This window comes from Canis aureus, chromosome 12 (genome assembly GCF_053574225.1).
Source record: "Canis aureus isolate CA01 chromosome 12, VMU_Caureus_v.1.0, whole genome shotgun sequence".
Taxonomy (NCBI): domain Eukaryota; kingdom Metazoa; phylum Chordata; class Mammalia; order Carnivora; family Canidae; genus Canis; species Canis aureus.
In genome coordinates this window covers 26,512,686-26,584,203 of record NC_135622.1, presented here as the reverse complement: position 1 = coordinate 26,584,203, position 71,518 = coordinate 26,512,686, and the positions used below count along the sequence as shown (strand labels likewise).

General features: G+C 45.0%; 1 protein-coding gene and 2 long non-coding RNA genes across 8 annotated transcripts in view; 2 read left to right on the top strand and 1 right to left on the bottom strand.

Moving 5' to 3' along the window:
* Positions 1–6,781, top strand: part of LOC144280806 (uncharacterized) — a 13,863-nt gene extending 7,082 nt beyond the window's left edge. Inside the window, exons 3-4 of the long non-coding RNA XR_013349218.1 lie at positions 5,448–6,522; positions 6,639–6,781. This is a non-coding gene — a long non-coding RNA (uncharacterized LOC144280806). The remainder of the gene's footprint in view (positions 1–5,447; positions 6,523–6,638) is intronic.
* A 19,647-nt stretch (positions 6,782–26,428) lies between these two features.
* LOC144280805 (uncharacterized) lies at positions 26,429–35,123 on the top strand. Its single transcript, XR_013349215.1, has 3 exons — positions 26,429–26,495; positions 30,165–30,410; positions 34,721–35,123. It is a non-coding gene; the product is annotated as an uncharacterized LOC144280805 (long non-coding RNA).
* A 9,471-nt stretch (positions 35,124–44,594) lies between these two features.
* THNSL2 (threonine synthase like 2) lies at positions 44,595–65,876 on the bottom strand. 6 transcript variants are annotated; one of them, XM_077843213.1, is made up of 9 exons: positions 65,320–65,619; positions 63,906–64,140; positions 62,252–62,446; positions 61,675–61,827; positions 58,117–58,347; positions 55,220–55,368; positions 54,984–55,109; positions 45,127–45,237; positions 44,595–44,642 (listed from the first exon to the last, which is right to left on the bottom strand). In XM_077843213.1, the coding sequence occupies exons 2-9, from the start codon at positions 64,126–64,128 to the stop codon at positions 44,610–44,612; spliced, it is 1,221 nt and encodes a 406-aa protein (XP_077699339.1). In that variant the 5' UTR covers positions 64,129–64,140; positions 65,320–65,619; the 3' UTR covers positions 44,595–44,609. The 6 variants fall into 6 exon arrangements, with proteins under 6 accessions (XP_077699339.1, XP_077699337.1, XP_077699338.1 ...); XM_077843211.1 differs by lacking the exons at positions 44,595–44,642; positions 45,127–45,237; positions 65,320–65,619 and adding exons at positions 49,643–51,996; positions 52,426–52,577; positions 65,825–65,876; XM_077843212.1 differs by lacking the exons at positions 44,595–44,642; positions 45,127–45,237 and adding exons at positions 49,643–51,961; positions 52,426–52,577 and having other exon boundaries at positions 65,320–65,616.
* Between the last annotated feature and the right edge of the window lie 5,642 nt (positions 65,877–71,518).

The following is a 71,518-nucleotide window of genomic DNA, read 5'->3' as shown; positions in this document are numbered from 1 at the left end:
TCTACTCTCATCGTACAGAGGACAAAACGGAGGCCCGGCCGTGTTCTGACCTGCCCAAGGACATGCATGTTTTGTGAGAGAAGAGCCTCATTGTTCATGGCTGGCTTTCTAGGGGTCGTGCAGAGAAGGAAAGTCCAGTGTCCTGTTTTGGCCGAAATAGAAATAGATGTCCAGAAAGTGCTGAGCTCATCTCATAAAAGTCTTGAGGCAATGCCCACTGCTTGTCCATCACCTATGGGCAGAGAGGGTACTGCATACGGACAGGATCGCACTGCTGTTTCCCTTCTTTTGGAATATGTGGGTTGTGGGGGTGGAAGCCAACTGTTAGAGCTTCTTAAAAAATTGTGTTGCTACTGCAACAAATATTCATGCTATTTATTATTATGTATAATAAATATAGTATAACATAATTATATTTATTATAACATAATATTGATCATAATATAATTTTATTATAGTGTTTATTAGAATGAAATGTTAATACTAATAATGTACCAGAGAAGAGTTTGTGGAAATGACTCATCTTTTGTGTCCTCCCTCCTGAGAGAGTAGCATGTAATTGAATGCCTGTGACCAACCTGAGTCGGGGGAAGGGGGGGAGGTTGTCTTTGGAAACAACTCCTGACCCCTGATGGATAGTCTCCCAGGAAGAAGCACCTCCCACCCACCCCCACGATGCCCTTACATTCAGAGCCCTGGCCCCTCAACTGAAGCTTCCCCTGCCCACTCCAGTCTCCTCCCCCTGGCTCAGCTCCTCTACTTACCCCCTTCCCCACAAGGAGAGAGCCTGGCAATGGGAGAAGGTGGTCGCTGGGTTTTGTGGGAAAAGAGGTGCCAATTATAGCCTTTATTAGGCTCACACCCGCCGTCTCACTGCCTTTCGGCTGGTGCAGACCACACACACACTCAGTTCTCCTGCACTGGGACAGGAGACCTGTGTGGTCCTGCCGACTCACTTATAATAAATCTGCGAGCTTAATAAAAGGCATCACTTCTATCTTTTGATCTCTCTTGAGTTACTCATTAGCTCTGGGTAACACACTTCTTGACTGACAGGCCCTTCCCAGGGAAAACCCAAGCTTTGTGGTTCTTCAAATAAAACGCAGAGTGGAAAGGTAGGGGTGTCTGTGTGTTCAGGGTGGTGCACTGTGTGATTTGGAGGATGGAAGAGGGGAAGGAGGAGCTTGGCCATCTCAGGAGATGTCTGAGACAAGGTCCCCAGAGCAGAATGAGCATCACTCAGGAACTGCTGCTGATGGCGGAAGGTTCTAGAGCCCTCAGGGCTATTGAGCCCTGTAGCCTCACCTGTTCCAGTCTTCCTTCCTACCTTCCTTCAAAATCTTTCTCGGGGTTCCATTTCTCCATGGAACCTCTCAGTCTTAGCTTTGAGTTAATCTAAATTTGCTTTAAATATTCTACGAACACTTTTTTGTGCAACCTCTTGTGTGGTAAATTTTCTGAAGGGATCAAGACTCTCTTTTCTTTCCCACTTTCTGGCACACCCAAAACTTGTCCTGTTTCCTACCATGTAGAGGCATTTGCTGTGTTTCCTCTGTGCCAGGTTCTGGGCTAAGCTCTGGACCTATTATTCCTGTGTGTGTTCACAGCCTCATGAGGTAGGGACAGCTGCGATCCACGTTCAATAGCCAAAGAAACTTGGACTCAGAGAATTGAGGTAAGTTGCCCAAGGTCACACAGCTAATAGGTGAAGGATCAAGGATCTCATTCCAGTGCTGTCTGAGTCCTGCTTATACCCACTGTGCCCCAAACTGCCCGCATTGGGCCTCGGCTTGGGCTGTTTGGCTGTGCGTGCATTTTTTGTACTTCCTCCAGCACCAAGCCCAACATCGAGGTGAAGTTCTCAGTGTTCCTGCCTCCCAAGCACTCGCGTCATGCCCACTTACCTGGAGTGACTTCACCCCGGGCTGCAGCTGCTCTGGGAAACCACAGCCACTCAGGGAATTGTCAGAAGGCAGCAGACTCAATATCGACTCACTGTGTGTTGGCGTTTCAGCTGAGCAAACAAACTTACCAGCCATGTTTGGTTCCTTTACCACCCAGACACAGCCTTCTTCACAGCCACCCCCACGGGAAATCGTACCACAGCCACCATAAGGCCACACAGAACAGAGAGGCCATGTTGCCCAGTGGCTAAGGGTGCAGCCTCTGCAATCAGCTGAGGCAGGGCTGGGCCTCACTTATGCTCCTTCATGCCTACTTGACCTTGAGCAAGTCACTTGGCGTCTCTGCTAGGTCTCCTAGTACGTAAAAGGGAGATAATGGTGACCCTTACATCGTGTGTGTGTTAAAGGAGATAATCTAATCTACGTAAAAGAGCCTGTCATAAACTGAAGACTTTTTATAACTTTTAGGTATTATTCATGTTATGGGTTGAACTGAGTCCCCCAAACACATTGAAGTCCTAACACCAGGTACCTATGAATGCCACTTGATTTGGAAATAGGGTCTTCGCAGATGTAATTAAGCTGAGATGAGGTCACTTGGGGGCAGCGCTAATCCCGTATGACTGGTGTCCTTATATGAAGAAGGAAATTGAGACACAGATGTACACAGAGAGGAGAAGGCCAAGTGAAGACACAGGCGAGAGGGAAGATGGCCATGTGAAGATGGAGACAGGGATTGGAATTAGCTGCCACGAGCCAAGCAACCAGAGCCACCAGAAGCTGGAAGAGACAAGGAAGGATCTTACCCTAGAGGTTGCAGAGGGACCCTGCTAACACCTTGATTTCCAATTTCTAGCCTCCGGAATTATGGGATAACCCATTTCTCTTGTTTTAAGCCATCCAGTCCTAGGAAATGAATGCAATTAATATTAAAAACAACACTGGTATAGGAGCCCTAAGACTTCTGTCCTAGTTTTAATTTTGCTTCTAAATAGTTGTGTCCACTTGGACAAACTCTAGAGGCATTAACTGTTAGAATGGAGAAATAACAGATGCCCAGGTGAGGGAACCAAGGCCTACGGGGTGGGGGGTGGGGGTGGAGGGAGAGGGGGGGTGTGGAGCAACTGGCAGATAACCTCAGAGAACCTGTTACTTCATCTGTCAACAGGAGATAATTATCCCTGCCCTGCCTGCTTCCCTGAGCTGTGGTTGAGGTGTCAGTAAGATCACCTAGGTAGACCAGTTGTCATCACAGCCATGGCAACACACACATACACACACACCACTGTCTTCACAAGAGCACCCCTGTCAGTGCACCAGGATTCTGGTTGATTTAGACCAATGATGAACTATTTGAAGCAGGTGAAATTAATAACAACCTCTGGGCACCCATGTGACTGTCGGCCCACTGGTTGGATAAGTATGGAAGAGTTGTTAAACTCAAGATGCAGTGTAGACAGAATTGAGGTAAGTTGCCCAAGGTCACACAGCTAATAGGTGAAGGAGATGGCATCCACAAAGGAGGGTTTGGTCTCTTAAGGAAGAATATGATGAATCAGGACGCCTGGTTTCTGCACCTGGTGCTACTGCCTGACTCGGTATGCATTCTTGGGCAGGTCCCTTACCCTCTCTAGGCCTTCCCATGCCTATCTATAAAACGTGAGCTGGGACCTGCAGCCAGGTCTGTGTGACTCCAGAATCTCTGGTCTTACCACCATTTTATACCTAGAGATGACACCAACTGGTCATTCCAGAGAGTACAGAATGTCAGTAGGGCACGAACGAATGTATGTTCCAAAATCACAGAGTTGACAGGCTCAGGAGGTTACCTGGCTTGACTCACCAGATGATAACCCCCATAAACAGATGTTTGAATAGCTTCTGGACATTCCAATAATGTTTTTCTTGCTCCTCTTGAGGGTGCTTTTTCTGTTGGCATGGAATCAGTCTTCCTTATATGAGAAAGTAATGAATACAAAAGTTGGGTTTATAAAGTCAAAAATGCCTCAGGTTTGGTTCTCTCTCTCTCTCTCTCTCTCTATGTATATATATATATATATATATTTTTTTTTTTTTTTTTTTTTTGCCCATGTGACTTCAGGCAAATCACTGTGCTTGCTAAGCCTGATGTGGAGACTTTAGGGGGTGGGAGGTGAGCCAGACAAGACCATTAGAGCTCCTAGGAGCCCTGGAACATGGCAAGTACTCAGGAAATGTAGGCTTCCCTCCACTAGGATGTCTTTTGTCCACTAGGTTAATCTGGAGTAGAAAGATCAAACCTACTCTTTGTACCTCTGTCAGTTTTTCAGTTGTCTGAAGATAACTATCCAGTGGCCCCCCAACTGTTAGCATTCTCATACATTCTTCCTCATTACCATCTTCATCATCACTGTCATCACCATCACCAACATCCTCACCAGCATCCTCTTTTGCAACAGCATCATTTTTTTTATACCATTATCACCTATTTCCCCATCACCACCACATCATACATTTGAATTAACCCAGAATCTATCCTATATTCTCAGAAGTATAGACAGTAGGTCCATCAAAGATTCATTGAACCAAATATTTTCTTTTTTAAAAAAATTGAAGTGTAGTTGATACACAATATTATATCCTTTTCAGGCATACAATGTAATGATTGGACAAGTCTATACATTATGCTATGCTCACCACAAGTGTAGCTACCATCTGTCCACATACAATGCTATTACAATACCATTAACCGTATTTCCTGTGCTGTACCTTTCATCCCTGTGGCATATTCATTCCATAATTGGAAACCCATACCTTCCATTCCCCTTCACCCATTTTGCCCATCCTTCTACTCCCTTCCCTCTAAATATTATTCCTACTTTACAAATGGTAAAACTGAATCTCAGAAAACTGCTTTTAGTAAGCGTAACACCTAGCCAGCTCAGGTTACACACAGGAAGAGGTAGGAAACTTCAGATGCTTTTTAGTGAGGTTTGATATTCTCCATGTTCTTGTGCAACTGACTTTCCAAACTTAAAGGGAAGACTTTATACATGAGTGTGTGTGTGCACACACATGTGTGTGCATGAGAGAGAGAGAGAGAGAGAGAGAGAGAATGTACATATCCCTGGAAAACTCTGGAGCCCTTCTTCAGAGTTGGCAGACTTGGGTTTCAGCCCACACTTGCAAGATTTGGATGTCTTTTGTCCCTTAAAAGTCTCACTTAGCCTGGCTAATCCAGGCAGAGCTTTCTGCTGCCTCCTTACAGGACACAGTTCAGACCAGAATATTAGTGGAGATTACAGGAAGGAGACTAGACTTCCCAAACAGGAAAGCTTGGTATCTAGGTGAGGACCTTCCATGGATGATCTTGAAGCACTTGGTTAGAAGCAGGATGGGATGGAGTGGGCCCTTCCCAGAGGTGCCTGGAGCTAGTCTACATTTTGTACTTTGTCCCTAGGTTGTTCCTAGGACAAATCTACCCATACCTTTATTTTTATATATAAATGACATGTACACATCTTTTTTCTTCCCTGCATATCAAACTCTGCTTACTATAAATAGGGTGACCCTACGCCCAATTTGACTGGGATAGTCAAGTTTGCATCTGCTGTCCTGACACCCTGTCCAGTTTACCATTTGTCACCAAACGGTGCCTCTATTTGGACATTAACTATAGGACATTCTTCCAAAGATGAGTATCAAAAAAAAAAAAAAAAAAAAAAGACGAGTATCAAAGAAGATAGAAGACAAAGGCCAACAAATGAGGGGGTTGTCCTGTGGCTCAGTGGGAAAAGCATTAGACTTGGAAGCAGAGAACTTAGTTTAAGTCTCAGCTATGCCTCTTTCTACCTAGGTAAGACTCAGTTACCTCATCTGTAAAATGGGCATGATTATACCTACTTTACAAGGTTATCAAAGGTGAATGGCTGTTAGTAGACTCTGTTCCCTGTAGTGTCACCTCTGATAATCTGTTTTACTTTTATATTTCAGTTACAACTGTGACAGTTTTTCTCCAATTTTGTCAAATTGGTCACATGAAATCAGTGGAGGCCTTGGGCCAGGGGCCAGGGCTCACCAACTGTGGGGTTTGCTCAGAGAACTGCAAAAATATAGTTATTCCTAAAAAATCCCAACCCATCTCTCAGAGCTGCACAGGCTACAGCAGCCACACCCCAGAAACTGCTAATTTGGTAGATGGATTTGGAAAATCTGGAAGAGTATAAAAAGCATATACTTGTTGGAAGTCTAGGAAACTAGAGCCAAAAAAGCAGAAAGGAGTATTGGGAGGTGAATTCATTATAATAAAGGACTGAATCTGTGAGGGGGAGAAAGAGAATAGAGCAGCCCTACAATGCTGTGACCCTGGGGAACATGGCCCAGAATGTTCTCTCCAGCTTGGTTATTGAGCCCAGCACCATTTATCAAGTCCCATGTTGGTGAGTTCTTTTTTTTTTTTTTTTAATTTATTTATGATAGTCACACACACAGAGAGAGAGAGGCAGAGACACAGGCAGAGGGAGAAGCAGGCTCCATGCACCGGGAGCCCGATGTGGGATTCCATCCCGGGTCTCCAGGATCGCGCCCTGGGCCAAAGGCAGGCACCAAACCGCTGCGCCACCCAGGGATCCCCATGTTGGTGAGTTCTAAGGGGCTTCCAGGTACTACTCCGCTGCTCCCTTTCACAGCTTGTGGGCAACAGGGACACACATTAGTCCCAACCTGCCCTGCTGACCGTGCGGGCTCCTCTTCCAGGCACACACCAATGGAGACCCACACAGCAGGTCCGAATGCAGAAGGCAGCGCCAGGCCTTCCTCAGCCTGTTGCCTCCTCTTGGCAGGCTCGTGTTCTCCCCACCATGTGAATGCAGCCACCTTTGACTACCCGAATATAGATTGTTGACTTCTCAAATCTTTTTTTTTTTTTAAGATTTATTTGAGAGAGAGAGAGAGAGAGCAAGTGAGAGCATAAGTAGGGGGACGACAGAGGGAAAGGGACAAGCAGACTCCCCTCTGATCCTGAGACTCTAGGATCATGACCTGAGCTGTAAGGCAGATGCTTAACCAACTGAGCCACCCAGGCACTGCTCAAACCTTTTCTTGACTCCCCTGTTCCAGGCAGTGTGAATTGTTCCTTCCTTACTATTTCACTGTGAGCTTGCAAATGTGGCCATGCTTTATAAGATATTCTGTATCTGTCTCCTTCCAACCACAGTAAACTGAGGACAGGCCCAGTACTCACTCAGCTCTATATCCCCCTGACTCACCCAGGGACCTTCGCTGGGTTAACCTTTACAAGACTTTTCTAGATGCAAAGTGTTTTGACCCCTGTATTAGCCAGGGTTCTCCAGAGAAACAGAACAAATAGGATATTCATTATATACACACATATATATACATATACATGTATATATATAATTACATATTAACCTATTAGAAAAATATTTACATAGAGAATATATATTTATATACACATATAAAGAGATTTATTATAAGGAATTTGTTCACATGATTATGGAGGCTGGCAAGTCCAAAATCTGCAGAGCTTATGTCCCAGTTCATGTCTGAAGGCTGAAAGCTGCTGTAGAATTGGATCTTTCAATGTACCAACTGGAAGACTGTCAGGCAAGAAAATTTTCTCTTACTTGGGAAAGGTCAGTCTTTTGTTCTATTCAGTACTTCAACTGGAGGAAGCAATTTGCTTTACTTAGTATTCCAATTCAAATGTTAATCTTGTGTAAAACACTCTCACAGAAATACCCAGAATAATGTATAAAAATATCTGGATATCTTGTAGCTCAGGCATCACATCCCTCCGATGTAGGATATTGTTTAATGGTGATCAGCATTCATTCCTTTCCCCTTCCATCCTCTTCAGTGTATTGTAGAAGCTAGAAACCTGAGAACTACATTTCTTGATTTCCCTTGCCAGCAAGGCTAAGGTTCTGTCCATGGACCAACTTGCAAGAGATTCAGAAACCAGGCAGAGGCATCCTCTCTGTGGCTCCGGGCACTAGAGCATACATAAGCTTCTGCAGATGTGAAATTATGCAGTGGCCATCTCGCTTTCCCATCCCCTACCTGTCATCTGTCCTGGCAGAAGCAGGTTCCTGCAGGTCTGACCTCTGGAATAAAACTTGCTGGGGCAGCCGGACCAAAATCTAATGGTGGTTCCTGATGGCTTCTTCACTCTAAGCAACTTGTTCCCCACAGTAAGCCCTCCCTCTTGAAACACCGAAAGTGGTTTTTTTCCTTTTTTTGCACCGAAACCCCAAATGATACATCATCATATTGAGCTGAAGGTGTTTGGACTCTGGGCTTATAAATATAAAATTTCAGAAACAGAACTACACCAGTATTAATACATTTTTCACCAAGAGAGAATTTTTAGAAGCAAGTCTCATTAAGCCGGTAAGATTTCTAGATCAATTTTCTATACAACACGGTTATATAGTTTTCCCCTGTTTTCCATTTTTATTTTACTGAAAAATTTTAATCAGTCATGTTTTTTCTCTTTTTTGCTCTAAAACTAAACAGTGAAAGATGACTCACCTAATCAATCAAGGCTGTTTTTGTCAAATTAAACAATGATACCGTATCTCTTAACATTTTGATTTTTGTTCTGCAATTTCATTTCTACCAAATCTAATTTTCCTGGTAAGGCCTAAAATTTTCAATTTTACTGAGAAAATTTAATTCTGTCCATTTTTAATCCATAACCAATTTTACCATATACAACTTTAGCTGTTGATAGTTTAATTATATGTTGAATATTTTTTGCACAGACCAATTTTTCTTGGACCAATTTTTGCATTTCTGATGTTACTCAAAAGATCTGATGTTGTGAATATAATAAGAAATATATATTTTAGTCTTTGTCCATGGTTCCTAAAACCTTGTAATTTCCTAAGTTATTAGAGCGGTAAGAACATCTTTTGTTATAATATTTGGGTTTTGTCCTCAGTTCCTGAAATAGCTCCAGTGAGATAAAGGTAAATGCATATCTCTCAGGATTTATAACAAATGTCTTTCAACAACACCTGAGTTGGTTAATGAGGTGATTTTTAGAAAGCCCCTAGATAACCACAGGATTGGGGGTGGTTGCCAGGGAATCAACCACATGATTAGAGGGTTAGAACTTAAAGGCCCTCATTCCTCTCCATCTTTAAGGAAGGAAAAGGAGCTGGAATCTGAACTCATTACCATTGGCCAACCATTTCATCAATGGTGTCTATGTAATGAAGCCTCTATAAAAAACAAAAAAAGATGGGGTTTGGAAAGTTCTGGGTTGGTGAACAGGAACCCATCCACTTGCCCAGTGACTCCAGTGACAGAAGCTCTTGTGCTCCAGACCCTTCTGGACCTCACCCTATGTATCTTTTCATCTGGCTATTCATTCCTATACTTCAATATCCTTTGTAATCACCTGGTAATCTAGTAAGGAAACTGTTTTTGCTGAGTTTACTGTGAACCATTCTAGCAAATGATCAAACCCAGGGAAGGTTTGATCAAACCCAAACCTCCAATTTATAGCTAACTTGGACAAGTTGTAGATAACCTGGGAACACACCACTTGCAATTGGTATTTGAAGTTGAGGAGGACAGTGTTGCGGGACTGAGCCCTTCCCCTATGGGATCTGCACTAACTCCAATTAGTAACAGAATCAAATTGTAGGATATCGAGCTGGAGTTGCAGAGTTGCTGGGAGCCCCCTCCCCCCCCACACACACACATCTGGTGACTGGAAGGAAGTATTCTAGGACTAGACTATTGTAGTAGAGATAGAGGTATTCCCCCACCCCGTTTTTAAAGATTTTACTTATTTATTCATGAAAGAGACAGAGAGAGGCAGAGGGAGAAGCAGGCTCCCAGTGGAGAGCCTGATGCAGGACTCAATCCCAGGACCCCAGGATCATGCCCTGAGCTGAAGGCAGATGCTCAACCACTGAGCCACCCAGGTGTCCCAAAGTATTTTCCCTTTCAATGTGATTCTTCAGTTTTCAAATTTCACTGTGCACTATTTTAGTTGTTGTCAGATTTCTTCCTTCTTTTTTTTTTTATTTCTGCAGCTAAATTTGACCAGTAATTATCACTGTCAATTAATTGTACAGAGATCAATTCTTACATTTTTTTTTATTGAAGTGAAGAGCATTAGAAGAACAAAAACAGAGTATGTATGTACACTGAGCTTATAATATTGTTATTTCAATATGGTAGGGTCCTTAACGATAAAATGGACTTGTTTTGAGGATTAAACAACACATATCGGGAGCATAAATCACTCAATAACAATCAGTAACTATTTATTAAGTCTAAATGTTTGTGAGTTAAATTGAACTTTGAACCCTGTGAGATGGGTATTATTATCACCACTTGACCTATGAGGAAGCAGAATGGATTGGTGGCTGGCCCACGTTCATCTCAGACATGGGCCCAGGCTTTCCGGCACTGGGTGCCAAATACTTTTCCTACCCGACAAAGCTTCGCAGGGGAAAAAAATGGTTCTGTCCTAGGAGGAGACAGCCAGCTTAGCTCTATGTGGTGCCAAGTGGATACAGGTATGTTGTACCACCTGAACGCCTGCTAATCGCAAGCCAGGATAGGACCCATTCACACGAAAACACAGGGAAAATAGGACCAAAATGCCAGGCAGTCCCCAGAAAGTTGGGGAACCAGGCAACTCTCCACAAAGGACATAACTTACCTGAAGGAGACTGATGATATCTCAGTCCAGGAAAGAGCCTGAATCAGAGATACCAAGACCTCCATGGCTCCTGACCAAATGCCAGTTGGCCTATCATGGTTCAAGAGAAGGAGAGCAGCAAATGGGAATGGCAGCTCATTCTGGACGTTGAGGTGGGGCTGTGTTCCTTTTGGAGGCTCTGGAGGAAAACCCATTTCCTTGCGTTTTCCTGCTTGTGGAGGCCACCCACACTCCTTGGCTCCTTCAGCAATATCAGGCTGAGTCCTTATGCTGCCACTCCTCTGGTTCTCCCTTCCAACTGTGTCTTCCACTTTGAATGACCCTTATGATTCTATTGGGCCCACTTGGGCAATCCAGGATAATCTCCCTATTTTAACGTCAGCAGATTAGCAACCTTAATTTTGTGTGCAGTCTTAACTCTGCTTTGCCATCTAACCTAATACAGATGTGGACTCTGGGAATTAGCACATTGACATCTCTGGGGCCCATTATTCTGTCCACCACACACTGAGAAAAGCCAACTGGGGCAGAAGCAAGGAGAGCAAGAGACGGCTGATTATGGTGGACAAATGGTCAGCCCCTGCACTCCCTTCCAGCTGTCGGGCAAATTCCAGGGAGGTGGTATGCTGGAGTTTTGGTTAGGAGGATCTAGCCTGGCCTGACCTGGCTTTCACACTTAATGACTGGTGACTTAGACGCTCTGAGTTAATTCCTCATCTGCAGAGGGGTGATGATAATACTTTAGGCACATTTATCTCACAAAGGTTCAATAAGATTTTATGTGGGAAAACACCTAACACATTCCAAGTGTTTGATTTTCTTCTGCTGTCACCCACGTCACCATATGTAGGAGCTTTTTTCTCCTTCTTAAGATTCATTTACTTAGTCAATGTACACGAAATGTGAATTATATGCTAAGTGCATATTAGGTGGTAAGGGAGAGCCAGCCTGAACTTCTGCTGACCTTCAAAACCACAGGAGAGAAAGGTAGATGCCAGATTATGCAAAGGGAAGCAGCAGAGAACGGAGAGGATGGTGAGGATGGTGAGGGGGTATGCCTTTCCCCATAGCTTGTGCATCATTCTGCTAAGCAGTATCTCAGAGAGTCCCAAATGACAGAGCAAGCATGCATGGGTGAAAGAAAATATGATTTAAGAGCGTGGGGTTTGAATTCAGCTCTAGATTTTTTTAAAGCTTTTTATTATGAAACGTTCCAAACAAGTAACAAAACAAGAGAATACAAGACTGTGCTGTCGAATTCAGTAGCCACTAGCCACATGTGGCTATTAAACACTCGAAATGCAACTAGTCTGAATTGAAATTGCTATAAGTATAAAATGCCCACCAATTTCAAAGCTTAGTATAAAAAAATGTAAAATATCTCATTAGTAATTTTTATATTATTTTAGGTTTGGTGAGGTAAATAAACTGTATTATTATAATTAACAGTACCTTTCATTCTTTTTAAAATGTGACTAGAAAAATTTAAATATGTATATAGCTCACATCAAATTTTTTTCTGAATCAAGCTAATATAGAATACTGAATCCCCACTTTAAATGGATCACTTAGCTTCAACAATTACCAACCTCTGAACATTCTTGCTTCATCTTTATCCCTGCCAGTCTCCACTCACACTGAATTATTTTGCAATAAAGTCAAGCTATTGTATTATTTCAAGTAGAAATATTGCAGCATGTATCTCAAAAAGAACTATCTGAAAGAGCACATTTTTATTATACTTCAGAAAAATGAAATATACCAATTATATTTCAATAAAACTTGGAAAAAACTAATAATAATTATTTAATATTATCAAATAGAGATTCTTGATTCCAGACAAAATGGAATGGACACATTTCTTCATCTTTCTCCCTCAACCAAACTTCAAGTACTTGAAGTACAACCAAACACCAGAAAAAATAGGACAAATATAAGAAGATTCTGAGAGGTGAAAAGGAAAACTGGGTAGGAACCTCAGGATTTGAGGAATGACATGGTGATGAGTTCATAGATTTCCTTATTCTCTTTTCTTATATGTATGATGACTCCCCTCAATCTGGAAATACCAAAAGGTATAAAACAAAAACAAAACCAAAAACTAATCTCCAAGAAAATCTCTAGCCAAATGATTAGAAGAGAGGTGGCCTAGCAGAACAGAAACTTTTTTGAAAATACTCACTCTAGGGCAGTCCCGGTGGCCCAGCGGTTTAGCCTTGCCTTCTGCCCTGAGGTGTGATCCTGGAGACCTGGGCTCCCTGCATGGAGCCTGCTTCTCCCTCTGCCCGTGTCTCTGCCTCTCTCATCTCTGTGTGTGTCTTTCATGAATAAGTAAATAAAATCTTAGAAAAAAAAAAAAGAAAGAAAGAAAATACTCACTATAGTCCCACATTGGGCTCCCTGCTCAGCGGGGAGCCTACTTCTTCCTCTCCCTCTGCCCCTCCCCCTGCTTGTGATCTCTCTCCCTCACATATGAGCTCTCTCTCTTTCTCTCCCTCTCTTTCAAATAAATAAAATATTTTTTTAAAAAACGAAAATACTCACTTTACTCTAGTCAAACATCAGGGGAAAAACAAGGCACCTGTCAACAACTGCGGTCAAGTGGGAACCTAGGATTTAATCCATGCCCAGTGGTTATATTCCCTTTTCTACCCACCCCACCTCCTCATCCCACCATTTGCAGTGTCAGCAAAAACCTAGTGGGAAGCCTGAACTTCTGTGTTACCTGGAAGTAATGAGGTTGCACCTTTCTTTCCTCTGTTGGAGTAGGGTCAATGAGACCTGCTAGAATAGTATATTTAAATAATATCCAGAGTCTCATAAAAGTATACCTAGCATATCTAGCTTATGTTAGAAAAACACTCCTTATACCAAAAAATCAGGGATAATTCAATATGAATGAAAAAAAAAAAAAGACAATGAGAAAGCACTGATACAGAGATGACATAGAACTTGGAATAATCTGACAAGGATTTTAAAGTGTTCTCATGAAAGTGTTCTAATAAGCAATCATAAGCACATTTGAAGGAAATGAAAAAATAGAAAGCTTCAGGAAAGAAATAGAAGATAGAAAGAAGAACGAAATGGAAATTTTAGCACTGAAATGATAAGAACTGAAAGAAAAACTCACTCAATGGACTCAACAGCATAATGGCAGAGACAGAGGAAAGAATCAGTAAACTTGAAAATAAATCAAAATAAATTATCCAATCTAGGGGCACCTGGGTGGCTCAGTCAGTTAAGCATCTGCTTTGGCTTAGGTCATGATCCCAAGGTCGTGGAATCCAGCCCTGTGTTAGGGTCTCTGGTTGATGGGAGTCTGCTTCTGCCTCTCCCCTCCTTGCTCACATTGTCTCTCTCTTTCTTTCTGTCTCTCAAATAAATACATAAAATCTTCTAAAAAATTATCCAATCTAGGGCTGCCCCGGTGGCACAGTGGTTTAGCGCCGCCTGCAGCCAGGGGTGTGATCCTGGAGACCCAGGATCAAGTCCCAGGTCGGGCTTCCTGCATGGAGCCTGCTTCTCTCTCTGCCTGTGTCTCTGCCTCTCTTTTGCTCTCTCTGAATAAATAAATAAATAAATAAATCTTTAAAAAAAAATTATCCAATCTAAACAACACAAGGAAAATAGACCAAAAAAAAAAAAAAAAAAAAAAAGAACAGAATCTCAGGGATTTGTGGAACAATAATAAAAGATCTAATATTTATGTCATTGGAGTCCTGCAAAGAGAAGGGAAAAAGTGTGGGGCTGAAAAATATTCTATGAAATAATGGCTGAAATTGTCCCAAATTTCACAAAAGACATAAACAGATTAAAGAAACTGCTTAAACCTCAGAATAAACCCAGGGAAACCCATGCCAACATACATCATAATCAAACTTATTAAACTAAACAAAGAAAAATCTTGAAAGTAACAAAAGAGAAATGATACCTTATCTATAAGGGGAAAGATTGAATAATAGCATATTTCTCATCCAAATCATGAAGTCCAGAAAGAAGTAACATATTTTTTATTTTTTTTAGTAATCTCTACACTCAGCATGGGGCTCAAACTCATGACCCCACACATTTTTCAGGTTCTGAAAGAATTACCAACCCAGAATTCTATGTCCAAGAAAAGTAAGAAAAATATTCTTCAGGGGTGAAAGGGAAATGAAGACATTCTCAGATAAAGGAAAATTAAGACAATTTATTATCAGCAGACCTGCCCTATGAGAATGGCTAAAGAAAATTCTCTAAATGGAAAGGAAATAATAGAAGACTTGTAGACTTTCAAAAAAGAAGGAAGAACATGGAAAAAGTACAATGTGAGTAATTACAACACAATAGACTTTTCTTCTCCTCTTGAGTTTTCTAAATTATGTTTGGTGGTTGAAGCAAAATTATAACATTATATGATATATTTTTCAGAGTATGTACAGTAAATATTTAAGATAATTATAAATTGGAAATATTTAAAATAATTATATAATAAGATAAAATTATAAATGAGATAAAGGGACCTATAAAATTTCTACAATAGTAAACTGGCATGTTACATATGTATATATAATATGTAGAGCAACTATAAAAAAACTATACATAAATATACATCCCAAAACACTATTGGTATATCAAAATTAAATTATTAAAAATATTCAAGTAATCCATAAAAAGGAAGGAAAAGAGAAACAGAAGAATAGAAAGAGAAGGAGTAAACAAAAAACAAAAAATGGCATACTTAAACCGTTTTATATCAACAATTACACTTGATGTAAATGATCTAAATATACCAGTTAAAAGACAGATTGGGCCAATTACTACAATAATATGCTCCAACTATATGCTAACTACAAGAAACTCACTTCAAATATGATGATATAGGTAGGTTAAATGTAAAAAGATAGCAAAAATACAGTGCAAATTAATGCAAATATTAATCACAAGAAAGTAGGAAAGTCAATATTAATACCAGATAAAGTGGACTTTGGAGCAAATAAAATTAACACAGAGAAAGAAGAACAAAACAATGATTAAAGGATCAATTCACCAAAAAGTCATAGCAATCCTAAATATGTATGCACTAAATAATGGTGCTTCAAAAGATATAAAGCAAAAACTAATAGAACTGAAAGGAGAAATAGAGAAACTCATAATTACAGTTGGGACTTCAGCACTCCTTTCTCAACAGTTGATAGATCTGGTAGACAGAAAATCAGCAACCAATAAGGTCTAATTGACATTTATAGAACATTCTAGTGAGATGAAATCCATGATCCTAGGTTTCAGTGAATACTATTCTTTCTAAGCTTGGCACCCTTGGCATAACAGAAGTCTCTAAGTAAAGAGTATATAAAAAGACAAACATTTTGGTAACTGCTGATTTTTTAATGATTCTTTTACTTTTTTTTTTTTTAAGATTTTATTTATTGATTCATGAGAGACACACACAGAGAGAGGCAGAGACATAGGCAAAGGGAGAAGCAGGCTCCATGCAGGGAGCCCTCTGGTGGGACTCGATCCTAGGTCTCCGGGATCATGCCCCAAGCTGAAGGCAGGCGCTCAACCACTGAGCCACCCAGGCATCCCAATTCTTTAACTTTTAAATGATTATTTATATGGTTATAAGAAAACTGGAGAAAACTCTGCCCCAACCAATAGGTTGAGAATATTGGCACTGAAGCATATGGTCTCTGGGTGGGATGAAGGAATTATTTTCAAAAAGAGTAGAGCTCAGGAGTCACCCTGGCTGTCCATGACTAGTGCCAAGTGTGTTCAAGAGGGGATTAAAGGAGACCCGAAGATAAGTTTTTCATAGCATCACCTGTCAAATTCACAAGATCACACCAGCAACATAGAGGACCAGAAAGAGAATCTGAGAACATTAATACTAGCACCAAATGTGGCTCCAGCACACAGCAGGTGCTTAATAAACATTTGTAGAACAAATAAATGAATGGTTCCAGCTCTGCTGTTCTAATTATCTATTGTGCCTTGTCACCTTTCTGAATTCTCTCGTGTAGATGGAGTGAGAACTTGGGTCTACTCATCCCTCCAGCCCCTTCCAGCTCTCACAATCCTTAATGCTGCCTCATACTGCAAAGCACTTTCACACACGAGATCACTCATAACGTGATCTTTTTTTTTTTTTTAAAGATTTTATTTATTTATTCATGAGACACAGGAGAGAGAGAAAGAGAAGCAGAGACACAGGCAGAGGGAGAAGCAGGCTCCATTTCATGCAGGAAGCCTGACGTGGGACTCGATCCTGGATCTCCAGGATCAGGCCCTGGGCAGAAGGTGGCGCTAAACTGCTGAGCCATCCGGGCTGCCCTCATACCCCTTTTAAAGATAAGAACACTTAGTGCCTTAGAACACATGGTGCCTGGCGCATATGTAGTAACTGTTAGCTATGATTTGTCCTTCTCAAAAATCCTATTAACATAGCAGAAAAAAAAAAAGATATTATTAGTACTATTTTCTAGATGTGGGGAATGAGAATGATGTTTCCATTTTTACCTTTTCCCGCCGCATCAGTCATTTTGCAAATCAACATGTTTTCACAGCCGCCTCCTTGTAATTTTTGGAGTGGCCAGTGAAATGCCCAAGGTGCTGACATCCCTTGTTGCAGGCAAAGAGGGACTTGAACACATGTTCAAGTTTGTCTCCTAAGCCCTTCATTGTCATCCTTTCATAAAGGCACTGTTTTTAGCTTGACTGTCTCTCTTTTTTTTTTTTTTTATCTAAAACACTTGCCAAATTAGTAAACTGCAGCTGCAGAATCAATCAGGAATTCAAAAGCTAGTCAATATAAATATAAATGGAAGCACAAAGGGAAAAACAATGCATGAAAAAGAAAAAAACTCAGAATTTGCCCCAAATCATGTACTAAATTGAATCCTCTTAGGATCCCCACGTTACAGAAGGGGAAGCCAAGGCACAGAAAGTCTATGGAACTTGCCCAGTCACACAGCTCATAAGCAGAGGAATCAGGATCTGAACCCAGGCCCTCAGGCTCTAGACTTTTTGTTTCTCACCACCTTTCTACAGTTGCTTCCTATAAGAGGAAAGTGAGGCTCTGGTCATTCGCCCCCAGTTACACACAGCTTAATTGCACTCAGAGCTCCGATTAAAACACAGGTCTGAACTGAAGCCCAGGCTTGAGTGGTTCAAAGAGGTAAAGGGAGGGATTTGGCATTTCCTGAGTAAGCTTCTGCTAGTGCAGGGTCTGTACCTTGCACTTCTCCGACCACGGGAATTGGGCAACAGGACCCACATTTTTCAGATAAAGATACTGAGGTTCTGAAAGGCCCAGAAAAGTTTGGTACAAAGAAGCTGAGTCTTCTGTCTTCCAAGCTGCAGGTTGCACCACTGTTTCTCAGTTGCACCCTCAGGCTTAGGGGAGCCAGGGGACAGGCCACTGCTGTAGTATGGCTGCTGTGGTCATGCTCTGGCAAGAATGAACCCCCTTCTGTTCAAGCAGTCAGCAGTTGAGTTCAGTCAGAATCTCAAATCAGATTCCTATCTGTGATCACATAAGGTGGTAATTCAGATCACTCAGGCCAGGAGTTCCCAAAAGCCCAGTGTGCTGGCTGTGATAGGAAGGACCAGAGCAGGCCATGAAGAGAGGCGTATGGGGCAGACAGGTCCTGTCCCATCCCTCAGCTGTCCTCTTGTTGCACAGAATCTAAGGACATAGGGCTGGCCCAAGTAAGACTTACAGAACGGGCCTGCATTAAAATAGAAGTAAAGGTGGGAGAAAGGGAGAGAGCTTCTCCTAATTCCCCTTGGGGTCAGAAGAGAGACCTCCCAGGATTACAGGGCACTGGACCTGGAGGCACGAGAACAGGACTTTTAGCTGTGCTTCTACCTCTTTTCAAGTGGTAAGACCTCAATCAAGGGGTCACTAATCATCTACGAGGACAGGGGCCCTTGGCCAGCTTTGGACATGCGACCATGGAATATGAGTGAGCAGAGAATCAGACCCAGGCTCATATCTGTGCACAGTGGGGCCTAAGAGAAGGTAATACAGCTGCACTGTGACTCAGTTTCCTCACCTGTAAATCAACAGAATCACACCTACTTTACCTGCCACCCATTCCCTGTCCTCAGGGCTTTAAGTATTGGCTTCATTCTTTCTTTATTTATTTGAGAGAAAGAGTGTGGGAGCAGCAGGGAGAGCAAAGAGAGAGGGAGAGAATCTCAAGCAGACTCCTCTGAACACGGAGCCCTGCGGGGGGTTCGATCTCACTACACTGAGATCATGACCTGGGCCAAAAATCAAGAGTTGGACACTTCACCCACTGAATCACCCAAGCACTCCTTATGCATCTGCTTCTTACCTGGGTGTCTTCCATGGCTTCCTGTCAGGTCTCCCTGTGTCTCGGCTGGCCTGGACTGCTCATCTGCATCCTCTCCTAGCTAGTCTTACCCTCTGTCTGTTATGGGTTGAATGGTGCCCTCCAAAAGATCTGTTGAATTCCTAACCACAAGTATCCATGAATGCCACCTTATTTAGAGTAGAGGTTTTTGTAGACCATGGCCCATCCACCCCATTCATGTTAAAACTCTAACTTCCAATGTGACTGTATTTGGAGATGGGGCCTTCAAAGAGGTAATTAGGTAAAATCAGGTCACAGGTTGGGGTGTCCTTGTAAGAAGAGGAGGAGACAGCAAGGATACATGTGCCCAGAAGGGCCACATGAGCACATGGCACAAAGGCAGCCATCCACAAACCAAGGAGAGAGGTCTCAGGAGAAACCAAACCTGATCTTGGACTTCCAGCCTTCAGAGCTGTGGGAAAACAAAGTCTGTTGTTTAAGTCACCCCATCTGTGCTATTTTATTGTGGCATCCAGAGCAGACTATACAGGGCCTGATATGGATTCTAGCTGGTGTGTGTGGCACACTGCCTGCCCTTTATGATCCCCACTTTGCATCCATCTTCCCATCTTGTCCTGTCTGTCTTGTGGATTCCAAGCTCCAGCATCAGAGAAGGCAAGCCTTTCAAAGAGTGCTAACCAGCTCCATAATACGCACTCCAATCCTATAACACATCCCAGAGTTCTGCTTCTCTGACTGAAGACTGAATTATTCTGAGGAGAGCTTCTTGTACAGGCCAATAGGGTGGCCCTGATAAGATTGAAACTGAGATGAGTTAAAGAATGTGAACTGCCCAAGGATGTGGGCACACTGACAGCACACCCATGCATCTCTCTCAGAGCTTGGGTGGGAGGGAGCTGGACTGCCCCTTAGGGACCCTTCAGCAGCCCTCTAGGAGGGAGGGAACATAGGCAGAGGTGAGCTGAGCAGATGGGGCCAGGCATGCACCCAGTCCGCTGAGCAGATGCTGGCAGTCCCACCTGCAAGCTGCCAGGCTCTGTGCAAGATCAAAACCCCACAGCCCCAGCACTTGTGCACCAGGCAGCCCAGCCCAGCTTTGGCAGGTAAGGACCCAAGAGTCAGCTGCTTCCTCCCACTTCTTCCCATGTGACAAAGCCCAGAGCCTACAGCTGTCAGGGATTAGAGTCCACTGCCCTAGGTCACTAAGGGGTTAACCTACAGGCAGTTTCCAGATCTTACAGCTTTTTCTCTTGCTGCCTCCCTGCTCTCCCTTGCTGTGTTGTTTAATGTGGGCTCTGAGATTGGGGCAATCCTCAACTGCAGGCCTCTTAAGCAGTCTGATGCTGCCTTTAGGAATAATTTTTTTAAAAGATTGTATTTATTTATTCATAAGAAACACAGAGATAGAGGCAGAGACACAGGCAGAGGGAGAAGCAGGCTCTATGCAGGGAGCCTGATGCGGGACTCAGTCCCTGGACTCCAGGATCATACCCGGAGCCGAAGACAGACACTCAACCACTGAGCCACCCAGGCATCCCTAGGAATAGTTTTTAAAGAACAGAGTCAACCCTCAGAGTTTCAAATATCCTGGCCCAGGAGTCCAGAGGCCTGGTGGAAAAGCAGAAATCAAAGAGAAACCACTGTGTGCCAGACACTGGGTAACTTAATGAGCTCCTACTACATCCCAGGTGGGTTTATGGTTATAATCTCAGCAATCTAGGAAGTAGGTTTTAGCATCTGCATTTTCCAGAGAATTCCCTGAGGCTCTGAGAAATTAGGCAATTTAATGAAGGTCACAGGGAGATTAAAAAAAAAAAAAACAAAAAAAAAACAGGAAAATCAAAACCCAGTTTTTCAGACCATAGAGTCCTTCCTCATCTCACTCCCTGAGCCCAGATGGGGTGTGAGTTAGTAGTGGTGAGAGAAACGTAACATAGCAGTGGCTCCACCACGGAGTCCAACCAGGGGCAGCCTAAGCATTATCTGCAATCTTGTTAGAAATTCTCAGGCCCACTCCAGAATGTCAGAAACTTTCTGAGTCAGAAACTCTGGCACTGATACCCAGGCATTGCTGCCTTACGCCTTGGCTATTTTACCCTCAGACCAACCTCAAGGATGATGCACATCGTTGTCCTCTTTTGTCTGATGACATTTTCTGATGAACACTGGATTCAAACCTTCACCCCACCACTTCCTAGCTGTGTGACTTAGCCAAGCTACAGGCCTGGTCTGAGCCTTACACTCCTTATCTGTAAAATGGGACAGCTGTGCCTCTACCTGCAAGGGTGGCGTGCCATGAGCTCAGTGCCATGCCTGGCACGTAGCAAGGGCAAGACAGCTGACAGATGGTACTGCTGTGGTTTGTCAGGGCTCTGAGAAGATAATGAAGAGGCTCTCTCTAACTGCCTGAGGGCTGACTCCCCTCAGGACCCCTGGAAGGGACAGGGTCCCGCAGCCCTTCTTCTGCTCACAGCAGGTGGGGCGCCTCAGCGTCCCAGCCTCCAGAATTTGAGAGAGCACACAGCGGCTCTGAGGCCCTACTCAGGCTTACTCTAGCTCCCTGACTCTGGACTTGTCATTCACCTTCTCTGGGCCTCAGTTTCCTGTAAAGAGAAGGGGGAGCGGAGTTTTCTTGATTGGAGGACTCCCTGGGCCCTGTGTGGGGCAGGGCTTCAAGCACCATCCAGGCACTGATAGATAGATCATTCCAGAGACTGTAACCATAAAAGAAAAACTGTACACCAGATGCCCTCATCTATCCTAACAGTTCAGATACATTAAAATATGAATTTCCAAATTAAGGAAGCACAGCGTCCTTGGCCTTAGATCACTTGGCTCTCCTTACACAGCCAACTTTGCTCCTGAGGCTCCTCAAAGAGGCAGCAGGAAGTATCAAGGTCCTTATCTCTTCCTCCTGGACAGATCTGGCTCCATGGTGGGGAACCTTGTCTCCTGCCTGCAGAGGCTAACCCCACATTTAGCAATTTCTGGCTCCAGGAAAAGGCAGTCATGCTAAAGCTGAATGCTTGTGCAGATTTCTACCCCTCACATCTTATCCCTTTCCTTTCATATTCAATCACTGAAAAAGAGCCTCCCCTTTATGTAATGGTAGAGGATTTCTGGTCTCATCCGCTCTTCAGAGCCACTCTCAGTGCACAGTGTCCTTGGTCTCATTTTCCAGAAGCTTGTACAACTAGAAAGCAGCAAGGTTGGGATTTAAACTCTGTCTTCTAACTACAAGTGAGCGCACTTTAGAACTAGCATCCCGGAGAGGCGTCCAGCGCTCTGCTTCAGGGGAAAGGATGCAGGTTCAGATGGTCCAGCTTCCAGTCCTGGCTCGGCAACTTTCCTGGCTGTGTGGCCTTTAATAACTCAATCAACTTCTCTGAATTAAGTGTCATTTGGGGCTGTAATCATATAAGTTGAGAGCAGCAACCCTGGTTATTTTAATTTAAAAAAATTTTTTATTTATTCATGAAAAACAGAGAGAGAGAGAGAGAGAGAGAGAGAGAGAGAGGCAGAGACACAGGCAGAGGGAGAAGCAGGCTCCATGCAGGGAGTCCCACGTGGGACTCGGTCCTGGGTCCCCAGGATCACACCTTGGGCCAAAGGCAGTGCTAAACTGCTGAGCCACCTGGGCTGCCCCCCTGGTTATTTTATAGGAAGAGGAGGCTCTGATTTGATAAATAATGACTGGACCTTCATTGTTTCATAGTAATAGTGGTTTATTTGGTGGTAGGCAAAATCTTTGAGGAATAGAGCCCACAGAGTGGTGGCTAAATAACAAAGAGACTTCAAATGATGGCCAGGTTGGGGACTGGCCCATGCACAGGTGCCAGTCAGAGTCTTCGGCCTGCTTTTCCTGAGATGGTCTCTCAGAAAAGAGGCCCAATCAAGTAGTCCTGGTGGCAGTTTTCCTGCAGGATATCTCCCTGTGTGACCCCAACAGGGGTTCATCTGCCTGTCTTTGAATGCTTCCAATGATGGGAGTTTCTCTCTTAGGGTAAACTCTTGCGAGTTGGATGGCTCTAATTGATATTAGACTCTTCCACAGAGCATGTCGGAACTAGCCTCCCTTGACCCTGAACTTCTGGTCTCAATCTGGCCTCTGAGGCCCCAGGGTAAGTCTAGGGCAAGAGCCCTCTGGATACTTGCAGACTCTGGAGTCTCTGCCAGCAAAGTCTCATGTTTGTTTTGAGTCCATGGCCCTGGCACCTGTAACTACCCCCCATTGTACTCCCAGAATATTTTGGCAGAATTTAAAAATTAAAGTTAATTAAATTCATGTAAGGAATTTCATTGCCCCTCCCATGCTTACACCCCAAGGGATAATAGTAATAACACTACCACCCATTCCCCCATCTGTTTAGCACTTCATTTCCTTCAAAGCGCCCCTGTATTTTTTATTTCAATTGATCTCTGCACCCCCCAATGAAATGGGTCAATGGAGGATTAGCATCCTCATTTCAGGGGTGAGGAATCTGAGTTTCAGAGGTGCAGTGAGCTGTGCAAGAGAGCAGGAACTTGTTGGGGCTCCCGAAACCATGGTTAGCACTTTGTCTATTACGGCTCATTATCAAAACATTATAATGCCAGGTCACACACACACACAAAAAATCCACTTCTAAGAATTTATCCCACGGGCATATTTATTCAAAAATGCACCTATTTTTGTACAAGAATAACTATCACAGCGTTGCTGGTAAATGATTGTTTGCTGTCTGATTGTCCATCAGTGGAGAACTGGTTAAATATTGTGCAACAGTCTTTAATAGAACACTACACCACTTTCAAAACTGTTAGGTGACTTCATGCAGTCTGGGGGTAATATGCCTGCTGTTTGGCTGAACCATGTAGTATTGAGGGGGGGAGAAATGCATTTTTAAAAAGTGGATGTAATATTCCATTTTTAATTCAGAAATCTATACATTTCCATGCACAGAAAAGCTTAAAGGATCCACAGCTGCTATCAACAGTGGTCATCTTTTATTGTGCATTGGGCAGGTGGGGAGGGTCAGGGCATGTGGAGTAAAGGCAAAGGTGACTCTTTACATTTCTCTAAGTTTTCATCTTTTGAACAACAAATGCATAAATTTTAAAAAGACTCATAATAGTCTTTCATTCTTTACATTAGAGTTTTGTTTTATAATAAATATACATTTTTAAAAATTTCTATTTATATATGATAGTCACAGAGAGAGAGAGAGAGAGAGGCAGAGACACAGGCAGAGGGAGAAGCAGGCTCCATGCACCGGGAGCCCGACGTGGGATTTGATTCCGGGTCTCCAGGATCGCGCCCTGGGCCAAAGGCAGGCGCTAAACCGCTGCGCCACCCAGGGATCCCAAATATACATTTTTATTTGAAAAAATACATGTCTATTTCCCAAAGCATTGGCACACAATAGTTTTATTTGATTTCAAAGTGAGCACATTGCAGAGCTGCAGTGAAGTGTATGCTAAGTTGGTCTTCACTGAACTATCCATCTCATCCTCAATGATAGTGCTTTACAAAGACTCTCTTATATCCATGGATAATCTTGGGGCACACGGCAGGTGGAGCTCATGAAGTTCAATTGTTAATGAGGCTCATGGAGAACTCTTTCAAACAGGTGTTTGAAAATTTTAACAGCAAGGACAGAAAAAGCTGTAATGGAGGATCTATGCTATAAATTACAATAACTGTAATAGTCAAAATAACCAAAGCTATTATTACTGCCATTGTGTAATTTGAAACTCCCCAAGGCTGCCCGATGCTAGAAGCAAGTCCATCTTGTCTACTTTTGTATTTCCAGCATTTAAGACAGTGCCTGGAGTACAGTAGATGCTCAATGAACATTGCTTAACCGACTGAACCACCAAGGCACCCGGCTCAGGAATTTTAAAACAAAAGGGCAGTTAGTTGTCAAAAAAAATTAATATTCATGGTTTCTTCTAGTTGTTAGAAACCCTGGCAGATCAATCCTCTTGATTCTGCCTCAAGGTTGGCAGGTGGATGGCAGGACCTTGAGGCTGATCTAGAAGGGGAAGCCCATTTGCAGTCACAGCTCAGTAGTGATCCTAGCCACCCACCGGACATCCTGCGCATACTGGCCCCTTGACAGCTCTCTCCTGAAATCCCATGGTGATGTTTCCTAACTTGGAGATTGACAAAGGTTCTGGACTTTGTTTAAAAATATCTACTGCATCTTTAGTTTATTGTCCTAAATTTCATAATCAAATCGTTCTTTGTATCCCCATGTATCCACATCCTTTAGCTTCTAGGTAGAGGCTGGAGCTCCCTACTTCCTGCCCTCTTCAGTTTATCAGGGCTCTACTTTCTTACCATAGATGGTTCTAAGGTTGTAGGGCTGTCCGGTCAAGAAGGCGGTAGGGAGGGCTTCTTCATGATTAAGTGATGGCCCCTACAGAATACCTGAGAACATCCACAGCGTAGACTGCATAATCCTGACCCTAGGCTAAGATTTCAAGTCTTGGGTTGCAGGGAGTCCTCAAATTTCTGTGGTCTGCCCAGCTCACCAGGGCCATGACCTTGCAGCAATTCAGAGCCAGGCAGACAGTGTGCCCCTGGGCCACAGGACCCCAGGACCCTAAACACATCTAGGGAATTCACATTGTTCCAGTCCTGCCCACTTGGTAACACCCTTAATGAAAGGCTTTTTAGTGATTCATCTAAAATAGGATTGTTCTTAGTAATCTCTTCTAACTATCCCAGGATCTGATGAACTTGGTCCTCCTGCCACACCCAGGGCTGCCACAGCCTCACCTCACTTCTCTGCTTTCCTCGGAATGTGTAGAAATCCTGTCTGTGTGAAGGGAATCCCACTGAATGCTCCATATTTGAGGGAATCTGAATTCCGATCCCCTAGCTACCTATTGCCGTGAAACAATATTATCACAAATTTAGCAACACACATTTAAGGTGAAGGGGATTAAAAGGTACAAACCTTCAGCTACAAAATAAGTCACAGAGATGAAAAGTACAACAGAGGGAACATAGTTAATAATACTGTAATAACGTTGTATGGTGACTACGCTAACCACGGTGAGCACTGCGTAGTATAATGATCAAATCACATTGTTGTACAGATGAAACTAACAGAACATTCTATGTTAGCTCTACTTAGTAATAAAAAAATTTAAAAGCCCACATATTTATTATTTCACAGTTTCTGTTGGTCAGGAGTTTGGGCTCAGCTAAGATCTACTTTGGGATCTCCTACAAGGCTGTAGGCAGTGTCACCCAGCGCTGGGGTCCCTGAAGTTGGACTGGGGAAAGATCTACTTCCAAGCTCCTGTGGCAGTTGGCAGGATTTCAGTCCTTGCTCGTCGTTGGATGAGGGCTTCAGTCCCTTGCCTGCTCTTTTCTGCTGCCAACCCCCGGTTTCTTGTCACAGGAGTCTCTCTGTAAGGTGGCTCACAACACAGCAGGTGGCTTTGCCAAAGCTGCAAAGGGAGCCAGTCTGGTAGCAAGGCGGGCTTACAGCCCTGTGTGGCGTCATCAGGGGGCATGGCAGCCTTTGCTGCATTCTATTGGTTAGAAGTCAGTCACAGGTCCTGTCCACGCTCAAGGGGAGGGATTCCACAGAGGTGAGAACACCTGAAAGCAACAGTCATGGGGCCATTTAGAGCCTGCCCACCACAGGGATCTGCAAACTTTTGTAGAAGCCTGGAAAGGACATATTTTAGGCTGTCAGACTATTCATCTCTGCCCTTGGAGCACAAAATCAACCATAGACAGGACTTAAACAAATCAGTGTGTTCTCATGGAACTTTATGGACACTGAAATTTGAGTTTCATATCATTTTTACAGTGACAAAATGTCATTCATCTTTTGATTTCCCCACCCTCCCCCCACAACTATTTAAAAATATAAAACCATTCTTAGATTGTGGGCCATACCAAAATAGGCAGTGGGCTAGATTTGGCATGTAGGTCATGGTTTGCCTGGCCTGCCCTCGTCTATCAGTTAGGCAAATTAAATTTTTGTATACCAGATTCTCTTAATATGAGTTATCCAGAATTGGAGGCCGTAAGGCAACCTGTATGCACACGGTCAATTTCTGGTGTTGGCTTTTAGAGATCGTTCAGTTTCTAGACTTTACCCCACTATGTTGAAGGAGGGAGATAGTCCCACATTTGCCTGACCTCAATATCCCTTCACTCTCACTCCGGCAGGTCAGCCACGGAGAAAGGCATGTTTGTCCTGAACTGGCTTATCCTACAGATAGAAATCATCCTCTGACCAGAACATACAGGCCATTGATGAGGGCACACAAGTCCAGAGGGGCAAAATGACTGTTCCCCACTACCAGGGCTGGGCCTGGACTCTTAATGTCCCTTCCTGTCTCCCATGTCAGCCTGCACTGCTCTTTTCTTGTTCTACTCTCTCTCATTCTCTCTCTCTTTCCTAACCCAGCCACCAATCCCTCAAGCAGACCAAGAGCTCTCTAAGGCCTGATGAAGTATCTCCCTTTATTCTGCTCACTCATCCCTTCTCTTCTCACCTCTGCCATTGACTGGGGACTAAGGGATGGGAGCCAGGTGCACAGTGGCACAGGCAGGGGGAGGGTAGCAAGTTCTAACAGAGTCCAAGTGAAATCCAATGGGTATCTATTAAAAAAACATTCACAGATTCTTCTGTGTGAATCTATACTTGTTGAGCCACTGGCTTGGGAGCTGCAGAAAATGTTTGTCCCTGTATATCCTCCAGGGACTCCCCTTCGACTGAGAGGGGCTAGTCCCACATGACCAGTAGCTACTCAGGCTGTTAGCATTCAATTCTAGTTCAAAGGTTTGTGAATAATAAATGAGTAGTTACTCAGGGAAATTACACCTAGAGGCTTAAAATAGAGTTTGTCCCTAGACTCTAGAGTGATCTTTTAAAAGATTAATGGCATCATGTCTACCCTTGCTCAAAATCCTTAGAATAAAATCCAAACTCTTCTCTGCAGGTTACAGGCCTTGCCTGATCTAGCCCTGCCTGCTTCTTCGGTCACTCCTAAGCCTGCCTTCATGTTTCCTGCGCCCCCTTTCGTTTCCCAAACAGCCAGGCACAGGCCCACTCAGGGTATTTGCTCTTGCTGTTCTTTCTGCCTAGAATGTTCCTACCAGGGCTTTTTGAAGGGTTGATTCCTCCTCATTCAGGTCTTGATTTAAATGAAGTTCCCTCAGAGGGGCCCCCTCCAACCTCCCCTCTGAAGGAGTCCTGCACACTCTGCTCTGCTGGTCTTTTGGTTCCTTCACACCCTTAATTACCTCCTCCAATCATTCTCTTTGTGGGTTTATCATCTTTCTCTCAATACTGCTACAATACTTATGGTAGAACATGATGCATGGGGTGACTCCATAAATATCTATTGATAGAACCAAACAATGCTTCCCTTCTTTTATAAGAAATAGTTGCAACCCAATTGTCCTTTAGGGTCTAAACAAACCAAGGTACCTCTGCATCATCAATCCTACTCAGCAAAGGAAATATATAAACTATTGATACATGCAACAACTTGCATGGGGACCTCAAGCAGATTATGCTAAGTTAAAAAAAAAAACAATTTCAAACGGTTACATATTGTATGATCCACTTATATAACATTCTTGAACTATCAAAACCATAGTGATAGAGAAGAGATCAGTGGTTACCAGGGCTGGAGACCTGGAGACTGGGGAAAGGATGAGAATCTATGAAGGGCTGGCAACGGGGGCCCTGTGGTGATAGAACAGTTCTGAATCTTGATGGTAGAGGTGGTTACACAAAGCTACATGTTTGATAATTGCACAGAGCTATGTATACACAGACACAAATGAGTGCTTGTAAAACCGGTGAGATCTAAGCAAATTCTCTGGATGATGCCAATGTCAGCTGCCTGGTTTGAGAGGCTCTGTAAGATGTAGGGAGTAGGCTCGGGATAGGCTGGGCAAAAGGTGCATAGACCTCCCTACACATTGTTTTTGCAACCTCCTGTGAATCTATAATCGCTTAAAAATAAAAAGTTAAAATGTTCTGCAAGAACAATGACAAAAAAAGAGACAGGTTTAAATGTTTTTAGCATTAAATTTATTTGTGTAAGCTCTTTTGTTATTGCCATTGTGATACAAAGTGTATCTAGTTCAATGAAAAGCCTTTTTTTTTTTTCAAAAAGAGTTGATCAACATGTTTTTCCTCGGATATATTTTTTTAAAGATTTTATTTATTTATTCATGAGAGACAGAGAGAGAGAGAGAGAGAGGCAGAGACACAGGCAGAGGGAGAAGCAGGCTCCACTCAGGGAGCCTGACACGGGAATCAATCCCGGGTCTCCAGGATCACGCCCTGGGCCTAAGGCAGGCGCTAAATCGCTGAGCCACCCAGGGATCCACACCTCTGATATTCATAAACAATTTTTTTGTCTTATTTTGGGGTTGGTTATTTGTCCCTGGTTAATACCTACTGTGGATAGAGCCGTACAGATTACACAGGGCTTTGACAGGTACCATTTCATTGGAGTTTATTAGTACAGAGGTGGTGATTTGACTGGCCTTTCCATTTTATGGATGAGAAAGCCGAGGCTCAGAAACAAAATGGTATACCTTAACCAAGAGGTAGAGCCTGAGTGATTCAGGGCCCACATGTCCTAATTCCAAATTACCTCCCTTCCCCTTACCACCAATGACACACGTTTGAGTAACTGTTTGGAGATCTCACATTCATCTAAACATATACTTTTATTCCGACTCTGAAGCCCTATACCCTTGTCTCCTCTAGAGGGGCGGTGGCTTCCAGCCCCAACCAACTCCAAGAAGCTAATTAGCACTTCTTTTTAAAAAACTCAAGGTGGACTAAGAGAGAAAGAGATTCTGTTAGTTGTTGCTCATTTGCGGATGTTTTCCTTGTAAAACCACATCAAAGCAGGGAAGCCCACCATGGACTTGGCCGGAAACCAAAGCTCCGCTGGCCAATCTGAGAAGCGGCAAGTTCCATCAGGCAGAAAACCATTTTATCTTCTGGGCTCAGATTCCTCACTTAGAGCTGATGGAGGCGGAGCATCCCCCCAAGCAGCAAAGCTCTCCCTTAGCCCCCCAGCTGTCTTAGGGAGCCCCTGACTTGGGGAGCCCTGCCCTATGTGGGCCTGGTTGAGGCAGGAGATGAGCCCCTGAACAAACCCCACAGATGGTCACTGAGGGCCTACCAGGTGCAGAGCATATGGTGAATGTGACTTTGGGGAGTAACCACATCATATTCAGGTACTGAAAAATGAAAATGTGTTTTCATCTTCCAGAAAGGCATCACCAAACATGTGTTGATTTTGTGGGAAGAGAAACCAGAGGAATCATCCTGTTAGATGCTAAGAGTGTGTTCTACAGGGTGTTGCAGGAAGCACAGTAAAAATTCCATGGGCCCTCCTGCCCCACCTTATACCACTCTCCAGGAGATTCCAGCATTCAGAACACAGAGAAACACTGAAGATCTCCCGGGGAGATGTCTAGATTAGATTCGAAGGAAGCGCAGGATTTACAGGATATAGGTATAGGTGTGGGGGATGGAGGGGGAGTGGTGTGCCTACTGAGGAGGGCATTTCAGCAAGAAGCATTAAGGACACACTGCTGCATGTGTTCCCGCCTCTCCGAATGTAACTGTGTTCATGTCTATCTCCTTGTACCCTCTGATCTCCCGGGGGGCTGAGCCCATGGCTTTCATCTTTATGTCTCAATTGTCTAGCACTATACCTGGCACATAATAGGCACAGATACACTTTAAGTGGATGAATGGATATAGATAAATGAATGAATGAATGGGTTAGCCTCTAAGTAATGGAGATTAATCAATGATTCCTGAGCTGTGGAGGTGACACAATTTTATGTTTTAGGAATACCACAGTGACAGCCCTGTGTAAGCCCTGTATTAGGATGAGAGTTGAGGATTTTAATCATTGGGTGTTTTAAATCTGAGAGGGTAAGGCCAATCACTTGAATTCCTCTCACCCCCCAATCTGATCTCTGGTCTTTTAAATAAAGAGCCCAGTGTAGGCTTAGTGCATACAGGAACCGAAAGACCTTGAGTACATTGGAGATCTGAGGTTTCAACTAAATGAGACAGTCACCTTCCCATTCACTGTTCCTTACAGGGACCTTGGACTTGATAAATATGAGTTAAATATGAGTTGATTCATTAAAGAAAAAGACTTGGGAATTTCATACCTACGGAGGTGTGGACACGTTTTGGTTCATCACATTTGATCTCTCTTCTTATGTGGGAAGAATTCCCTACTTATAAATCTTGGTGAGAAGAGCCCACCTCACACTAAGGAAGCAGAAACTTATGAAATTCCTTACCCAGCTGTCCTTAGAGTGAGAGCACGGTCATAAGACCAAAGCTCACAAGTCAGAAGTCCCCACCTGCCTTGGCTTTAGTGAGGTGCCAATGACACCTCAGCCATGAACTTCCTATGGGGAAAATATCACACAGATGGACAGGAGATCACTGCAGATGTTAGTGATAATCCAGAGAACATTCAGCAGATCCAGTGACTCTTCCCTGCTGCCAAAGGACATAGTTAGCTACTGCCCTGCCCCCTCACCTAAGAGATGCCTCCTTAAAGGAGAAGCATGAACAGATCTAACATAGGGGCAGGGCCTTTGACTGACAAGTGAAGACTCCTTGATTTAGTATCTCAGGCTCTAGACAATGCTCATGTCAAAGGCTGGAGGGTATTTGAATTTTTTTTCCTATACCAATTGTTCTAAATGTTTTGAGGAGACTACGCTTTGAAGTTGTTTCAGACTAGATGAGAAGTTAAAATCATAATGTAGAGGCTAAAAATAGAGACCCTGGGATCAGACAAACTAGCATTTGGCTCTAAAATCCTCTAGCTGTGTGACTTTGGCACCTGGCATGCAGTGAGTCCACTTATTTGGGGCTATTATTATTATTATCACTAACTGGGGAGACTCTGAGGACTCAGGGTTGGAGAGAAAGAGAAGAGACAGGCTGACTCCAAGAACCCCACCCAAGCACCTGGCTGAGCCGAGGCAGACAGTGGAAGGGGGATTAAACATATTCAGCAGAACCCTGAGGGCAGACGGAGACCCAATGGTAGAAGCTAGAAGGTGATGTGTTTGGCCTCACTACCAGACTTTCTAATAATAATCTGAAGATGTGCCAGGGTCATTCGGTGGATAGTAAATAGTATGGGAAGTATTTAAGCCAGAGTTAGGAAAATGTTTGCTGAGCCATTGGCAAGGGGATTTAAGTGGACAGTAGATTCAATCAAAAGTTTAAACAGTGCAACTTCCCTTTTTTCTTTTTTTATAAGATTTTATTTATTTATTTATTTATTTATTTATTTATTTTTAGACCACAAGCAGGGAGAGGGGCAGAAGGAGAGGGAGAAAGATCCCAGGCTCAGCGTGCAGAACGCTATCTCATCATCCCCAAGATCACAACCTGAGCCGAAATCAAGAGTAGTATGTGAAACCAATTGAGCCACCCAGGCACCCTTTAAAAAAAGATTTTGTTTATTCATGAGAGACACAGAGAGAGGTAGAGACATAGGCAGAGGGAGAAGCTCCCTTTCAGGGAGCCTGATGTGGGACCTGATCCCAGGACCCGGGGATTACAACCTGAGCCCAAGGCAGACGTTCAACCACTGAGCCACCCAGATGCTCCTGAAACTTTCTTTTTATTTTATTTATTTATTTATTTTATTTTTTTAAATTTTTTTGAAACTTTCTTTTTAAATGAATCTTTCTGTGAAACCCCAGTCAATGCTGAGAGTATCCAAAAAGCATACTAAGCATGTGCTCAGAACACTGGACAAATAGGGAGAGGGAGAGAGAAATGTTCCATTTGAATAATGCACCAAAATGTTTCCATCAGCAAGACTAGAGACTATTTTATTTAGATGAGCCACTTTAATGTCAGTAAGTAGGGATGGGAGCTTCTGGGTCTTCTCAGTATTCAGGGCGTTTAAGGTCTTAATCTGGTCCTGTGCCCATTGTAACAACAGATCTAAGCAGAACTAGTTTAGAGACAGCAGGAGCAAGAGTCAGGAGCCCCCTCATTACCCGGGCCACTATAGGGACTCTGAGGATTCCTCCAGAGACATGCACCCTAGTCTGAAAAGTCCCAGAGAGCCTTCCAGTCCTGGGATTAGGGCAAGTTCTTCCCACCTTTACAACCAGGCTCAAGTCAAGCCTTAAAGTTTCATCTGTGATAGTATTTAATTATAATTTATTTTGTAATTTTAACTTTTCAATTTTCCCTTGTCTATTATCTTATTTAACTCTCACAACATTCCCGGGGGCGGAGGGGGGTGGGGGGCTTGAAGGATGTCTCTTTTATCCAGATTTTATCAGTAAGGAAACAAATCTACATCACATGAAGATGAGAGGTAGGAGCTGAGGGAGACGTGTTGGTACCATAGTGATGACTGGTATGCGTGCCAGGGTCATCCATTTGTGCAGCTCCCTTATCCCCCCTGAACCCACTTCAGCCCAAACCCCAATGTATCACTTTTATTTTATGATAGATTTCTGCTGCTTCCCTCCCCAGCCTTGTGACTTAGGGCTCTAATAGTATTCATGGCCCCTTGACTACCAGGATCAGAGGGGCTAAATTTCTGCAAGAACCTACTAACATGTCAGGAGCTGTTTTTGCAATAATGGTACATGGCTCTCCGCTGCAAATGCCTTGAACTTGCTGCAGAACCCTAAGTATTGTGTTGTTGCTCTTTTATTGGGGTGTACAGAAGCTCCACAGACATAGACCATAGATGTGTCTGATGCCATGCAATCTCCCAGGGTGTACTAGCCAGCAGCAGGGCTGCTTGTTCTATAGTCTAGACCTGTAGAGCCTGCTTTTGCTCCGGGCCCCACTCAAAGCTAGCAGCCTTCCCTAACACCTAATAAATGAACCACAGTGGGATTCCTAAGCATGGAATATATAGCTTTGGAAACCCCAAGAATGTTTACATTTCTTTCTCAGAAGCAGGAGTTTAAAGGTGCAGTAAGTTGTCCTTTTTTTGGAAGGTTAATCTGATCGTGGTTCAAACCACTGGACCCTTAAAAACTTTATCAATATAGTCTATCCCTGAACCTGTTACGGTTTTTCCTAGAATGCATGTCTAAAGCACAAGTCTTTTACCATGGAATCCATGGCATTTTCTACTTTTTGTGCATTTGATCAAATTAGCATGATTTTACCAATATGTCACGGAGACCAAGGTGCAGCCTGTGTGCTATGGGATGTTAGTAGGTGTTGCATCAGAAAAGCTCAAGCTCTATTAGCCATATTTTTGCTCTAAAAATATTGAAAATATCTACTTAAGAAAAACACCAGACACATTCATATACATGCCATTGATATAATTTCGACACTCTGCTTTTTATTTTTATTTTTATTTTTTTTTTTTAAAGAAACTATTTTTTTAAAGTTTTATTTATTTATGATAGTCACTCAGAGAGAGAGAGAGAGAGAGAGAGAGAGGCAGAGACATAGGCAGAGGGGGAAGCAGGCTCCATGCACCAGGAGCCTGACGTGGGATTCGATCCCGGGTCTCCAGGATCGCGCCCTGGGCCAAAGGCAGGCGCCAAACCGCTGCGCCACCCAGGGATCCCGACACTCTGCTTTTTAAAAATGATATGCCATCTTGAAAAACGGTAGGAAGCATTACCTAATACACACATGTGACATCTAATATAGCCTCTATCGATGGGATTGAACAATTGACTCTGGTGTGATTCTTCAATGATCATGATCAGCCTCATTGCATGTTCTGACATATGTTCACCAATATATTGGTGACATGATTCAACATTTTTTGTATCCTAAACATAGCTACTCCCCCATATCATCTTCATGGATCCAGAAGGAAGTTTCAAAGAAAAAGCAGAATCATGTGCTCCCACGCTGGATTTGAATCATAGAACCACACAATTAAGCAGCCTCCTTATGAAGAGAATTTCTAAAAACATTGAGAGAAGAGCTGTTCATAATGAATAAATTAATTCCCAACCATCAGAATAACTACAGTAAAAACACAACACAAACAATACAAAGTAGGAAATTGATCTTTTCTCCTTTGCTACATTGTACTGGTGACAGAAACAGAATATGGAAATACACCTGATGTTGAACCTGATAAGGAAGATCCTAACCAGCCCGTTTGCTCCTATTATTAAGTGAAAAGGTGGTTTTTAAATAATTCAAAAAGAATTCTTTCAATTGAAATAATTTTGAGGGGGTCATATTAATAAAAAATATAAAATATACATATTTAAAACCTTGATCTATTTAATTATTCATGAAATACACTGGCTTACTGTAGAGAATATGGCAATTCTATTCTAAACTAAAAACACAATTTATATAATAAGAAGTATTATATAATACTATATAATTTCTTGCTACAATTAATCTGGAAGACCATGTCCTTCCATCTGGTGTGATCCAAGCACATGATTCTAATCACCTTGGTGGCCCTTCAATCCACTATACTTTAAAAAATGTAGCTCATCATCATGAGTTGGAGAAACATGGTCACAAGAGCCAGTAGATGTGCGTTAGAGCCTTGGAGTTGGAGTGTCTGGTTTTGAACCTCCTTTTCTGCCATTTCCTACCTGTGAGCCTGGGCAAGTTTCTCAACCTCTTTTAGTCTCATTTTCTGGCTTTGGTCCAAGAGCAGAGCTCCAGTTTCTTGGGGGATAAGACAGTCCCGCTAAATTAATGGTAGCTGTTAATATTTGCCAGATACATGCAGAGTCTGTGATGAGGAAGATTCCACAGAGGAGTGCTGACAGGGGCTGTGGGGCCAGCAGCCTCTTCACGAAAGGCTCACTCATTGTTCCCACTCTGGGGTTTGCCTTCAGCCCCCTGAAAGTGCCTGTCCTGCCCCCCACCCCTGCCAAACAGCCAGAGGGGCCCAGGACTTTGGTCCTATCTTGGTGAGCTGCTGGACAACCCCAACTGTTGTCTCCTTCCTACATTTGTCTTCACCAACGCATTTTGACACTGCCTGGCAACTGGCAGTTTCTCTGGGAGCAGCTGCCTTGCGCTGGTTCTAGATTTTTGCCCTTGATGGGTTCCAGAAACCCTCTGTCTCTCACATCCTGTTCAGGACCGAAGGACATACAACTACCACCACCCCCTACCCCTCCGCAGCTGTTGGGACTTCAGCTGCAGGCAGTCCTGAGCCCTACTACGTAGAAATAGTCTCAGCTGAGGACAGTCCCATCACCCTTCTGGGGTGAGCCCATATCCAGTGAGTAATTGATATGGGGGGGGGGGCGCAAACACTGCCCACTCACGCTTTTTTCCTTCCCTCCCACGGGAAGTTTGCCCTAGAATCACCCTTCTGGGTCCCTGCTCCCCCAGGCCATCCCATCCCCCAGCCAGGATCCCCCTGCTCTGAGCCCCTTCCCCCAGGCTGCTCTGCCCCATCAGCTTTGGAAAGGTTCTCGGGCCAAAATCTCCCTTCCTGGACTTCTTGTGTCAAAGCTCCTGCTTTGTTTTGTTTCTCATGGGGAAGGAAAGAGAGGGAGACTCCCAGAGGAGAGGAGGGAAAAGTAGGGGTGAGAATAATAAGCCTGCACATCTGTAAAGCCTGAGCTAGTTGGCAAAGGGATTTTTTTTATCCACAGTATTTTAGAGAGGAGGAAAAAGTCACGCCTACCTTCAGGCAGTGAAACTACAGGTGATCTTTGTTTTCTTTTCTTTTCTTTTTTTTTTTTTCTTTTTGCTTTTCTGTATTTTCAGGATTTTGGTGTGGGTTGTTTTTGTTTTTTGCTTTGTTTTGTTTTGCGATGAGCAAATAATCAAAAGAAAAAAAACCCCTCCACAATTAAGCTATTTTGAAGAAGAAGGAGGAGGCAAGGTCGGGAGGCTGGAGGGCTAGATCCCTCTCGCTCTCGCGTCCCTCACCCCCCCCCCCACCCCCGCCCCCTAAGGAGAAAGTAGCGCGGTCCGAGGGCGGCGGTGGGCAGAGGAAGTGAGGCTGCGCGAAGCTCAGAGGCAGCTCAAAGCCGGGATTTCTGGCTGAGCAGATTCCCCCATTCTTTGCTTCCAGCCCCAAATCCCACGCTTACTCACTTCACAGCACCTACTTTTAACCTGCCAAATGCCACTAAATCTGCAAATTAAACCTCTGATTACAGAATTCCTTTTGATGTAAAAAAAAATGTGGGGATTTTTAAAATGTAATTATTCATACACTAAGATTTTAATGGTGCTGCTTTTCTCCCTCTCTCGCCTTTTTTTTTTCCAGGGCCGGGTGATTCCCCGGTGCGGGCCTGCCCAGGCAGCACCGCGGGCGGCGCGCAGGAAGGAGCCTGCAGGAGCTGTCTGCTGCCGCGCGGCCGCTCCGCCCTGGGCAGGCTGCAAGGGGTCTGGGCAGCAGCTGCCCCCGGCCTCCGCCCCGCGGCCTCCCCAGCTGGGCGACCAGATGACAGCCACCTGCGAGGCTGGAGGCTGCCGTGTGAGTCCCAAACCGGGGAGCCTGGACCGAGAGCTGAAGTCCTGGCTTCCGCTGCAGGCTCAAGGTCCCCGACACTGGGGCATGGGAAGTGCTTGGATGGGAATGCTGGGGGCAGCCTCTGCCCCCCAGGCACGGAGCACTGGGGAGACGCCCGGCCGGCCCACATTTTTCCAGGCTGTGCCTCACTCCCCGCCTGAGCTGCAACCAGACTGATCTTTCTTTAAATTTTACTTATTTATTCATGAGACACACACACACACACACACACACACACACACACACACACACACACACAGGCAGAGACACAGGCAGAGGGAGAAGCAGGCTCCATGCAGGGAGCCCGACGTGGGACTCGATCCTAGGTCTCCACGAGTGTCGATCCCTGGGGCTGAAGGCAGCGCTAAACCGCTGAGCCACCCAGGCTGCCCCTGATGGATCTTTCTTTCTTTTCTTTTTTCTTTTTTCTTTTTTCTTTCTTTCTTTCTTTCTTTCTTTCTTTCTTTCTTTCTTTCTTTCTTTCTTCCTTTCTTTCTTTCTTTTTCTTTCTTTCTTTCTTCTCTCTTTCTTTCTTTCTTTTCTTTTTCTTCTTTCTTTCTTCTCTTTCCTTTCTTTCTCTTTCTTTCTTTCTTTCTTTCTTTCTTTCTTTCTTTCTTTCTTTCTTCTTTCTTCTTTCTTCCTCCTTTCCTTCCTTTCTTCCTTCCTCCCTCCCTTCCTTCCTCCCTCCCTCCCTTCCTTCCTTAATTTTAAGATTTTATTTTTTATTCATGAGAGACAGAGGCAGAGACATAGGCAGAGGGAGAAGCAGGCTTCATACAGGAAGCCCTATGCGGACTGGATCCCAGGATCCAAAGGCAGATGCTCAACCACTGAGTCACCCAGGTGCCCCTGATCTTTTTTTTTTTTTTTTTTTGTGGTAAAATACACCTAAAATCTACCATTTTAACCATCTTTAAGTATCCAGGCATTAAGGACATTCCTAATAGTGAATGACTGTGACCACCATCCATCTCCAGATGATTTTCATCCTCCCAAACTGAAACTCTGCACCCTGTAGCACTAACCACCCATTCCCTTCTCTCCTGACCTACCCCCCTACAACCACCACTCTCTTTTCTATCAGTTTGCCTCTTCTAGGTACTTCATGGAAGTGGAGTCACATGATGGTTGTCATTTTGGGTCTGGCTCTTTCACTTATTATAATGTCTTCAGGTTCAACCATGTTGTAGCACAGGTCAGAATTTCTTTTCAAGACTGGATAATATGCCAATGTATGGGTATATTGCATTTTATTTATCCATCCTTCTGCTGGCCGATGCTTGGGTTGCTTCTGCCTTTTGGCTCTTGTGAATAGTGCAGCTTGAATGTGGGTATACAAGTATCTGTTCAATTCTCTGCTTTCAATTCTTTTTTTTTTTTAAGATTTTATTTATTTATTTATTTATTTATTTATTTATTTATTTATTTGATAGAGAGCACAAGCAGGGGAAGCAGGAGGCAGAGGGAGAGGGAGGCCAAGGGAGAGGGAGAAGCATGCTTCCCACTGAGCAGGGAGCCCGATGTGGGGATAGATCCCAGGGATGTGGGGCTCCATTGCAGGATACCAGGACCATGACCTGAGCCAAAGGCAGATGCTTAAGCAACTAAGCCACCCAGGTGCCCCTCTGCTTTTAATTCTTTGAGGTATATACCTGAAAGTAGAATTACTGGATCACGTGGCACAGAATGATCTTTTAAATATGGGAGTTAAACTATTTTGTCCCAGCCTTCTCTTGGAGCTTACAATGGTCTGCCTGTTGGGAGTCCCTGCCAGGGCTCAGGGAGCTCATGTCATCCCACCATATTCTTGCACAACTGACAGAGCCAGGGGGTTTTCAAACGCCCCAGCACACCCTACCTCCAAGCTCCTGCTCCAGCTTGTGACACCCCCCTAGAATGTTCTTGAGCTGGCTATCTAGTCCTCATGCCCGGGGTAGCAGCCCCTCAGGGACCCTCCCCTGACCATTCCACCTAAAGCTGGCCCTGTCCCTCCCCTGTCTCCACCACATCTTTACCTTCTGCTTGCTTCCCTTCACAGCCACATCACAGTCTGGACTTACCTTACTTTTGTATTTATTTCTCTGTTGCCTGCTCCTTGCCTTCCCCAGTATGAAAGCTCTGGAGGAGGAGGCACTTCATAACCCTGCACCTAAAGCCATGCCTGGCTCATAGGGTCTGTCTCCTTTGGCTTGGAGATGGCCATCTTCTCCCTGTGTCTTCACATCATCTTCCTTCTGTATATGTCTGTGTCCTAATCTTTTTTTAGAAAGACACCGGTCATATTGGATTAGGCCCCCCCCCCCCACAATGACCCCATTTTAACTTAATTACCTCTTTAAAGACCCTATTTCCAAATACAGTTACATTCTCTGGTACTGGGGTTTAGGACTTCAACCATACAAATATTTGGAGGAGTATAATCAGTCCACAATGGCTAATAGACCATTAGCTAGACCCTACCATCCTTTGGCAAGATACTTGACTCAATACCTCTAGGAAGCTTTCATGGACTGTCCAACACTGAAGCAGTGACTTCTCCCTTCCCAGAACTACCACAAGAAATTAACCACTGCTCCCACCACTTCATGTCTGTGTGGGCATATGGTACATGTATGTTTGTGCAGATGCATGTTTGTGTGTGGAGAAGGGCGCACATAGGTCTTCGGCAACTACTAGAGAGTGGAACCTACCTTTTTCTTGAGGATGCCTCCTCATGCATGGTACCAAGCACATAGTAGGGGCTTTAAAAATACTTAATATTCAGCTGACCACTGGCCCCAAACCTAACTGAGAACAATATATTTTATTCTGAGGAATCCCATCCCCTCCTTCTGAAGAACCATTGCACATAAAAGATGCAGCCCAATGGGGGCGGGGGGCAGTTTCAGAACCCAGGGGTGTGGGAACCAGGAAGGAACACAGAGAATGTGGGGCCAATACCACTATTCATAGGCAAGGACACTGCAGCATGGAGAGGGGGTAAGGTATGTCTGACAGTGCCCGGCCAGATAGGGGCAGAAGCAGGAGCCAGAATGGGGCCTTCTGATTCCCAGGCCACTCTTCTGTCCACCACAAGCAGCACCTCTGTCTCCAGGATAGGCCTAGAACCAGACCCACACACTCAAACATAGCAAGCGATCTTTTATTCAGAAAAAAGTGGGGAGAGGGGGCATTCTGGTTCATTGAGAGTAACCACTTAAATCGGAAAGATGATTTTCAAAGAATAGTGTACACCAAAAGGGAAGATTCCAGAAACGAAAATGGCCTGGTTCAGATGAATCCCTTGGTTTAATGATGCTGCTGGCCTCACTGGTGTTGGTGAGGTCTCAGTGTCACTATCCTGAGCACCATCTCCAGCAGCCTGTCCACTGTGAGGTATGTGAGTTTGGGGGTCCCCTGCAAGTTGAGATCTACAACAAATTTCTAATCTGAACATGCTTACTGACTCCATTTCTCTTTCCTCAAACTGAGAGCAGATAAAGGCCCCACCCAGTTTCCTTATTCACCATATTTGCACCATTACCATTTTATTTATTAACCAAATTTTCACTATCCCATCCTCTACATTACCTCCAAAGTATTCTTTTTAGAATATAAATCACACCATCTCAGTCCCTTCTTCCAATTATTTTGTCCTTCACCCTGCTCACCCACATCATCACCTCTAGGGGTGAGCCATAAGCTCTTTAGAATCACCTGGAAGCTGTTCCTGATACAGCCCCTGACTCCTTGTGTGTACACACTCTATCACTAGGATGCATTTAACTATAAGGCATAGAAAACAACTCAAACAGATTTAAATATAACCTTTCTTATGATTGCCCCTCATTAGAGGCCCAGAGGAAGGAAGCTGAGGGACGTTTAGTTCAGAGGTTTATAGCATTGCTGAGAGCCGAGGGCCTTGCCCCATCTCTGCCATTCTCAAGGGGACAAGGTGGCTGCAGTGGCTCCAAGTATCTTTGCCTCCCATTCCAATGTCAAGAGGCAGAACCGATCCTGGATGAACTTTCCCTTGCATCTCACGGGCCAATGCTAAGTAACAGGCCCCGTTTGAAATTGGCCTGGGCAACAGAGTACCGTGATTGGCTTACACCAGCCTGCATTTCCCCAAGACCCAGGGCTCATCTCAACTTTTTCCTCTGAAGCCTTTTCTATCTCACCCCTGGCAGGGCTACTGAATGTCTCCTCATCCAGTTATTCAACATAAACTGAGCATCTGAGAGGTGCCAGGCATGGGGACATGGTAGTAAGCAAAATCAGACATGGTGTTGCCCTCATTTTGTCCCTATTTCTATTAAAGGACTCAACATATTTATTGTTTTGTGGAGCGTGTGATATTAGGCAGCTTCCTCGTGTATAAAAGGAGGATAACACTGTCCACTTTGTTGCCAGAGTTAAAGATAATACACACACCGAACCCCAGGATGCACCCAGTTTGTAGTTGATGTAACTCTCTACAGATTTGTTTCCCCCAGATGAAGGTACTTTTCTGGTGTGTGATCTCCTTTGACAGGCTAGAATAATATTTTCAAATGCATAAAATAAAGTACATGAGATCAGAAAGGAAACCAATTATACTGAGAGGCCGTTATTAAAATATTTTAAAATACTTGTAATATAGAAACACAGTATCTGCTCTTTATTGGTAGTTAAATAACATAATATAATGTCCAATCTAATATTATTTCAAAGTGGTGGTGAGTGTTAATAGTATTTCATAGTACCTACCATTCCTATAAGGTCCTGTGAGAATGTCTGACTTCTGGTTCTGGCAAAGTCCCTGGTGCTGCTATTGTTAATCTTTGGTTGCCAACATTTACATTTTAAGGAAGTACTAACTTCTAGTCATAGGTGAGGGAAAATAAAGCTGTAGTTTTCTCCCATTCAGGTTCTCACACCTCTCGAATTCTATCCATGGACCCTTTGGGAATTATTAGGCCTCAAATTCAAAACCTGCCCCTGGAGCTGGGGGTGATATGGCCTATTTTCCCCAGGGCCTGAAAAGACTATCCAATAAGAACTCAATATCCATAAGACTTAGTAAATACACACACACACACACACATACACACACACACACACACATATAGAAAATGAGAACATACAGAAAGGTGCAGACTGGGCTTTCTTTTCAGACCCTAGAGTCTGGAAGTGCTTTAAACAATTTCTTTTCACTTGTGGCAGTGCTGTGTATTCAATTTCTTTCATATTCCAAATTTTGTAAAATGGCTACTTAAAACCTGCAGGGAACTACCCAAAAGCCAATGACTAATCCCAAGGAGAACCCCCAGCCTAGAAGGGGCAGCCTGAGTGTGCTCCTAGGAGCTAGTAGTGTGCAAAGTGAGAGAGTCTCAGAGCTCTCAAGCTGACCTGACTGACTAGCCCTAGACCTTGGCTAAGCCAACTCTCTCCTCTCTGAGGTTTCGTGCTCATCTGTATAAAGCACAGGTTGAGTTTCCAAGATCTATAAAGAACTTATTAAACTCAACACCAAAGAAACAAACAATCCAATCATGAAATGGGCAAAAGACATGAAGAGAAATCTCACAGAGGAAGACATAGACATGGCCAACATGCACATGAGAAAATGCTCTGCATCACTGGCCATCAGGGAAATACAAATCAAAACCACAATGAGATACCACCTCACACCAGTGAGAATGGGGAAAATCAACAAGACAGGAAACCACAATTGTTGGAGAGGATGCAGAGAAAAGGGAACCCTCTTGTACTGTTGGTGGGAATGTGAACTGGTGCAGCCACTCTGGAAAACTGTGGGAGGTTCCTCAAAGAGTTAAAAATAGACCTGCCCTACGACCCAGCAATTGCACTGTTGGGGATTTACTCCAAAGATACAGATGCAATGAAACGCTGGGATACCTGCACCCCGATGTTTCTAGCAGCAATGTCCACAATAGCCAAACTGTGGAAGGAGCCTCGGTGTCCATCAAAAGATGAATGGATTAAGAAGATGTGGTTTATGCATACAATGGAATATTACTCAGCTATTAGAAATGACGAATACCTACCATTTGCTTCAACTTGGATGGAACTGGAGGGTATTATGCTAAGTGAAATGAGTCAATCGGAGAAGGACAAACATTATATGTTCTCATTCATTTGGGGAATATAAATAATAGTGAAAGGGAATATAAGGGAAGGGAGAAGAAATGGGTAGGAAATATCAGAAAGGGAGACAGAACATAAAGACTCCTAACTCTGGGAAACGAACTAGGGGTGGTGGAAGGGGAGGAGGGTAGGGGGTGGGGGTGAATGGGTGACGGGCACTGAGGGGGGCACTTGACAGGATGAGCACTGGGTGTTATTCTGTATGTTGGCAAATTGAACACCAATAAAAAATAAATTTATTATTAAAATAAAAAAGCACAGGTTGTTGGGACGCCTGGGTGGCTCAGTGGTTGAGCGTCTGCCTTCAGCTCGGGCTCCCTGCATGGAGCCTGCTTCTGTCTCTGCCTCCCTTTCTCTGTGTCTCTCAGAATAAATAAATAAAATCTTTAAAATAAATAAATAAAAAGCTCGGGTTGGGGGAAATGACATTTGTCATATGGGGCTCTGGACATCCAGAGCTTTTTTTTTTTTAATAAGGATTTTATTTATAGGGATTTTACTTATTTATTCTGAGAGAAAGTGAGTGAGTGTGCAGGAACAGGGCAGAGGGAGAGGGAGAAGCAGACTCCCCATGGAGCAAGGAGCCCACCCGAATCAGGATTCATCCCAGGACCGTGGAATCATGACCTGAGCTGAAGCCAGAGGCTTAACTGACTGAGCCACCCAGGAACTCCCCATCCTTGCTATTTAAGAATTCTCAATCAGTGGTGTGGATTTTTAAAGATTTATTTATTTATTCATGAGAGACACGGGAGAGAGAGGCAGAGACACAGGCAGAGGGAGAAGCAGGGTCCCCACGGGGAGCCCAGTGTGGGACTCGATCCCAGATCCTGAGATCATGACCTGAGCCGAAGGCAGACGCCCAACCACTGAGCCACCCAGGTGTCCCAATGGTGTGGGTTTTTTGTATGTGATTTTTGTGCGTGTCCAGCCACCTTAAAATGAAATGCATAATTCCAGAGTCTGCATTTGTATTTGTATTTACAATCACAAGCAACAATACTGTCTCAATTGTCACAAGCCAGTAAGGAAGGGTAGACCCCGTGACAAATACCTGGTGAGTTGGTGCCAAGCAAAGGTCCTATGGCATCAATCACAACGTGCTGTGCTTGGGATGTTTCCCTGTGATTTGAAAGGAAGAGGGAAGGGAGAATGAAATTACTCCATCACAAACAGAGGACAAATCAGCTAAACCCACGAGGACAACACCAAAACCCTGCCTGCAGACTTCAGTGCCCTAGGTCTGGGGCTCTGGAGGTTTGAGTGTGGCATGTGATTTATCATTCATGAGATGACTTTGAACTTTGATTGCATTTGTAGATTTGTTCTCATTTAATTTGAATTTTTATTTCTGTTTATCTTTGTATGAGAGTTATCAGTATAAGGAGTTCACAAGTAGTTTTATGTTTGTACATGTTTGAGTAGCGTTATTACAAAACAAAAACTACTTAAGACAACATTGGAAGCATCTGTGATATATATTTTTATTATTTTTAAAGGAAGGAGGCCCCAGTATTAAATCTGAGAATGGACTAAAGAAACTCTGCCGCCACCCCCTCTCAGACCTTCAGGGTTTCTAATTCCTAGAGAACAAAGTCAGACCTACCTGCATGTAGGGGGTGGGGATGGGGCTGGAGTCCGTCACCTCGGAGGGAGAGGGCCTTGGGGTGTGTTCTGCTGCCCTCTGCGGGCCATGTGAATCACTGGCTGGCTCCTCCTGGGCTTGGAGAATTTGGAGGGATTTTTTTTTGTCCAGAGATTGGGGGAAAGGAGGGCAAAAGTGACCTTTATTTGCAGGAGCATTGTACAGAGCTGAGCCCTCACCCTTCTGATCCCTCAAGACCTAAACTGAATCCATTCTATAAGCAAGCACTGTCTCCGCTTGGGGATTTGGCTTGGATAAGGAAGGGTAAAGGAAGACTGTGATCCAGGTGGCCGAGGAGTTGAATAGGAGGTGGGAGAGGTGACACTCTGTGGATCCTCCTAGAAGCCACACCAGAGGAAGGCTCTAGTGGTTTCACCCTGCGTGGAAGGACCCAGAGCTTTGCTTGGGTTCTTAGTTTTGTACTTGTTATGGTTGGCCTTGGTTACTTAGCTCCTGATCATTCATTCAGAAGAAAGAGGTCCCTCTGCCTTCTTAGATCTATGTGATGACCAAACTATTGAGGAGGAGAAGGAAACAGTTCTGAATCTAGGAGGACCACCTCGGCACCTAACAGACCCCTGGACACTCAACCCAGCCTTCTTCTCTCCAACCACTCCCTCTCCCTGCCATCATCTTTCCTTTTCTGGGTCTGCAGCCCTCCTGCCAGTTCTTTTCTAGTCAGCCACTCACTGAGGCCATACTCAGGAAGGCTAAGTTTGGGGGCTAGGTCTTGTTTGATGGGGTATTGGACAGGAGTCTTGCAAAAATGTTTAAGTATTCAGGGAGCAGACCCCTAAACCAATCACTGCAACACTGTGGGTCAGTGTTGGAGCTGGATGGGGAAGAGGGGGGCCACAGGAGGGCTGCCGGGCTCCTGCATTCAAGAGCTGGTCACTCACAGCCTTGGGGCCTGGGTGTTGTCACAGGCTTTTATCCTTCTACATAAGTTAACCCCAGCCCTGTCTTTTCCTACCCTTTCTCTCTCCCTGGGAACCCAACACAGGGCCCAGCACCTGGTAGGCTGAAGGGTGGATCTGGGGAGAAGCTTTCTTGAGCAGGACAGAGAAATCATCCCTCTCCCCCTTTAGGAGGTTAATGGCCCGGCCCTCCTCATGTTGCTCACCCTTTATTTGGGGACACAGAAAACTCAACAAAGTCTCCCCAGCTCCGCCCATCTGGGTCTTCCCAGTGGGCCCACACGGCAGGGCCTCCCTGTCAGCCACTGAAAAGCCTCTCAGATCTTCTGTCACGCCACTTGCCTCCCAAGACAACACCCACCCCACTCAGCAGACTCTTGTTCCCAGCCTTCCCCAGTGAGGACCCCAGCTCCAAGTGGGAACCCGAGCCAGGGGCAAGCCCCCAGCAAAAGTTCTGGCTCCCTGCTCCTCCCCAGAGCACCTGGCTTTCTCAGACTCAGCCATCTCCCCATCTAACCTTCGGATGACCACAGATCCTGATTTCAAGAGAACCCAAAGGCCATCTGGCCCAAAGTGCCTCTTCTAGGCTAGCACGACGTTCAAGCTCACAGACCCTACACTCAGCCTCGCATCTCTCCTCCACCACTCACTGGCTGGGGTGGCCTTCAGCAAATGGCTTAACCTCTCTGTGTTTCATTTCCTCATCTCTAAAATGGAGATCCTAATAGTCCTTTCTCAGATAATCCTCATGACTGTTAGAGGAGTCCATGTCTGGGAAGTACTTCACCAAGGGCTCAGCCAGTCACTAATGCTCAATAAAGGGCATCATTCCATCCCCATCGTCGTTGCAAATCAGCAAGGCTTGTTAACAAGCTAGCAGAGCCACTACTGGCCAATCCATCCCATTGAACCCCCAAACGAGCCCCACAGAGCCTGTTGCCAGGCACATTGGCTGGGCAAGGCACCTCCAACCCTGTGCCCAGAGCTGTGCCAGCACTGTGGGGCTGCAGACCAACTGGGTCCTTGAGGAAGAGGCAGTCTTGTAGGCAAGATAAGACTAATTCACAAAGCAATTAGTAAAAAATACAAGATAGCTTAAAAGTACTAAATTGTTCAGTGCAGACTATAATTGTGTTAATAAGAAGAACTATTTGTGCAGCATTTTCGCATTTACCTAGCACTTGGGAATACATTATCTCATGTAATCCTCAAAACAAACCAGCCAGGTAAGGACTGGAATTAGCCAACAAGGAGCCTGAGGCTCATGAAGGTGATGTGGCTTGTGATCACATGGCCAGTACATGGTGCTCTCAGGAAGGACAGCCCATTCTAACTCTGTCTGGGGCCAGTGAGACATATGTGTGTGTAGAAGTATGTGTGCGTGCAGGCATGTATGGGTATGTAGATGTGTGTGCGCACACTGGTGTGTAGATGTATGTGTGTGCAGATATGTATGGGTATGTAGATGTATGTGTGTGTGCAGGTGTGTATGGCTGTGCAGATATGTGTGGGTGTGTGTATGGGTATGTAGATGTGTAAGTATATGGGTGTGTAGATGTGTGTGGGTGTGTGTAGATGTATGCGCAGGTGTGTATGGGCGTGTAGATGTTAATGAGTGCATGCAGGTCTGTATGTATGTGTGTAGATGTGTATGTGTGTGTGTGTGTGTGTGTGTGTGTGTCCGTGTGAGGACAGCTAGGCTGCTTGTATGTTCATGGTGCAGGTGCTTCTTTGATTATCTCTCATGCCTGCCCTGCTCTTCTACTTGCCTCCAAGATTCCCCATGGCCAGATGCAGTTCATGTTTCACATCTATTTGCACTGTGTCTAGTGGCTTCATTCTGGGTCCCTTCCTCCAGGTATGGTGACCACTTAGGTCTCTGAACCATCCAAAGGGTGGGGATTTTTGTGACCCCTATGATCTCAACACTCCCCTGAGGCCCTCAGAAATACGGTAGCAAAAGATAAGGAGCTTGCCGCTCAGGGCAGCCCGCAGTGGGCCCTGGGGGCCAGTGACAGTGCCAATTGGGAGACCCACAAACCTGGGCCACAGCAGCCCCTGGCGGGCCTCTCAGAGACACAAAACCATGTTCCCACATCCATCCATGGAGGAGAGGGCAGAGAAGAATCCAGAAGCAGGGCCACAGCCTGGGAAGGATGGGAAGTGGTGGACAACAGAGCAGCTACTGAAGACAGTGTGAAGGAAACTATACATTGAACTTGAAACCACAGTATCTGGGTTCAAGTCTTAGCCTCTCTGCCTCTTAGTGGTGCCACCCCAGCCACCTAGGTACTCATCTCTGCCTCAGTTTCTTTACCTGCAAAATGCAGATAATAGGAAGACTTAAATCACAGGTTTTCAGGATTCAATTACTTACATGGCAAAGCATTCTCTGGTATGTAGCACGTACTTTTAGGCCCACATAATGACTTCTGTGGACCCTGGGTGCTTTCACTTTCATGGGCCTCTTCCTCCATAAAAAATGTTTAAAATTCTATTGTATGACTATGTTGAATAGAAGCCATGCTGGATTGTATTCGTTGTTTCTTTTCTTTTCTTTTCTTTCTTTCTTTCTTTCTTTTTTTTTTTTTTTAAGATTTTACTTATTTATTCATGAGAGACACACACAGAGAGAGAGAGAGAGAGAGAGGCAGAGACACAGACAGAGGGAGAAGCAGGCTCCATGCAGGGAGCCCGATGTGAGACTTGATCCCAGGACTCCAGGATCACGCCCTGGGCTGAAGGCAGACGCTCAACCGCTGAGCCACCCAGACGTCCCTCATTATTTCTTTTGATTTTTAAAAGAAATGAAAACATTTTCGTAGGTCTTTAAATGTATCGTGACTCCTAAGCATCAGACCTATAGTGCCTAGTGGATAAACAGACTCTGGGGCTCCATCATGTTTGCTAATGAAGATATTACAGGGTCTCAACAACTGCGCAGTGCTTTGGCCTGGAAGGGTCATTGTCATTCCTTTAGGAATGCTCTATCATCCTCCTGTGGGTCCAGCATTCCTGTCCTTCCCTCTTTGTACTGAATGTCATGCTTCAATGTCCAATTTTCCAGTAGGAGGGCGTTCTCTCCCTGGGCATCACAGAGATGTGGGGCTGGCATGCTCTGCTGTGGGAATGGCAGGCAGAGATCAACCTGGGTGACCAGCTCCTTTAGACCCCAGGGCATGGGTATGGGGCTAAGGAGGCTGGATACACCCCCCCTCCCTCACCCCTACCCCGCAGCCCTCAGAATGGTAACAACAGCGCCCTCTAGTGTCCCCCCAAACTCCCTGCGTGCGTGCCTGCCTCACCTATGTTCCAAAGCACCACCCCCTCCATGTCCAGAGCATAGGGCTTGTGTGGACCTTCACATGTTTGTGTTGGTCTAAACCCCTCCCCCTCGATTCATGCAGTAATTTAAACCCGCAATAATCTGCAGTGTGTTCATGTGGACCCGAAGCCAATGCTAAACTCTAGATCACTGCTGTCCACAGAAATGCAATGTGAACCACAAAGGCAAGCCACATATAAAACTTTAAATATCCTAGTAAAAGGAAAAGAAACAATTAAAGTTGATGATATATTTTATTTAACACAATACATCAAAAAATATCCTTTCAACTTGTGATCAATATAAAATTATTACTGAGATATTTCAGATTTTTTTTCATTCGAAGTCTTAGAAATCCAGCATGTATTTTACACTTACGGTGTATTTTAATTAGAACACTAAATTTTCATTGGGAATACGTATCTATATTTAAACTTCATAAAATTTATAGCGGAAAAAGCAGATTCACATACCCGCATCTTTCCAAAACTACTTAAAAGATTTTAATGACTGAATCAAGTATTAGTTTTGAAATTTAAATGTAAATTAATTTTTTTTACATTTATTTTTTAAAGATTTTATTTATTTATTCATAGAGACACAGAGAGAGGGGGGGGGGCAGAGACACAGGCAGAGGGAAAAGCAGGCTCCATGCAGGGAGCCCGACGTGGGACTCGATCCTGGATCTCCGGGATCACGCCCTGGGCTGAAGGTGGCGCTAAACCACTGAGCCACCCAGGCTGCCCGTAAATTAAAATTTTTTTAAATTAAAAATTCAGCTCTTCAGTTGCACTATTTGCATTTCAAGTGCTCAGAGTCACATGTGGCTAGTAGCTACTGAATTCCCCAGTGCAAGGCTAGATCATGAAAACTGTAGGAGCAATAAAGTATGCCCTTGTGGAAGTAAAGTACACCTCACAATTGATAAATTATTTATCCACTTAAATTCCCCAGCCAGGGTTTCCCAAATTAGAGTGCACAGAAGACTTAGGGAATCTGTAAGAATGTCAGATGTCCACCCCAGACCCAGATATTCATCTATGAAGGTGGCCAGAAGTGTGCATTTTGAGGAGATCCCAGGGCCAGTATAGTTTATATATAATTTAGTAGTAGCTTACATATAATTTAGTATCCACATGTTGGGAGAACAAATTCTAAAAACATTTTGATCAGTAGGGGCAAATCCAAAAAGTTTCAGCCCATTGTGTAAAGCAGTGATTCTTGTCTTCAAGAAACTTCGAGATGGGGAGATGATATCTGATGTGGGGAACCACAAAACAGGGTAGAAGGAAAGCTACTGTTGAAGTTCTGCCAGAATCAGGAACCATTGATCCCATCTGGCCTGATGAAGGACAACTCTGCAGTAAACAATCTGCAGGACTTATCAAAGAAGGACAGTCTCCCAGAGGCCAAGGCAGGGTGGAAAGCATGGAGAGGGGAGAAAGTGAGTCATATTTTCAGAGGAAAAGACAGTGTGACCTCTCTGAGGCAGCATGATTATGGAGGTACCTAAGGAAATGCAGGCATCTGGACCTTATTTAGTGGTTAATGCTGCTATGACACATGCCCTGGATTAACACAACAGGGGAATCTGATAGAAGAGCAAGAGAGCAACTTGATTGTGTTTGCACTTTGGGGTGCATGCTTTCCCACATGGCCTTGATTTGGTGATACCAAATCTTGACTCTGTCCACCACCACCATGCACGCTACCTGTTCCCCTGCCTGTTCTGTTGCCCCTCAGTGCCGGACAAGTCTAGAGCAGCAGGAAGACGCAGCACACCCTCTGGCACCCTGCTACCACCCAGTAGCCACTAGTCTCTGCTCACAAGCCATAGAGTCATCATCGCACTGAACGTGCACTTTTACTCCAGGGAGTCCCACGCTTCTAACAAGAAGGGAGCCTCTGACGAGGCAGGTGAATACCTCTGGATCTGGCTTGGAGACCAGATAAACCAAGGCTCAGAGACTGTGAACCTCAGACCTGTGTTAATGGATGGAGAAGCCCCCACCTGCAGAGATTCAGGATAAGGGGTCTCACCCCTGGAGTTGAGGCCCACCTTGAGCTCAAGCTCTTCATCGGCAGGTCTGAAACGATGACATGCTGCAGGGATGCTCCTGCACCATCTGGAACACCCCATCCACCCATACCCCCACACCCAGCAGCTCCAGTAACCGGGCACAGGACCACCACGGTGAGAACACAGCAGCCATAAAAGCAAAGCCAGCACCAGACCATGCTCAGCAGCCTCCTGAGATTCTCTTAATGACAACTCTTAATGAGGAGAAAGTGCACAAAGCAATTCAGAGGGCAAGCCTCCCTGGGGTCTGAAGCCTGAAGGAAGTCCATCCAACCCGGCCTGGCTATTTGGGAGCATTCAGAAAGTGACCCCTCTGCTGCCAGCCCAGACTCTCAATGGTGTCCCGAAGCATCAGTGTCCAGTCGTCACCCTTCCGCATTGGGGTGCAGCGCGTCTCCTTGAGCTCCAGAGCTAGGATCTCTGCAGGGGTCTCTGGGGTCAGCCCGGCTGCCAGGACAGCTTCTGGGAACTTGGCTGCAGAGGCGGGGGCCAGACAGCACCGGGGAAAGCTGTGGGGTGGTGCAGGTGGCAACAGGAGGGCAGGCGAGAAAACAGAGGGACAGATATGGAAAGGAGAAGGCAAGGAGGGAGGAGATGAAGGAACAGGGGAGGTAGGGATAGGGTGGTGCACAGAGAGGAAAGGAAGAGAGAGAAAGAGGCAGATGTTGGGTACTTTCAACTCCTCTCTACAATGACGCTGCCAGGAAAACTGCTCCTCTTTGCTGGAGACCCAGTTCACCCACTACCTCACAGCAACCATACCCAAACATTGATCACACACCCTCCTCCAGGACCACAGTTCTCAGGGCACAGTTCCACACAGCACCAGTCAAGCCCATGAAAGCCATTCATGCAGATTCCTGTCTCCCTTGCTTGGGGAAGAGGAGGGCCCTTGAAAGCCAGAGTACCCCAGTGACCCAGGCGCCTGTGGCCCATACCTGGGCTGCTGCCTATCCATCTGCTGATAATGGTAACCCACAGCCACAGCTGAGTGAGGGCACAGCAAGTACTGGTTCTCTTCCCAACAGCGACTCATGGTCCAGGTGATGGCCTCATCCGACATGGACTCAGACGTCATTGCCCCTGAAAGCTGACAGGTCCCAGGATCAGAGGGGTGGGAATCAGGGCCAGGGGAAACCCAGGGAAAGTGACTAAAAACTCACTATATAACATAGGCAGGCAACACCAGAGATTCAGATGGTATCAGCTCAGACAGAAGCTCAGACAAAGAGCTCAGCTTTAGCTCAGAGAAAAATCTAGCTCCCTATGTTTCCCAGTTTTAAGTTGATTCACTCAGCTTGGGGGAAGGATCATCTGAGTTTCAGGTCAATGAATTCAGTTAGGATTAGCTCATGAATCAGCAAATTAGTATATAGTCTTGTTCCACAAATGGACACAACACAGGAGGTTATGGGGACTCAGACATTTCTGGTGCCTTGTCATCGGTGTACTCCCTTCCGGTGGGTGAAAGAACACCTTCCCAGCCCAGGTCACACCTCCTCCAGGAAGCCTCCCCCAATCCTCAGACAGAGGAAGACTCCCTTCTCACTGGCCCCTCAGTGTGGAGGGTTGATCTGATCATTCTTTGAAAATTTATTGTGTGCTATTGATGTGGGTTCACAGAAGACAAAGAATGTGTTCTATCTTTGTATCTCCAGCACCTAGCACAGTTCTTAGCTTACAGGGGATACAGGGAATACAGGAATGAAGGAATGAGTGATGGCTGTTCCAGCAGGTGGAAAGTCTTGTATGTGTACAGCCAGGGAGGGAATGAAGCAGTGTGGGATCTGGTGTCTGTTTCCCTGGAGCACCTCATTTACATGAGGAGAAGGAATGCGGGATTGAAACAAACCATTAACCAAATAAGTTGATCTTTGCTTGTGGTATGGTCTGAATGTTTGTGTTCTCTGTTCCCCCAAACCCAAATTCATATGTGAAAAATTTAATTCCAATGTGATGGTATCTGAAGGTGGGACTTTGGGGAGGTAACTAGGTCAGGAGGGTGGAGCCATCATGAATGGAATTAGTGTCTTTATAAGAAGAGGCCAGAGAGCTTGCTAAATGTCTTTCGACCATGTGAAGCTATGAGGAAACACTGGCAGCTGCCACTTCTATGGAAGTTGCTCCCACCAGAACCCAACCAGGCTGGCACCCTGATCTCGGACTTCTGGCATCCAGAACCGAGAGAGATTAATGTCTGTTGTTTATAAGCCACCCAGTCTCTGGTACTCTGTGATAGTGGCCCAAGCTAAGACAGGTGGCATCACAGGGAACATTGAAATTCCACTGTGGTCTGCATGGGTGGTGGCTAAGCCCAGAGAACTATATCTAGTTCTGGGAACAACCCTTGAAGACAGTCATTGACTGTGTAAAATTCGGTCATATAAGGGACAGCTAAAGAAACTGGAAAGACTCAACAGAGAAACGAAGATTCTCTTGGAATATGGGAATCATACTATTCCCCAGGGCACAGGTGCGAAGGAGGAGACCCCAGCTCAGCATACAGAACTTCGTAATGATGAGAGCTGGTGTGAGGTAGTGAGGTCCTGGTCACCGGACATACAGTCTGGATGAGTTGATGGGATGTGGTAGAGAAAATTAAAGACAACATCAACATATGAAATCCTTTTTCTTAATGTAAAATAAGTGGACCATCACCAGGTTGCATTAAAATAAAAGTAATCGGGGCACCTTGGTGGCTCAATCAGTTAAGTGTCCAACTCTTGATTTTGGCTCAGGTCATGATCTCAGGGTTGTGAGATCAAGCCCCACATTAGCCTCTGTGCTGAGCATGGAGCCTGCTTAAGATTCTCTCTCTCCCTCTGTCTCTCCTTCCCCCTGCCCCTGTCCACTCACACACACTCCCTCTCAAAAAAAGTAATAAACAAATTAAATAAAAGCAATCCTTCTTAACTAGATTCCTACCACTCTGAAGAAATAAAATTACTCCTTTTCCAGAAAGAAAGAAAGAAAGAAAGAAAGAAAGAAAGAAAGAAAGAAAGAAAGAAAGCTCAAGAGGACAGATGTCTCTGTTCATACCAGTTGGGCAAAGTAGCTTCCAATTGTTGCTACTGCTGAAAATCAACAATAATAAATAAAAATAATAATAATAGTCAATGTATCAAGCCCTGAATTACCAGGCAGTATACAAAGTGTTTCATGGGTATTATTTGACTTAAATCTTCAACAGTGATAGGCATTCTTATTAGCCTTGCTTCACTTATGAGGAAATTGAGGCACAGAGTTTAAGAAACAGGCCCAAGTTCTCATAGCCAGCTTAGAGCCAAGCCCTGTCTGACTCTAAACCAATGCTTTCTACTACCTCCCCTCATTCACTAAATTAATTCACAGAAAGTGACTGCAAAAGTCCCTGGCTCATAACAGGTGCTCAAGAAACAGGTACCCTCTTTCCTTAGACAGATTTTCAAATCACTGTTGGGTTTCATGGCTACACCCTTCACCTTCTCTGTGACGCATGAATGGTGAGGTGACTGACCTTGCTGTGCAGTTCCTTGGGTAGACTCATGCTTTGGGTCCTTTCAAACTGCTCCATGAGAGTTCTTGTCCCCTGGCTGTCAGAGCCAGATAGCAGCCAGAAGATCCTCTCCATGTTGTAGGGCACCTGGGCAGGAAGGCAGGGTGCCAGTGTGTAGGGCCACACTGTTGTCCGTTCTTGACCATGCCCACTCAATCAACACCTGGACCAGGTGCACACTTTCCCACAGGTCCTACCTGAATGTCCATAGCTGAGGCCAAGGTCGGTTCAACGGCCGCAGACAGAGAGAAGTCTCCCTGCTGCACAGTCCTGTGGATGATGTCGTTGTGGTTCACTGCTGCGACCAGGCGGATGGGCAGGCCCATCTTCTGAGCAATGCACCCAGCTTAAGACAAGAAGGGGGAAGAACAAAGTTTTCTCAGACATGATACCCCAAGTACAAGAAATAGACGAGATTTAGACATACCAGACTTCATCAAAATTAAGAAACTTTTGTGCTTTTTGAAGATTTTGAAGACTTGTGCTTCAAAGACACTATCTAGAAAATGAAAAGGCAGCTCACAGAATGGGAAAAAATATTTGCAGATTGTATATCTGATTAAGGATACAGAATATGCAGATAACTCTTACAAATCAACAATAAAAATACTAGTAGCTCAATTTAAAATTGGGCAAAAAGACTTGGACAAACATTTCTTCAGGAGATATACACATGGCCAGTGAGAACATAAAAGATACTCAACTTAAGGAAAACACAAACCAAAGTCACAAGGACATACCATTGCATGTCCATTAGGATGGCTAGAATCAAAGCATTGGTGGGATGTGGAGAAACTGAAACACTCATATGTTGCTGGTGGAAATTTAAAATGGTGCAGCTGCCTTGGAAAAGTCTGACAGTTCCTCAAAAAGTTAAACCTAGAGTTACCATGTGACCCAGAAATTCCACTTGTAGGTATATATGCTCAAGAGAAGGGAAAATACAGGAACGCACAAAAACTTACATACCAATGTTTATAGCAGCATTATTCATAATAGTTATAAAACTGAAGCAACCCAAATGTCCAATAATGGATAAATGGATACACAAAATGTGGTATACGTGCACAGTGGAATATTATTCAGCCATAAAAAGGAAAAAAGTATTCATACATGTTATAATATTGATGAAACTTGAAAACATATGAAGTGAAAGAAGGTAGACACAAAAGGACCCAAGTTGCATGATTCCATTTGTATAAAATGTCCAGAACAGGCAAATCGATAGAGACAAAAACAGATCAATGGTTGCCTGGAGCTGGGGGAATGAGAGGAATCGGGGAGTAACCACTAACAGGAACAGGGTTCCTTTCCAAGGTGATGAAATGTTCTGAAATTGACTGTGGGGGTGGCTGCACAAATCTGCACATATACTAAAGACTGTTCAGTTGTATACTTTAAACGGGTGAAGTGTATAGTATGTGAATCATATAACAATAAAGCAGTCTCTCTCACACACACACCAGGCACACATGCCTGCTACCACTTGCAGAAGAGAAAATGAAGGTTCCCTGCGGAAGGGCACATGCTCTTGACCCTGACTCAGCCTCCTAGAAGCAGTGCCTTCAGATAGACCGCACCTCCTGGAGAGGCCCCATGGAGAAGGACAGAGCAGTGCCCTCGGCCCACCCTGCCAGCAGTTTCTGTTTGCATGGAACAAACAAGGAATTCCTCACCCTGAGAGAGGGAGAGAGTCCTAAAAGGTAGTCATCTAAGGAAGGTTTTACATAATTCACGAATGGTTCATCTGTGGCGGGTCATTAAGAGGAGTTAGGGATCACATCACCCCAACATCACTCTGAATTTTGCAAAGCACTTTCACATTCTTACTTCCTTTGATCCGCCTGTAAACCCCATGCTATTGGTGTATGGCAGAGGAGATACAGATGTTCAAAAGGGCCCAGGGGCTTAAATTTAAACAGCTGGTTCCTGATGGAGCAGATATCGATAGGAACACTCTCTGCAAGTGTTCGTTTTGTGCCCACCACTGTGGTAGGCACCAGGACATGTGCAGGCAGCACCATTCATGCAAATGGGGAGCCCAGTGTGTTTTCTCCCCCAATGAAGATGACTGAGCTATCCTTGCCTAACCGCCAGCCCCATTCTTCCCACCCTCATGGTAGTGGAAGAAGTCAGGGAGCCTCCTGACTGCTAGGATGCTTTCCTGGTCTCACTGAAGCCACCTTTGGCACCCATCAGAAGCAATGCTGCCGACAGAACCATCAGAAACAGTGGTGCCCGTTAGGAGGCAGCCTAGCAAGCTCAAGAGGATGCAGGCTCTGGAGGTGGTGATTCTGGCTCTGCCATGCCCCGTGTGTAAGCAGGGGCAAGCTGGCTAACTTAGCTGTGTCTCCACTTCCTCATTATAAAGCAGGGATGGGAGTACCGTCCTCATAGGTGCACATGAGGATTAAATAAGTTGATATGTGAAAAGCACTTAGAGGGCTGCCTGATGCACAGTAAGTGCTGGATAAATGTTTATTATTATTATTATTTAAGATGATTTTACTGCCACACAGCAGCACAGCACTTCACCCTTACAAAGTTCAAGTACACACATGAAGGATCTCACTTGCATTTCACGGTAGCCCTGAGAGATATGATAAGCTATCCAATATTGCTTTTACACCCGAGCAGCTGAATCTAAGGGACTGCTCCATGGCCATTCAGCTGGGGCCAGAACCCTAAGTCCACACCTTTTTCCACCTTACATGGTCTCTGGGTAGTATTCTAGGAGTGGGAACATGTTGTGCCAGTTGCCCTCATACTAGGCAGCTGGCTGAGGCTGGGGGTAAAGTCCGGATATCTGGAGGTGGGGAGTGCCAGGCCAAACCAGAAGTTGAACCTTAACCTCATCTCTCCACACTCTCTTGAGTGGGGTTAGCCCATCCTTCCCCGCTGCAGCAAAAGGCTGGGATGTCCTCCCAGGGACTTCGGGGGAGGTTTGCTAGGGGCTCCTTCTGTGTGGTTGCCTGTCACCTTCAGCACGAGGACTCGAACTTTCTCCTCCCAGTTGTAGCCAAAGGGCAGCTGGAAGAACTAGGGCCACAGGCATTTTTCTGGAAAGCCCATTTCTGCCCAGGGGTCTCCTTACCTGCAAGGTTACCAGCAGCCCCTGTGGGCACAACCACCTCCACGGGGGGCAGGGGGCATGTGTCTAAGGATGGTGCACACCGGAAATAAGCAAAGAAGTGATGGGCCATTTGCACAAGGACTCGGGCCCAGTTGATTGAATTCAGACTCATCAGATTGTGCTTCTTGACAAAAGCCACGTCGGCAAACACGGCCTTGATGGGCTCATCAAGCTCATCGCTGTTGCCCTCCACTGTCAGGGGAGAGAGCAGAGGGTAGCTGTCAGAAGCATGAAGAACCCCCACATCGCCAGTACTTGCCTACAAGGCCCTCCCACACTGGGCCCATCCAGCTGGGACCTTCACTCGGCTTTAGTTTCTGCTCGCCCAGGTCTTGGCCTGGCTTTCTAGACTCAAAATTAAGCAACTCAGGGTGCCTAGGTGGCTCAGTGTTTGAGCATCTGCCTTTGGCTCAGGGTTCGATCTCTGGGTCCTGGGATTGAGTCCCACATCAGGCTCCCTCTGGGGAGCCTGCTTCTGCCTCTACCTGTGTCTCTGCCTCTCTTTGTGTCTCTCATGAATAAATAAAATCTTTAAAAAAAATTAAGCAACTCAATGAAAGAAACAACGTCTCATATTCTTGTGGTCATACTTCCAACATTTCTACCATTATAAGAAATTAGACATAAATGATCAACCTTCTAGGTGGGATATTGGGAAAAGAACTCTTCCTTGGGGGATCCCTGGGTGGCTCAGCAGTTTAGCGCCTGCCTTTGTCCCAGGGCACGATCCTGGAGTCCCAGGATCGAGTCCCACATCGGGCTCCCGGCATGGAGCCTGCTTCTCCCTCCTCCTGTGTCTCTGCCTCTCTCTCTCTCTATGTCTATCATAAATAACTAAATAACTAACTAACTAAATAAATAAATAAATCTTTAGGAAAAAAAAAAAAAGAACTCTTCCTTGGAGCCCATGCCCACCTGCCCTACTCTCCAGGAAGAAGGAGAGATGGTTTCTGAGGCTATGAGGTGGCAAGAAGCTGATCCTTTCTTTACCCCATGGTCCTCCACCGGGGCTTGGGGATAGAGTTATTGTTCCCATATGCTCTGCCTTTCTCTCAGATCACAGAGAGGCATTCTGATCTCTGCTCCATGTGGTAGGTAAGCTGGCATGGACCTTTCCTCCCCGAACTGGGTGTGGACACAATTTAATTTATGGATGAATTACTGGGGAAATTTATGGTGAGTTGGCTATGAGTCCAAGTTTTGCTTCTCAATCCTACTCAATGAGCAATCAAGCCAATATTGATCTCTTATCTGGAACCTGGGTTTATTTCTCCACCAGATCCAAACTTGAAGGTGAGAGGTAAGATTTACTGCAGGAAGTGCCAGAATAGGCGTCAAGGTTGTTATTCATTCCACTGTATAGCAGCAATGAGGCCAGGGGGCTGACTCTAGATCCACCCACACGACAGTGGGATGTCTCTGGAGTTCTAGGAAAAGATTCACTGCTCTTAAGATGGAGCCACAGGAGGAGAGACTTAGTTACATTAAGTAAGCATCACATGCCACAAGGGAAATGAGCCTTAGGATTGGGGAAGGCAGAGCAGAGAATGCAAAGAACCTGGGTCCTCACTGACAGACAGTTGAGTCGCTAAATCAGCTGTTTGGAACCTATCTCACCTCTAGACATTCACTTACATAAGCTGGAAAATATTCTTGTTCAAGTTCTGACTTAGATTTTCTGTTACTTCCAGCCAAAAATATCCCAAATAATCTATAACTAGCACCTGCTGATTATTTTGCACTTAAGAAGAACCAAGTATAAAATATATATGGAAAATGATGACTTTAAAAAACATCGGTGTCCAACACACAACAATCCAGGTGGCCCTTTCCTACTCCCTGGGCTCCCTAGTCTAAGAGAAAAAAACATAACCACTCAGCTCTGGAACGAACACACATCCTCCTAGAAACCAAATCAGAAGATTCCAGAAAGGAAAGGAAGGACCTGAACAGTGCTATTTAGAAACAAAAATTAATTTCTTTAAAGTCTGCTGTATTATTAGTTCTTGAAGCTCAGAACATGTGCAAAACAGAAATGCCTCTTGGGCTCTACATTTATGACATGTTGCACTCATCGTCATCCACATTTCTACTACTATTTTACAAATGCACTGTTCTCCACTCTGTGGTCAGGAACCAAGCTTACATATAAGCTCTGAGGTAAAAGCCTTCCAATATCTGCTATAAGGCAAGGAGGGAGTACCTCCTTGGTACTCCTCTGGCAGAACAGAGGTACAGAATGTTATTCTTTGCTTTGATTCTAGGCAAAGATAGTTCTAACTCCATAACTAGCAATTATAGTGCTTAGGGTATAATAGGGACCCTTGGGAGCCCAGATTATCATATATCAAAATTTTGCAATGAGTGCAGGAAAATGCAGCCAAATATGGGCAACCACCAATGCTAATGTGTAAGATTTTCCAACATCTGCATTAGCTAAACCCAGAAATTTTCATTGGAATGTGTATGTGCTTGCTAAAGAAAAGAGAAGGGCTTTTTGCTTACTTTTGAACACATCGACGAAGGATCTTCATGCTACTCCCATGGGTAAGGTTTCTTTGCACTATGCTTTTGCTCCTTGACAAAACCGGTGTTATATGAAAACATCCCCTATGGGATTACACCAGAAGGCCAGGTGAGTTGGGGGAGGAATGTCTTTTGCCATCACATTTGCTCTCCTGCTAAGTGAGTGATCAAACCAAGCCAGGCCTCCTGGACAGCTTTCCCAAGGCCACAGTCTACAAAACCTCACCAAGACCCCCTACTCCTCATATCCCCCACCCCTACTTTGTGGCTACCTGGGGTCTAGCTAGGTGTGAAAAGTGGAAATAAGATGGACGGCTCCACTCAAGCTCATCCTGCCCTTTTACAGTTGATTTCTACAGAATAGATGCTGATATTAAAGGAGATATTCTTTTGCCCCTTTTGCTCTTCTGCAAGTACAATATGGCAAAATTTATGATGTGGCCCAGGAAGAGGTATCTCCAAAAATGGATACTACCGAGTAGTTTCCTAGATTGCTAACCAAATGCATGACTTACTTGTTTCTATCCTATAAGGGAGGGCATGAGCTGTTAACATGTAAGGACATTCTTTTAAAATAGTTATTTAACATGTTTGTGCTCTCTAAAGTTCAATGCCCTGGAACAAAACCCAAGGCACTTGGCTCAGGCTATGGGTCTGGTGGCTGCCTGTATATGGCACCAGTAGGCTGAACTTACATAGAGGTGGCACTCTTTGGGGTATGGTTTTCAACCTACACTTCTTGGGTCCTACTGTCAGTACTTGTTTATGCACTTGTCATCTCTGATAGCTTATAAAACTGTGTTGCCAAGAGCTTGTCTAGAGCTGAGCCAAGGAATATACCAACCTCATGACTGATGAAGAAAGGAAGGGACAGAGAAAAAAGAGGAAGGATGGTCAACTAATCACCTGACTAGTTGTATTCCAGCCAACTTCCCAAAATAGACCCATTCAAGGTGGTCATGCTTTACCTGGAGCCTCCATCCCAGCACTCACCTCCAAACACATGGACATTCTCCCTCAGCACTGTGGTCATCTGGAGCTCTTGAATCTTTGTGCAGTGACCCTTGGGCAGCAGAACGATGATGTCTATGTTCTTTGTCCCTTGAACACTCTCAATGGCAGCACTCCCTGTGTCCCCAGATGTTCCTGGGTATGCAGAAAAAATAACCCTCTTCTTTAGATCAAGGTAGATGGAGAAGGAAAGAAATAGCCACCAAAGCATTCCTGCCACATGAGGCAATGTCTACTTCAAATACCTGAAGAGTTGGAATCTAGTACTTAATCTGGGGTCCATGAACTTCCTAGAGATCCTGGGACAGAAATTAAGGAATCTGTGTGGACTTGGTACCAGGTAACCTTATACAATTTGTGTACTTAAAATACTACTCTGAGAAGGTTCCGTAGTCTCCACCGGACTAAGGGGTCCGTGGCACAGGAAGATTACAAATCCTGCTCTAGAAGAACCAGTAATACAAACTCCTTGAGATATATCAATGCAGGGCATCCTATGGATGAATACTAGCAAGTGAGGCACCTCAGGGGCTCCGGCCCTCACGCCCGCAACACACACCTACAACCACAGTGATGTGCTTCTCCTTCTTCTCCAGGAAGTACTGTAAGAACTGTGCTGTGCAGCACAGGGACAGGTCCTTAAACGCATACGTGGCCCCATGCCACAGCTCCAACACATTCAGCCCATTCCTCAACCTGGACAGATGGACCACCTCTCTGTGGCGGAATCTGCTGAAGGCCCGGTCGATCAGATCTGTGAGGGGAGAGGGGTTGGACAGTGGAGGAAGGGCATTATCTCTTCCTCAGGTTCTCCCCTCCCCCCCCACTTCTTTACACTTTTGAATTTGAAGTTTCTATCTCCTGCTACCAGATAAGAGACCAGAAACGTTTATCCCAAATGAGACTGCATAGGAGTATAATTACATAATCCTAGAAAAAAGTCTGAAAAGACATGAACAACACTGTTCATAGATTCCTCACAGAGATGCCCCCTAGAGAAGAGAAATTGTGCTGTAAGACTCCCATTTTCTACTTTATAAACTTTATCATTAGGATTTCTCATGTGCATGTAGGTCAGCAGAGGCTCAATTCAACAATTGTGAAACAAACAAATCAGTGTCTCATCTCTTCTAATGCTCCTTCCTAAAGACCAGACGTTGTTTGTTTTTGCTATACTAAATTTCACACCTGTGATACCAGAACCTTGGGATGGTTTACATATAATCCTATCTAAGGCAGGTCATTTTAGGTGGTGCTCCTCAAACCTTAATTGACAGACCAATCACCTGGGATCTTAAAATGCAGATTCTAGTGCAGTAGGTCTGAAGAAGTCTGAGAATTCTAGTAAGTGCCCAGGCAATGCCATCAGTGCTATCAGACCACATTCTTGAGTGGTCCCCTTCTTTCCAGCCCTAAACTCTCAACATTGCATTGTGGATTATTTCACATTTGGCCTATAGACCAGCAGCCCATGGACACTTGCTAGGAATGCAGAATTTTCAGGTGCATCCTAGACCTACTGAATCAGAATCTGTATTTTAACAGGATCTCCAGGGCACCTGGGTGGCTTAGCCGTATTTTAACAGGATCTCCAGGGCACCTGGATGGCTTAGCCAGTTGAGCATTTGCCTTGGGCTCAGGTCATGATCCTGGAGTCCCAGGATCTAGTCTGCTTCTCCCTTCTCCCTCTCTCTCTCCCTCTTTCATTTCATTTAAATGAAATATTTAAAAAACAAAACAAAACAAAACAAAACAACAACAAAACCAGGATCCCCAGAGGAGTCCATGGGTACATTCTAGTTTGAGAGGATAGTTTGGTCCAGGACACTCTCAAGGTCCCTTCCGAAATTACCATTCAAGGAAACAGAACAGCTATCTAAAGGCCCAGGTGCTTTATATACAGGTAGGAAATATCCCAACATTCAAGCATCTCAGGATGTTGGTGAAGTCTCTGGTCTTGAAGAGGTTTTTGAGAAACATTGTCTGCAGACCACCATGGCATTCATCTCATTGAAGATAGAAGGTGGAATGGATGAACTCTTTGGGGATATTTACATTTCTGGGGTTCTAGAATCTGGGGGGGGGGAACTCCAAAGTTTGGGAAATAGGACTAGAAACCGCCTAGGGGTTAAGTGATGGATTTGCAGCTCTGTGGGGGTGCTGGACTGGCAGTGGAGTGAGTTGGGAGAGAAGGGAGGCTGGGGGATGCTCACCATTTAAGACTTCTTTTGGAATGAGCTCAGGACCAATGAAGAGGGTGCACAGCTCCTTCACCAGGCTGGGGTAGGAGAGCGCACTCCACTGATGCAGGGTCTCTATGCCCAGCTGTGGGAGCTCCTCGGGCATGAAGAGACCCCCATCGGGAGCATAGCCAGAGAAGAGAGCCCCCTCAAAGTCGACCCGTGGGGCCATCCCCCGAGTGCTGACATACCACATGATCCTGGCAGCCTGCAGAGGGAACAGTCCCACAGGAAGAAGCTGAAGTATACACAGCACTTTCAGCTAGCCCCCAGACCACCACTCATAGGTGTAAGCATCCCCGCCCAAGAGACTGGATCCCTGTCAAGTCTCATGACAGCTTCATCTGAGACTGTCCAAATCATGACCTCTCCAGTTGACATGAGGCAAATCCATGGACCTTGGGAGAGGAGGTACCAAGTCATGCCAGGAAAGGAGAAAGTTTAATCCTCGCTGTCGAGCAATAAGGGAACTGGGAAAAGACCATAGCAATAAGGCCACTGCCATTCTGACAGTCCTCTTGTTAAGGAGAGGGCCACTACAGTTGGCTATACACCCTTTTGAGAGACACCTCTGTCCACTTGTGCCCAAAAAGTAACCACCTTCAATGGTTATACAGCAATGTTGCCTAGGTTATAATTGAGTAGTTCCTCACTCTGGTAGTTTGTTGGAATCAACTTGGGAGCTTTAAAAGAAATATTCCTATCTGAGACCCTCCCTGGATCAATCAGGTTAGACCCTCTAGGAGAGAGGCTCCATGTATGAAGCTATTGCGCAGCCAGGGTTAAAAATACGGTAACAAACTTGTCCCACTTTCCCCAGGACCTTCCTAGTTTCAAAGCCGAAAGTCCCATGTCCCAAGAAACTCCTCCAGGCAGACAAACTAGAACAGCCCCGTCATCTTCATTAAAAACCAGTGCCCTACCTCTCAGCCTAATTCTGGAGTTGTTAGAAGTGCTGGCAAGTACCCTTAGTACTGTCTAGCCAAGGCTAACTGGCCCTGTGGGGACTCAGGACTCTCTGATTGGGGTTGTGGGAAGGGCGAGTGTCCAAGGGCACCCGAGGTCTAACTCTGGTCACAATGCCGCATCAGTTAGGTACCCAGGAGCCAGGTGCCATGTCTGAGCTGAGCTTGAGCTCTGAATACCTTTCTCTGGGTGAATTCAGGAGCTCTGGTTTTAAAGCCCCAAGGCCAGGAAACATTTCGGGAAGGACCCAGCGAGATGAAGAAATTTTCTGATAAAGGTGGGGGCAGGGCAGGGACTTGGACCCCCAAGGGCTGAGTCCCCGGCAACTGATCACGGACAGCGCCCCTGGGGGGGGGGTGGCCCCAGCAGGCTCAAGGCAGGCCCCTGTCACCCTGTCAAGGAGGTCCTCCCAGTCACCCACCAGGCCCTGGGTCAGGCAAGGAGGTTTTGATAAGGCCTCCAGGACACGGCGCGCTCCCAGCTTCTGAAAACAGGGCGCACTTCTCGGTTTCCGCCTCTGCGGGTCCTGCCGAAACCCTACAGGAGGCGCGAAGCCTGGAAAACCCTCGAGCCTCGGGTTCCTCCAAGTCCGAGAGGGCGAGAGGGCGCCGCGGCTGGAGCGGGCAGAAGGGGCCGGCGAGGCTGACGCGGCCACGCGAGGTCAACCGCGACCGGTTCAGCAGCGCAGATTAACCCCTACCGCTCCCCCGGCAGAGCGCCGCGAGCGGCCGCGGGAGGCGGAGGCGGCCAGGGGCCCAGGCGCCGGCTCGTGCGCGGGGCTGGCTAGGCCAGGGGGGCGCCCGCCGGCCTGGCGCGGTCACCGCGGCGAGCGAGCGGGCGAGCGAGCGAGCGGCGCCCCGCTCGGGATCGGCCGGCCTGGGCCCCAGGGGCCGGAGGGGCTGCCGGGGCCCGGCGGGGGCGGTTACCGGACTGGCGGCGCGGGCGGCTGCGGGGCGCGGCCCGGGGGAGCAGGCGCGCGGGCGGGGCGGGGCGGGGCGGGGCGGGGCGCGCGGACGGGGCGGGGCGGGGCGGGGCGCGCGGACGGGGCGGGGCGGGGCGCGCGGGGCGGGGCGGGGCGGGGCGGGGCGCGCGGACGGGGCGGGGCGCGCGGGCGGGGCGGGGCGGGGCGCGCGGGCGGGGCGGGGCGGGGCGCGCGGGCGGGGCGGGGCGGGGCGCGCGGACGGGGCGGGGCGCGGCGGGGTGGGCAGAAAGCACCCGTTTATTCCTCACTGGGCATTTTTTTGTTTGTTTTTTGGTGTTTTTTTTGGTATGCATTTTTTTTATCGGGGTTCGATTTGCCAACATATATATAGCATAACACCCAGTGCTCATCACTGGGCTCGTTTTTTAAGGCACCCGGCTAATCACTTACTCATATTCAGTCTCTTAATCTTCACTCCCGCCCTCATGTTTTTCGGATTGGAAGACATAAAATGGAGAAAAAAAGCGCTTTTCTTCTTTGGGTTTCATGCTTCTGACCTGCAAGATCAGACATCTGGACAAATTCCCTGTTCCTCAGACTAGGGCCAGTAGTAGTACATCAGAGATTCGGAATCCACAGCGTTGCATGGCCCTGTCTTAGCTCAACAAGTCCTTGGAAGAAAACACTTTTTATTAAGTATAGATCTATTCTAGAGTAAAATCCTTCCCGATTTTATTATTTATTTATTTATTTATTTATTTATTTATTTATTTATTTATTTAAAGAAGTAAGATACTTGACAAAATGTCCTCCAGATATGGCAAATGCCCCTGGATTCATGTTCATCCTCCTGGGTCCCAATTCACTTAGGAGGCAAAGTTTGAGAAGCTGGACTGATGTCAAATCAGGTTCAGCCGATGCCTCTGTGCTGGGCCTGGTCACTGATGCAGGCCCAACTGGGACTCATGGGGACAGAGGACATGGATGACTGCCCTCCCCCTTTCTTCCTCCTCTTTATGACATTGTCCTAAACCTGTGGTCTCTGCTTATTCAAGTTATCTCTCTCCAGATTTTGGCCCACACATACTCATTTGACGTATCCATACAAGTCCGTGTACCTGCCATTGACTGACTCAAGTCTGGATGGGTCCCAGATTCCAGAAAGAGTTTGACTGGTCATCGTTTTTCATGGACTATTGCTGTAGAGTTCACACAGAGGCCAGGGAGCCATTCTCAGAGAGGGATACAAGCCAGGCAGGACCCCCACAAAGGGTATATATCCCTTGTATCAGGTATACTTTACCACTCAAAGGCCAGGGAAACTGAGAAACCTGGCAAAAATGCCCTAAAATGCAGCCGTATATGTTACAATGCCATAAACAGCAGGAAGGAGTCTCAAAAACTCCACAAATACAAAAGTATCTTCCACAGAATTCTATTAGGTCTCTTGTCAGACTTACAGGAGCCTACAGGACTGCTTCATTATTCTGTAAGCAGAAGGGAAAATCAGAAGCTTTGTATAAATCATCACACACACACACCCCACTGCCCTTAAAGGAGAGAAGCAAAAAGCTTCTTTAATTTGTTAGGAATCCCCGCCCAGGACATTCAGAACAATGCAGCTATAGAAAATAAAAACTTATGCATGACCTATGAGGAGTACAGAAGTGCCAAGCAGGAATAGTAGAAATGTGGAGTTCTCTGAGACTTTTACACTGGACCATTTAGTGTTTTTTAAGATTAAAAATTGCTTTTATTTATTGACTTCGCTTACACATTAGAGTGCTTAGCTGTCAAAGCAGAGCCCTGGGGCTCTTGCTGGGCTAGTCCTTCCCTGTGTCCCTACAAACCCTCTAAGAGAGGCTTTTTTTTTTTTTTTTTAAGATTTTATTTTTTCATGTGAGACACAGGCAGAGAGAGAAGCAGGCTTGCTGTAGGGAGCCTGATGTGGGACTCAATCCTGGGACCCTGGGATCACACCCTAGGCCAAAGGCAGATGCTCAACCACTGAGCCACCCAGGTGCCCCTCAAATTATCAAGAAAAAAACTGACTAGTATCATTCCAATTACCCTCCCCCCCCCCATAAATAGACAAGTAGATCCTAAAATTTATATGGAAATGCAAGGGACTCAGAATAATGAAAATAATCTTAAAAAGAAATTACAAAGGTGAGAGACTTAACGCTTCCTGAGTTTAAAACCTAGTACAAAGCTGTAGTAGTCAGGTCAGTGTGGTGCTGACATCAGAATAGACATACAAATCCATGGAATAGAATTGATAGTCCAGAAATAAAGCCCATACATGTATGGCCAACTGATGTTTTTTTTTTTTTCAAAGATTTTATTTATTTATTTGAGAGGGAGAAAGAGAGGCACAAGCAGAGGGAGCTGCAGGCAGAGGGAAAGGGAGAAACACGCTCCTAGCTGAACAGAGAGCCTGATGAGGGACTCCATCATCCTAGGACCCCAGGATCATGGCCTGAGCCAAAGCCAGATGTTTAATCAACTGAGCCACCTAGGTACTCCAGTCAATTGATTTTTAATAAGGGTACCAAGTCTCTTCAATGAGGAGAATGATGATAGGATAACTAGACATCTACATACAAATGAGTAAATTTGTTTTTTTTTTAAGATTTTATTTATTTATTCATGAGAGACACACAGAGAGAGGCAGAAACATAGGCAGAGAGAGAAGCAGGCTCCATGCAGGGAGCCCAATGTGGGACTCTATCCCAGGACTCCAGGACTACACCCTGGGCCAAAGGCAGATGCTTAACCACTGAGCCATCCAGGGATCCCCCAAATGAGTAAATTTGGACCCCTACCTCATACCCTATGCAAAATTTACCTCAAAATGGACTAAAGATGTAAATGTAAGAATTGAAACTATGAAACTCTTAGAAGAAAACAATGGAAATTTTCATGACCTTGGATTAGGTAACGGTTTCTTAGATGTGGCACCAAAATCAAATGCAACAACAGAAAAAATAGACAAATTTAGCTTCATAAAAAAATTAAAGCTTTTGTGCATCAGAGGAAACTATTAAGTGAGAAGACAATTTACAGAATAGGAGAACATAGGGGCACCTGGGTGGCTCATTTGGTTAAGTGTCTAACTCTTAGTTTTGGCTCAGGTCTTGAGCTCAGTGTTGTGGGATCGCGCCCCACATGGGCTCAGTGTGGAGTCTGCTTGAGACCCTTTCCCTCTTCCACTCCCTTTATCCCTCCCCCTGCTTGTGCATGCATGCGTGCACTCTATCTCTAAAATAAATTAATAAAATCTTTAAAAAAAAGAATAGGAGAGCACATTTGCAAATCATAAATCTGGTAAGAGTCAAGTATCTAGAATATATAAGAAGCTCCTACGACTCAATAATAAAAAGGCAATGTAATTTTAAAATAGGCAGAGGACTTAAATAGACATCTCTCCAAAGAAGAGATACAAATGGCTAGCAAGCACATAAAAAGATACTCAACATCATTAGTCATTAGGAAATGCACATCAAAACAAGTATGAGATACCACTTCATGCCTACTAGGATGGCTTGCATCAGAAAGATTGTGTTGGTGAAGATGTGGAATAATTGGAACCCTCATACATGCACTGAGACCCATTGCTGGTGGGAAAGTAAAATGGAATAGCCACTTTGGAAAACAATTTTCCACTTCCTCAAAATGTTAAAGAGGTACCAGATGACCCAGTATTCTATTCCTAGGGGCATGCCCAAGAGAATAGAGAACATACCTTCCTACAAAATCTTGAACACAAATGTTCATAGCAGCATTATTCATAATTGACTCAAAATGGAAATGACCCAAATGTTCATCAGCTGATGAATGGACAAACAAAATGTGGTATATCCGTACAGTGGAACAGTATTCATCCATAAAATAAATACTGTAGCATGGATCATCATCCTATGGCATGGATAAAACTTGGAAACATTCTGCTAGTGAAAGAAGCCAGACATAAGAGTCCACATCTTGTATGGTTCTCTTTATATGAAATGTCCAGAATGGGCAAACCCCTAGAGACAGAAAGGAGATTAGTGGTTGCAGGGCTGAGTGAGAGGGGAAAAAAGGAATGACTGCTAATGAGGACACAGTTTCTTTGGGGGATAATTTAAGTGTTCTGGAATTGGACAGTGGTGATGGTTGCACAAATTTGTAATATATTAAAAATACCGAATTATACACTTTAGGGGGTGAGTTAATGCTTTGTGAACTATGTCATAGTAAAAAAAAATTGCAAACCCCCTCTCCTCCCAATTGGCTGGGAGTCAGGACACATTATACAAAACAGCTGCCCAGAGAGAAAAGCTCTGAAGGCTGGAAGGGACCGACTCATCCCTGAGAAGGGCATGCTGCTCCTGCCAGGAGTACAAAACAAGTGGAGAGTGGTTTTAGTTCAGGTCTAATTCATCAGTAAACAACCTTAGAAATCATTCATAAAAACTCAGGAAAGGCCAACCAAGCCTTTTTCAATGCTGGAAGTTTTTTTCTGTGTATTCATTATGCATTCTTTGCTACTGTTGGTTTTTTTTTTTTTTTTAAGATTACTTATTTATTTATTCATGAGAGACACACAGACAGAGAGAGGCAGGGACGCAGGCAGAGGGAGAAGCAGGCTCCATGCAGGGAGCCTGACGTGAGACTGGATCCCGGGTTTCCATCCCAGGTTTCCAGAATCCCGCGCTGGGCTGAAGGCGGCGCTAAACTGCTGAGCCACCCAGGCTGCTCATCTTTGCTACTGTTCTAAATAAATTCTTCCGTTGCTGAATTTATTTGGAAGAGCAGTCAATGGTGCATAATTAATGCCAGTCAGAGATGCCCTTTAACATTCTGACATCTGGTTTTACTCCATACCTTCTGAGAAACCTGCAGAATACACTGGGGAAGAGGCCTAATAGTTCTGTAGCTGACGTCACTTCAGGTGCTGCTCTCTGACCATCTGAGCAGAATGGACATTTATAATAGATGTTTGTTGTAAGGACTGGGTGCTGGTTGCTCAGTCATGTCTTTTTCCTTCCCCGGGGCCCGTGCTAAGTATTTCATGCGTCGTGTGCATGAAGGCATCTGTGCCAAGTTCAAAGGTACTTTTGTTCATGCAAATAGGAAGTCATGCCTGCCCGATCATCTCCACTGAAGCAGAATTAAGTAAAAGCCTAGACTCATGTTGCATTATCTTGAGACCATTGTCCAGACTGACCTGTGTGCTCTGCCTGTTTCCTCAGAGTGGTAATAATTGTAAATGGCTTGTACGATTTGGCAGTCATAGGTGTTGTTGGTTGTCAGGATGTGAGCTCTTGTGCCAGCTTTATGTGGACTTGGATACATCATGTCATGGGAGCAGCCTCTTTGTTCTGGGAGGAGACCTGGTTCCATGCTGGACCTGCCCTTTGCTCTTCCATTCTCTCAGCCAAGACTCACATTTCCTAAGAGTTTCCACATAGATCAATCCATTTATCCTCCCAGTTGCCACGTCATGACAATTTTCAGGAGCTGAGATTCAGCGAGTTTGTAGCCTTCTGAAGGGCATACCATTAGAAAGCAGTGCAGCTGGGGTTCACCCTAGGTCTCCCAATCCCACATCCAATTTCTTCTCATCTTGCCACAACTGTAAGTTGCTTGGAACTTGGAAAAGATTTTTTTCACTAATGAGAAATTATGAAAACCTGGGAAAGATAGCAGTGTAAGA

What these genes read in the sequence shown, in the direction of transcription:
- THNSL2 (XM_077843211.1), bottom strand. Translation starts at nt 64,128, where the DNA reads ATGTGGTATGTCAGCACTCGGGGGATGGCCCCACGGGTCGACTTTGAG. An exon ending in GCACATCACTGTGGTTGTAG is followed by an intron (nt 61,828 to 62,251) that starts GTGTGTGTTGCG and finishes CTGCATACCCAG; the next exon opens with GAACATCTGGGGACACAGGG. An exon ending in GGCTGCTGGTAACCTTGCAG is followed by an intron (nt 55,369 to 58,116) that starts GTAAGGAGACCC and finishes TCTTGTCTTAAG; the next exon opens with CTGGGTGCATTGCTCAGAAG.